General features: G+C 44.4%; 2 protein-coding genes across 2 annotated transcripts; both read right to left on the reverse strand.

Annotated features, from left to right (window-relative positions):
- Positions 1–50,796: 50,796 nt before the first annotated feature.
- On the reverse strand, positions 50,797–52,630 carry LOC136474179 (serine/threonine-protein kinase OXI1-like). Its single transcript, XM_066471776.1, has one exon. The coding sequence runs from the start codon at positions 52,343–52,345 to the stop codon at positions 51,023–51,025; it is 1,323 nt and encodes a 440-aa protein (XP_066327873.1). The 5' UTR covers positions 52,346–52,630; the 3' UTR covers positions 50,797–51,022.
- A 2,012-nt stretch (positions 52,631–54,642) lies between these two features.
- Positions 54,643–57,193, reverse strand: LOC136474180 (leucine-rich repeat receptor-like protein FASCIATED EAR2). The gene has a single exon (XM_066471777.1). It carries the CDS (start codon positions 57,101–57,103, stop codon positions 55,244–55,246), a length of 1,860 nt encoding a protein of 619 aa, XP_066327874.1. The 5' UTR covers positions 57,104–57,193; the 3' UTR covers positions 54,643–55,243.
- Positions 57,194–72,089: the final 14,896 nt, after the last annotated feature.

Below are 72,089 nucleotides of genomic sequence, written 5' to 3' on the forward strand. Positions count from 1 at the left end.
CCGGTCAACACTGACTGGACGCATCCGATCAGGATTCTCTCTCTCTAGAACCTTACTAGAGTTGACCAAACGCTGGCACCCAGCGTCCATTCACATTTCTCTCAGCGTTCGGTCACAACCAGACGACTTCACCTTGATCAAATGAACTGACCGAACTCTGCTCCAGTGTTCGGTCACACCAAAACCACCATCCGATCAATATTTGATCCTCTATTCACTTCCAACTCGCAATCTTATGTAAATGAAGTTTGCTCCAATTGATCTAAGGGCTATTTAGGAGCTTCCTAGTGCTAGTTTTGACAAGTGTGCACCACACGTAACCCACTAGACCCACCTAGGTCAAGCTACCCATCCATACCCCCCTTAATAGTACGACCAAAGGAAAAACAAAGTCCTAAACTACTCTAAGTGCCTCTTCAACACCAAACGACACTTAGAACTAGTCCATCCTTAACCTTGTTGTTCATCCTTTGAAAACCAAAACGATTTCCATTGTAGGTGCATGACAACCATGATTGCCCAATCAATTGCCATTACTATGACCTAACTTAATTGCCTCTGCAAAACACATGTTAGTCACAGTAATCACGTATTGTCATTAATCACCGAAACCTAACTAGGGGCCTAGATGCTTTCAATCTCCCCCTTTTTGGTGATTGATGACAATACAACATTGAGTATGTAAAAGAGATGAGGTTTTCAACATGCTTGGTTCATATAAGCTTTTGACAGTAAGAACAAAAGAGTTAGGCAAGCTTATATGACCCAAGCCAACATGATATACTAAATAGATATGAAATAAGCATGAGTATAAGTAATAAAGTTCATTTGTATCAGAGTAAAACGCGGAAGCAAAACAAATGAGCATAACCAAGTGACATGGCATATAAATAATTCAAGTAGAGAACACACATGTCACATATCACATAAATATCACATCACGTAGATATCACTATTATGATGACATTTATGTAGTTCAATGCATAATAGTAAACATGAATGCATAAAAATGTATCACACATAGAAAGCCAAATGTAGATAAGCTCCCCCTAAATGTAATGCTCCCCCTATGTCTAACATACTCGAACCCTCTCCCCCTTTGGCGTCAAACACCAAAACCTAAGGGTCGGTCGGTGGGGCTACAACAGATGAGTCGGGCACTAAGGTGCGATGAGCGATCTAGAACTATGCAACATCATCATCTGATCCTAAGCTCTATGCAGTCTGACCCTCTATAGCTGGAAGCAACGCTGAAGTAGTCTTGGTTAGATCTGGTATTGGTGCAGCCCGAGACTCTATAGGTATGACTGTAGTAGGTGGCTCTAATGATGCAACTGAAGAAGGGAGCGTCTCTATAGTCCCAGTAATAGGAGCAACTATGGAAGGACCAGGGACATGTACATATGGCAGAGTAGGCTACCTTGCCAACTCACTGAAGGTAGCACCAAGGCTCCTAGAGACTGAGATATCTAGCACAAGCAGCGAGGAAGTCTAAGCTGGTGTGAAGACCGTCTAAAGAGGTGTGAACTACGGGGCTAGCATTGGCAAGGCAAACTATTGGGACACCTGCTTTGTAGGTGAAGGAAACTATGCTGCTGGCTGTCCCTAACTCTGAAGCCCACTAGGCTGTAAAGCTGGAGTCATAGAAGTGGTTGCAGGCTGGCCGATCTAGGGTGAAGGCTATGGCGGTGGAGCCCCAATAGTAGTAACTATATGCTACATGAATCCAAGTAACTGCTATTGCATGAGAAGCTGTTGCTGCTGCATGGCCTGCTGCTACTGAATAGTCTGCTACTGACGCTAGAACTCATCCTGTCTAGCCTAAACCTATGCTAGAGCAGCTACTATCTTCTAGACCTAGCGAGCCTGATCCTGCCTCATCCGCTCAAGAATAGCAAGTAGAGCGGGGTCTATCTGCGATGTAGGTGGAGCTGAACTGGAGCTACCGACCTCATGGTCATGTCAATGAGGAGGCATCTGAGGGATATCCTGGTAGTCATCATCTGAGCTATCACTGGGGTCACTCTGTACCATACCCTCATACTAAGCATCTAACTGCTCCTCCTCTATAGCTACAATGCCCCTGATAGTCTCATCCTGTTGGGCTATAGTCTCTAGCACCTTTGGACGATGACCTAGCTAATTAGGTGCACTCGGCCTACTATGATAGAGCATCTGAGTCATGTTATAAATAGGAAACTCTATAGTAGCACCACTGTACTCTACCAGCATCTTAGGTGGCCTCACTGTAACTACCCTATGAATCAAGAATGTAATCCATTGAGCATAAGGCAGCTGCCTATGACCTCTGAACCTCTCAGCAAGAGTGTCCTCCATCTCGGATAGAATAAGATCCCAAATATCAAACATAGTCTGCTGCATTAGAGAGTTCAGTAGCCATAACTGAATGCGAGTCAAGCCCTCACAATATCCCATCCTTGGAAGTAGGGTCCTCCTCATGATAGCATCTAGCAGTCTCGCTGTAGGAGTAAGATCCCTGGGTGTCCTACTTTGGGATACCAAAGGCCAATGCTTGGTGTGTGCTTAAGGTACCTAAGGATTCTTTTAATGACAATCAAATGAGCTTCCATAGGATTAGCTTGAAATCTAGCACACATAAACACACTAAATATGATGTCGGGCCTAGATGCGGTTAAATATAACAACCTACCAATCATAGAGTGGTAAAGAGTTTGATCAACTGTTTTACCTCCCTCATCTAGGTCGAGATGTCCATTAGATGGCATAGGTGTCATGATTGGCTTACATTCATCCATATTGAACCTCTTGAGAAGATCATTGGTGTACTTTTCTTGAGAGATGAAAATCCCTTCTCTCATTTGCTTGACTTAAAAACCAAGAAAGAATGTAAGCTCTCCAATCATTGACATCTCAAACTCCTTCAACATCAATTCACCAAACTCTTTGCAAGAATCTTCATTTGATGATCCAAAGATGACATTGAAAGAGCATTTGCCCCCTATGTGAGTTTTAGTGTATTGATGACATCCAAATTAGGGACTAATGTGATCTTAATTAGATATGTCGCAGCTATTAGTCCCATGAAAGATTCAAAGAGTTGATAAAGATGAAATGGTATCCCTTAGTTCTTGAAGTTGAAAAGGCAGACGAACTCAAAACACTCTCCAAAGGTTTTAATTTTGTTTTTGAGTTTAGGATCCACCGCACTATAAAGAGGGATGCAAATTTAGTTGGTCTAAGGAAGATAGAGTGCTCAAGCATTAAAATAAATCAAAAGAGAGACACTCTAGCACTCCACGAGCATGTAGATTATTTTTCTATGACTGTCGGTGTTGGAAGTCCCGACGTAAGCCAGAACTCCTAACAATCAAAAGTCACGACTCTTGCCGAAAGTTCTGACTCCCAGTCACTTAGCCTGCATGGTGACTGTGGACGTCAGAAGTCCCAACGTGAGTCAGAACTTCCGACGGTCAGAAGTCCCGACCCAAGCCGAGAGTCCCGACACCTATGGTTCTGACTGACTAGCTGTCTACTCCCATCGGAAGTCCCAACGTATGTCAGAACTTTTGACCGTCGAAAGTCCTAGACCTTGTCTGGAGTCCCGACACCTGGAGCTTTACTGGTTTGTTTAACTGCGCAAGTTGGAAGTCCCGACATACGTCGGAAGTTCCGACCATCAGAAGTCCTGATGTTTGTCGGGAGTTCCAACATTGACTTGCACGCACGGACTTCTGACCCTTTGTGAACAGTGTTTTTGATTAACGTCGGAAGTCTCGAGATCTACGTCGGAACTTCTAACATAGATCTAAATAGTTATATTTTCACTTGGAGTATAAATACCCCTCTCTTCACTTCTAACCATTATGGACTAATTTATAGCTGACCCACTTCATGCTCAACAACTCCCAAGCAACTAAAGCACCCCTCTCCTTCCCCCTTTGCTGTAATCTTCGATTCCCTTAGGGTTTTGAGTGAAAGGGGAGTGGATTAAGTGAGAGCATCACTTTGGTAAGCTTGAGCACTTGATTTCTTCATCAAGCCGATTGATTTTGCATCTATTACTCTTGGGGCTTTGCCCCTAGCCGGCTAGGCGTTGCCCAAGAGCTTCCATCTTGTGGAAGAGCCTTGGGAAGTTTGTATCACTCTTCGATTTCTTAGTGGAAAGATCAAGTGACCTTTGTGGTCGCTTTGAGAGAGGCAAGGAGGTGGAAGAGACTCCGACCTTGGTGGTCACCTCAACAATGAGGACATTGGAGCTCCTTTGTGGGGTTGCCAAACCTCAAGATAAATCCTTGTGTCCTGCATGCTTATTGTTGTTGTTGTGATTGCTAGAGATTACTTGTATTTGTTTGTCTCTTTCTCTCCCAAACTTTCATTTTAGGGTTTGGACTCGATCTGTGGTTTGGAGGCATTACGGCGTCAAGGGAGTGACCAAACATCTTCACCAAACCACTAGGAAGTGAGGTTGTAAGATTATTTATCCACAAAGTTAAATTTGGCACTGCTTTTGTAGTTCACATAGGCGTCAGAACTGCTGACAACGTCGGGAGTTCTGACCCAAACGCCGGGACTTCCGACATTGACTTGTAGATTTGAACTTAGCATTTGTAGTAAATTTTTAGATACGCCTATTCACCCCCCTCTAGGCATTGTTAGATCCTTTCAATTGGTATTAGAGCAGGTCTTCTCTTGACACTTCACCGCGTGAGAAGAAACAATGTTGAAGTCCGACAAGATGCAAGCCGTTGCTGTTAAAATGGCCAAGAAAATAGCTAAAGAGTTGATGAGTGCTCAAGCCAGGCTCTTTCAAGATGAAATGAAAAAGATGCAAGATGAGATGAGCAAGATGAAGGAAGAATTGAGCAAGAAGGTTGATGATGTAATAAGTGGCAAGAATGATACTAGTGACAAGAATGAAGCAAACAAAGATGCCGCTAGTGAGATTGGAGCCGGTGAGCATGCTCATGGAAAGGGAATATATTCAAACATGAGCTTTGACTATGGACAACTCATAAAAGGTTCAACACTACATACTCTATCCGTCAACATTGGTAAGCCACCTCACTTTGTTGGAACAAGACACACCATTTGGTCTTACAAAATGAAGATGCATCTCATTACCACAAGACTTTGGGAAGTTGTGGATGTTGGTGTGATGATTCCTACCAATGAAGATAGAGAGATAACTCCAGAAGAAGTGCACAACCTCCATCAAAATGCACAAGCCGTAGCATTGCTTATGTCAAGCCTAGCTCCAGATGAGTTTAGAAAAGTGAATGGAATGGAAAGTACAAAATAAATTTGGGATACTTTGAAAGTGTCATTTGAAGGAGATAAAAGTGTGAGAAAAGGCAACATTGAGTTACTTCATGGTGAATTGGAAAGATTTATATTCTTGCAAAATGAAACAACACAATCTATGTTTGATAGGCTCATGGCATTGGTCAACCGCATAAGAGCTCTTGGAAGCACCGAATGGGATGACAACAAGGTTGCTAGAAAGATGTTGAGAACCTATATAGCCAAGAACAACATGCTAGCATCAATGATCATGGAAAGGCCCGGTTATGATGAGATGACACCTCAAGAAGTTCTTTCAAAACTCAAGCATCATGAGTGTTTAGATGAAGATGCAATCAATGTTCACAATCAAAATCCTAATGCAATGGGATTCAACAAGAGCGCAGCCCTTAAAGCAACTCAACAACATGAAGGTTAAAGTTTAAGTCAAGAAAAGAAGAAGAAAGTGAAGGATGATTCCTCAAGTGGAGAAGAAGATTCCGATGCGGAGGTTGCATTTGTGATTATAAATCTTAGAAAGTTTATGAAGAAGAAAAGCAACCGCAAGACCTATCGTGATGGAAAGAGAAGGCTCAAAAAGAGATTTTGCTATGGATGTGGTCAAACCGGTCACTTCATAGCCGATTGTCCTAATGAGAAAAAGAAGCACAAGCATGACAATGATGAAGATAAGAAGAACAAAGGCAAGAAGGGAGGCGAAGCTCATCTTGAGGAAGAATGGGAGTCAAGTGATGATGAGAAGAAGAAGAAGGGAGCCGCAAACATTGCCATCCACCACTCTTCTTCACCGACCATGATCTTCCCTGACTCAACTTCACCACCAAAACTCTTCCCCAACCTATCTTCACCACCGAGGCTGATGTAGACTAGGTCCGATCTTCTGAAAGGTATGATAGCGTCGATTGGTGGAGACTCGACGTTCATGATCTAGGCTTTGAACCAAGACTGATTCGGACCCCCACAACAATTACACCACTGCTCCATTGGTTATCAACCACGTGAACATGATTGACCTCGCCAAGAAGGCTGTCCTACAAGCGAATCGAGAACACAAGCAAGAACAGGATGAACGCAATCTGAAATTGCAAATAAATATGAGGCTTATGATAACGAGAAGGAGTTCAAGTATTTATTCAAAAGGACTAATCACCACAGGCGAATAAGATCAAGAACTGGGGCCCTGGTTCACAGCAAGCAGCCTTAGCGGCGACAGTTGCAGCAAAACGATGTCTGTTTGACGAGGAAATCAAGAACTAAACAAAACCCAAACCCTAAGGAGAGCGATGGATGGTATTTATAGAGTCTTAGGCACCACCCCCATGGACACGCCCCCTAATGGGCCCAAACACGATACATGGTCCAACGGACCAAAAGATGGTGTCGCAGCACCCTGACAGATTCTGGATGCTGACTTGTTTCGACGATTCCTATTGATTACGAAGGGCTTTTGATGTGAGACCAATTGGGTTGGCTTCCTTATCAAATTAGATTTCCAACCATATGTGGATCGTCAAAAACGGAGTGTGAATGCGTCTTGGGTGACCAGTTTAAGGTAGACTGGTCCTAGAACCCGAGACAGACTCAAACTTGAGTTGTTTTGGGCCTCCACCTCGGGGACTCGAACCGAATTAGCCTCGGATCTCCTTCTTGCTTAGGACACCCTCGCTGATCTCCTTGGTCTCCATATGGTTCTCCAAGCATGGTCATATGTATAGAGGTCATGTCCTCATCATCCTCCCTTTCTTGATGAAAAGCCATCCTCGGCGTCGATTTTGTTTGAAGTCGATCCTGCACAACATGAGGACAAATAAGGTTTCCAAAATAATGGGAATAGACAATGTTGTGAGAAAGAATATGACCACATGTCTAGGTTTGTAGCATGTCTTGTCCTACAGACATGTAGTCTGCTCGATTAAAATACACATGATCTTTGCCAATACTATCCTGCAAAAGATTAGTACTAACAAGAAATATATACTCCCTTTCTTTGGATTCCACTTGTGTTCGAAAAGCAAAACTAGAGGAATATGGCATAACAACAATGTTGATTTTACTATCCTCTAGTTGATCATTAATTTGCACAACTAAAGGAGAATTTGGATTTGTACAAATGTAAACTCGTTGTATCAAATATTATCCTTGGTTGTTATATTTACCAAAAACATGATATGTATGTCTAGAGAACCATGGCAAATCAGCATATGCATAAAGTTTCTCCTCTAAAAAACTAAGATTACATGGAACACCAAATTCAATGTAACCCAAAGTATTTAACGAAGACAACAATTTCAGCTCATCAACTTCACTAGCATTATGAATAACAAGTCTATTTTCAGCACAAGTGCTCATTTTCAGCACACATATAGCGTGATCATTCTTCAATGATTGCATGGGTATAACATAAATATCATCATGCAAGTCATCTTCGTCACAAGAAACATCAAGCAAATCATCTTGTGACAAAGGTAAATCAAGCGAATGCTCTACTAAAATTTGCTCTATCATAGCATGATTGGTGGAAAAATTCAGCACATCAAGAGAACTCTCACCTTCTATGAGTTTAGCATCATGGGCATTACCTTTGCTCTCATGTTCAGCAGGGGTAATAGTTGATGGTTCTGAATTTTCACATGAGGCTATGAGCTTCTCATTTTCTGTCACGTCATCCTCGCTCTTTTCTACATTGTCCTGCAAAAGGTTAGGCATAGCAGGAGGAATAACAATAGACTCTTCCTCTAAATGGTGCACCTCATCATATGAAGTCAAAACAGGAGGTGGATTAACAAAGGTTTCTCGCATAAGAAGTTTCATATTATTCCAAGTTTGAGGCTTATTAGAAGGATCTAAAGACTCCCACCAAGATAAAGCAGAATGTCGCAAAACACTAACTGCATTTTTTACCTTCCTCCTTGGACACATAAAGCGAGTAGCAAATATGTTATCGATGGCAATTTCCCACTCCATGTACTCATCAGCACCTATACCATCATAAGTCGGTGGATACGAACAACCTATCATTGTTAGAAGACAGCAAAAGACAACACAAAAGTATTATCCCTACCAACTACTTAGGTTGTGGATAAGGAAAAATAAGGCACTCAACTCTCAAGCATCTTACCACGGTCTTACAAGTGTTCTTACCAAAGCAACAGGCGGTGCAATCGGTCAGTGACTGTGATACCGTTGTAGCTTGAGTGTAACAGTTGCAAGGTGAACCTGTACTTGGTTTGAAGAAAGTGGAGCTTGGACTGGCACAATATAGTAGCAAGGAATAGCAAAATTCGCAACTGAATAGCAAAGCTGAATAAGTATCCCAAGTACTTGTCTTAGTTGCTGGCCTACTCACGTTCCAAGTACCAGATGTATCAAGTGATATAAACAGCAAGAATATGATTAGGAACAAGGTAGAAATTAGCACATGCAAACATAGCTCAAATGGCGCTCTCTATGTGCTCCTCTAGATATTGTTCCTCTTTTGCCCCTATCTTTTTTCTCTATTTTTGGCATGTCGTTGTTTTTTAAGAAATTTCAACTTTTTCTTTTTATTTTTTTGATATTTTTTCTTCACTTAGGAGCATAAAAGAAGTAACCACATAAAATATAAGCTTAAACAAGTGAAAGACGTGGCCTGTGGAAATTTCAGAAGACGTGCTCAAAATCGACAAAAAGCTTGTGACCACGAAAAGAGGATCTTCTGACCACTTTTTGACCAAAATAAAAATCTCTGACCCCTAGCTATGCCAGGGATGGTCAGATCTGAAATTTTTTCTAATCAATTTTGATATATGGAACATCGAAATCCGAGTTCGTATGCGAAAACTAGACCAGTTTTACGAACGCACTCCGAATTAGAGGACAAAACGAAAACAATGCGCGCAAAATTAGTCATGGCAGCAATGATTTGATAGAAATAGTGACAAGTGTAGGAAATTAGATGACGTGGAGTAGGGTTTGATGGATACAAAGGAAACTCAACAAGACTTAGAGATGTTCACGGATTATGATGAAAAATAAAGGGGAAAACACAAACTGGACTAAAAATGATCTAAAACCAGCAACCAGAACTTGATCTAGGACACAAACTCAACAACGTGAAACAGAGACGAAATTGCATGGCACAATGAGGTTATAGGACAGGGAATATGTGACAATATATATTTTTTAGCTTTTTGTGGACTATAGGTAATGCAAAAACAGTAACAATCTAAAGGGGAAAACAAAGTTATACCTAACGGGCAACAAGGTGCTCTGATACCACTTGATGTAGACTAGGCCCGATCTTCCAAAAGGTATGATATCATTGATTGGTGGAGACTCGATGTTCACGATCTAGGCTTCAAACCAAGATGGATTTGGACCCCCACAACCGTTACACCACTGCTCCATTGGTTATCAACCACGCGAACACGATTGACCTCGCCGAGAAGGCTGTCCTGCAAGCGAATCGAGAACACAAGCAAGAACAGGATGAACGCAATCTAAAATTGCAAATAAATATGAGGCTTATGATAACGAGAAGGAGTTCAAGTCTTTATTCAAAAGGACTAATCACCACAGATGAATAAGATCAAGAACTAGGGTCCTGGTTCACAGCAAGCGGCCTTGGCGGCGACAGTTGGAGCAAAACGACATATGTTTCACAAGGAAATCAAGAACTAAACAAAACCCAAACCCTAAGAAGAGTGATGGCTAGTATTTATAGTCTTGGGCGTCACCCCCCTAGACACGCCCCCTAATGGGCCCAAACATGATACATGGTCCAATAGACCAAAAGATGGTGTCGTAGCACCTTGACAGATTCTGGACACTAACTTGTTTCGATGATTCCTATTGATTCTGAGGGTCTTTTGATGTGACACCAATTGGGTTGGCTTCCTTATAAAATTAGCTTTACAACCATATGTAGATCATCGAAAACAGAGTCCGGATGTGTCTTGGGTGACTAGTTTAAGACAGACTGGTCCTAGAACCCGAGACAGACTCAAACTTGAGTTGCTTTGGGCCTCCACCTCGGGGACTCGAACCGAATTAGCCTCAGACCTCCTTCTTTCTTAGGACACCCTTGCTGATCTCCTTGGTCTCCATATAGTTCTCCAAGCATGGTCATATGTATAGAGGTCATGTCCTCATCAGAAGCTCTTCTCCAACCTCATCAACAACGACTACTACACCCCAACTTATCTCATGGCAAAAGGAGAGAAGGTACATACTACACCCGTTTCATCTAGTGATGAGTATGATAGTTGTGATGATAACATAGAAGAAATTGAAGTAACCATGATAAAGAAATTTGGTAAAAAGGCCTTCACTAAAATAAATATACTAATGAAGAAATTAGAGAAGAGGGATAGATGCTTAGAGATGCAAGGTGCAAGGAGATATAATCACTCAAGAGAGAGAGAAAAACCTTACTCTTGAAGCATCTATCACCAAGGAAAAGATGAAGGTTGAGAAGTTAACCGTTGAATTGTCTTTAGCCAATGGCTCAATTGGGAAATTGACTAAGGAACATTCCTCGGTTAATGATCAAGTAGCTAGCCTCAAGAATGAGAAGAGTATAGCTCAAGAAAGCCTCACAAGCTTGGAAGAAAAATATCAAAATCTTGAGCTAAACTATAGTACTCTTCGGGCTAGCACTTCAACTTCTCCTAAGGCAACCGAAGACTCTAATGTCTCCACTAGTGTTGGTTGTAAAAGATGCTATAAAATTGATGTGAATGCATATACAACTAACCTTGTTGAGTTAGAGAAGAAAGACAAGGAGATTCATAGGTTGAAGATGATATTGAAGAATGGGTGCAAGTGTCAAGAGCAATCTAACAAAACTACATACAAGTCATCAAGGCACCCATCAATCAAGGAAGGCATTGGCTACAATAGGTATGATGGAAAGGTCAATGGAAGGAACATGATCAATGGTGTGCCTTGTGTGAAGTTCAACAAGGGCGTTGCTCTTGACGAGCTAATATGCAAGGCCAACAACAAGGTCTACATTCCAAAGATTCAACCTACAAGTAACAAGACAATCAAGATGAAGCAATCCGATGCCCCCAAGCCACAAGCACCACTTCCACAGTGCTATGCTAGTGACTATATGTGTTGTTGGGGCAAGGATGGCAAGATTGTGGTTAAGTATGTGTAACACCTCTGGTGTTTTGACCGAGCACTAAAACTTGACATGTCATCATATGCATTGCAAAGCATTCATAAAGTAGAAAATTTTGAATGCATTCACTAAATAAGCTTTATTTCATAAGTTGTTATGTTATGTGATGTATGTGATTCAAAACTCTAAATAAAGATCATGACCACATGGGTCAAATTTCATGTGATCATGTGAGACCATGTGTCAATTGACTCAAATAACCTTAATGGGCCATGTTAATGGTCAAAAAGCATAGTTAAGTAAAAAGGTAAACAAATCAAATTTGAATTCAAATTTAAATCATAAAAGTCCTTTTTGCCCCTTCTATCTATTTCAAAATCCATTGGGAATTTGGGGGTATGACAAAAAGCAAAGTTGAAGCTTATTTTATAAGGATCAACTTTGGTATTCAAAGTTTTTAAAGTTTACATATAAAATTTGGAGTAATTTTGAAATGATTCAAATGGTCAAATGCACCCCAAATTCAAATTTCAAAATAGAGGCAGGATTTGAAAATGTTCCTTTAAGCAAAGTTGTAGAACTTTTGATTTTTAACAACTTTTATTTTTGGATATTTTCAACTTCTTTAGAAAATTTGGGAGTAATTTGTAAAATGAACTCAGTGGCAATCCTGTAATTCTGGTGAACAGTGCACGACCATCGCCCCACCGCTGGCATCCTTTCTCTGGCCTTCCAGACGCGCCCGTGGCCGCCCTCGGCTTCGCACTGGCATGGGATGCTCACTGCATGTCGTCCCCTCGCTCTCCTGGCCACACTATAAAGCTCCGACGACGTTATCAGCTTTTCTTTCTCTCCTCTATTTCCCGACGCCGCCGCCTCAGCTCCGGCGAGCTCCCCTCGCCTCCTCAGCGCAAGCCAGTCTCGGCAAAGCAGTGTTCTAGCTCCGTCTCCTCCTTGTGAACCCATCCCACCAACTATGGTTGTCTGAGTCCACCAAGATCCACCGCTAGCGACCCTTCTTCCTCGTGGCCGGCGACCTCACCCGAAGTGCCGTTTCACCGCGGCCAGCGTCATCCAGTGAGCTGTTGCCCTTGCTTATTGTCTCTACAGCTTCGTCTTGATGCTATGGTGCTTAATGCATTCTTGCTTGGTCATTTTGCCCACTGTAGTCACCAGAACACCATCGTCGATGAAGTCTGCTCCACCGTGACCGCTGTCACCGTCGACCCGCGTCACCGTAGCTCCTCCGGTCTCGCTCGTTGCTTCAACACGTTTGGGGTGAGCTACTGATGCTTCCTGGACTCTTTGTTTCACCGTTACTAGCCTTGTTCTGCTAGCATAGCATTGTGGTGCTGCCACATCTGCCATGGCCGACGTCAGCCTTGTTTCGTGTCATAATCAACCTCCGTAATGCCACAGATCGATGCGCCTAGTCTTTGTGAACGTTTTGGTACTTTGGCCGTCGCCGTTGGGCTCACCGTCGGCGAGCTAGCGTCGGTCAGCGCCGTCGTCATCGCGGTCAAAGCCGAAGGTTAGGGATGACAAGTGGGTCCCGTATGTCAGCGACTGTGCAGTTTGAAAATGATTTTTCCTTTTTCAGAATTGAATGAATAGTGTCTGTTTTTGTTATTTTTGTGTAGATTTATTTAGAGCTCAAAAAATTATGAAATTTTTTGTGTGACCTCTCTGTGATGAATATTATTTAAGAAAAATATGAAATATTGATTTACAGTACTTTTTGAATGTGATGAAAATTGCTCAATTAATTGATAAATGTAATTTCCATAATTTTTGTAGGCCACTGTATAACTCCAAAAAATTATGAAATTTGTTTTAGTACACTAATTTGTCATGAGGAAGCTTACATAAAATTTTGAGGTCATTTGGAACAAGTTCATTTTGGGCTTATTTCCAAATTAATTCAAAGATGAATAAAAGCAAACCCTAAGTGTTAGGTTAGAGTTTGATTTCTGTTTTGATCATGTTTTGTGACCAGTAGGGTTTCTAAGTAAACATTTTTGTGTGGTCCTTAATGGTAGAATTGCAAGTTGGTTTTGTTGGCTTGCAACTGTACCATGAAGGAAAGTTGTATTCAAGGTGTTATTATATTTCATGCACCATGAAAGCATCATGTTTATATTATCATCATGTTGAAGCATATGTTATTATTTCATGTAGAATCCGAGAGTGAACTGATCCTAGTTGAGCAAGTTGTGGAAGGATCCCCGGTTGTCTCAGGATTCGATATTTATGGTACTGATCTGGAACCCGAGATCGTCAATGAAGGCAAGCCCCGGTTTATGCATTAAACTATTACCTTGTTTACTTTGAAAAGTTTATCACCTATGTTACCTATTGCATTAAGTTGATTTATTCAAATGTTACCTATTTGATGCATCGCCTACCTTGTTAATTGTTTACCATCCTTGAAGATGATTTCATTTACAAAGGCACAAAATGCTTAGTATGCTTTATGGTAGGCTTTCAAAGTAAAAGTTTCGATACAATCAGAGATGGCATACTGGCCAAAGAAAGAAAGAAGATAGAATGAACTAGAGACTAGTCAGGTGACTTATCTTGAATGTTGGGTAATGTTGCCGACTATGTTGCTTAAAGGCCACTCATTGTGGATCTTCTGAACAAGACACTTTGTAGTACTGGTCACATACTCCGGTAAGCCTACTTCAGCTAATTTGATACTAAGACGAATGCCCACGCACTGGGAGTGGAGAGATGGTGGGAGTAGCGTGTACCCTCATGGCTGGAATGTGGCTGGATTTGAGGTGTGCTGTGCTCTCAGGTGGCGTGGAGATAGCTTAGTACAGGAGGATCCGGTAGCGAGGTTGATATATGCAAGATTAAGTTCTACATATGTCGTGTGATAAGGAATCCTTAGCTAGGACTCGAATCAATTTGAATTGCTGGTGCTCCATGGATATGGAGACTCGTTTCATTACAGAAGCAATGCAGGACTGATGAATTACTAAAACTTGAGAAAAGGAATGGAATGAGAAGGATTGGAACTTGGGATATGAACATGTAGTTTGAGATAATGAACTAAGAAGACTTAGGGGTAAAAACTTGAAAATAGGATCGAGAATAGTAAGCTTTTGGCAAAGAACTTTGAATCTTGCTACATCCTTACCTTGCCCCAACCCCTGCATCTCTAAAGTCTTTCACCCCTTTTATGTCAGGTCAGTCCTGTTGAGTACTTTTGTACTCAGGGTTTGTTAACCCTTGTTGCAGGTGAGTCGCATGCGCAGGCTTGTTTTGGTCCCTACTGCATGTCTGTGTTTGAAGTTGATGATGATGAGGAATGATGAATGGCCTTTGGACAAGGCACTAGTTTGTATGAAAAATAATATTAATGTAATATTATCCTGCTACTATGGTTGTATGACACTTATGTTTTGTAAGTTTGAAACAACTGGTTTGTAAACTATGTTATCGTAAGACTTCCGCTATATTTTACTCTGATGTATATATTTAAATAAATTGTTGTAATCTGCAATGTCTATGATTGGGATCCTGTTCGAAAAAGATTCATAGATGATTTAGGTTTCCCAAGGACACCCGACAGACCTGTTAAGTTGTTGGGAAGTTGTGTACGCTATCAGAGGTCTGTTGAGACAACGATAGATGCACGTGGGCCCGATTTCTTAGGAGGTTCTGCCACAGTATGTTGGTGCCCAAAAGAGAAAGGAAATTATGAGGAGTGTTTGGGTGCCCAAGTTTTATGTGACTAACCCCCTAGGACCCAAATCTTTTTGGGTACCTAAAACAAAAAGCTTAATTTGTCTTTGTAGGAATATTCCTCGAGTGGAACAAGTTGGGTGTTTGATAGTGGATGCACACATCATATGACCAGAGAGAAGGACATGTTCACATCATTCCAACCAAGTCATGATCAAAGTGGAAATATTGTGTTTGGTGACAATGGAAAAGGTGAAGTCCTCGGTTTGGGTAAAATTGCTATATCAAATGACTATTCCATTTCAAATGTTTTACTTGTGAATTCGTTGAGATACAATTTGTTGTCCATCTCACAACTTTGTGAAATGGATTACAATTGTCTCTTTACGGATAAGGGTGTGGAAGTCTATAGAAGGGAGGATTCCTCTATTGCATTTATGGGTCATTTAAAAGTGAAACTCTATCTAGTTGATTTCACATCAAATAGAGTAAATTCTGAGACTTGTTTAATGGCAAAATCTAGCATGGGTTGGTTATGGCATCGCTGACTTGCTCATGTTGGGATGAGGAACTTGGCCAAACTTCAAAAAGGTGAACACATCCTTGGACTAACAAATGTTTCTTTTGAGAAAGATAGGATTTGTAGCGCATGCCAAGTGGGAAAACAAGTTGGAGCTAAACATCCCATCAAGAATGTTGTGACAATCGAAAGGCCATTGGAGTTGCTTCACATGGACATATTTGGACCCGTCGCTTATATAAGCATTGGTGGTAACAAATATGGTTTTGTAATTGTTGATGATTATTCTCATTTCACTTGGGTATTCTTTTTGCGTGAAAAGAGTGAAGTCCATGGTATCTTCAAGAAGTTTGCAAGAAGAGCCCAAAATGAGTTTGATGTCAAAATCAAGAGAGTTAGAAGTGATAATGGGACAGAGTTCAAGAACACCAACATTGAAGAGTTCCTTGATGAAGAAGGAATCAAGCATGAGTTTTTTGTTCCATACACTCCACAACAAAATGGTGTTGTGGAGAGGAAGAACCGAACGCTCATAGAAACCACAAGAGCAATGTTGGATGAATACAAGACTCCAACCAACTATTGGGCGGAAGCGGTCAATACGGCATGGCATGCTATCAACTGCTTATATATTCACAAGAAAAGAGAAAAGACCGCCTACAAACTTCTAACTGGTAAAAAGCCTAAGGTGCACTACTTTAGAGTTTTTGGATCCAAGTGTTTCATACTTAACAAGAAATCCAAAAGCTCTAAGTTTGCACCAAAGGTTGATGAAGGTTTCATGCTTGGTTATGATACTAACGAACATGGATATCATGTTTTCAATAAAACCACTGGTTTGATTGAAATCGCGATAGACGTGACTTTTGATGAAATCGATGGCTCTCAAAAAGAGCAAGTCAATGTTGAGAATGTAGGTAATGAAGAAGCTCCACACAAAGCAATCAAGAAGCTTGCCATTGGTGAAGTAAAGCTCGTCGAAGATGAAGATGAAGACCATGTTGTGCATGATGATCTTGATCCAACCATTCATCATGTTTCATCCAATGAACATGGTGAAGCTTCCACAACAAGAAATAATCAAGATGGGAGATCAAATGAAGCACAAGGTCATTCTCATGAAGATGGTGTCAATAATGAGCATATTCAATCTCAACTCAAAAATGAAGAAAGAAGTGAAGTCAACCCTCCATGAGCTCATGATTGTGATCCTCCAATCGATCATGACCATGATGATGACGATGATGGCCCCATCCAAAGATCAACTCAAGTGTCACATCCTAGAGTGCATCAATCCATTCAACGAGATCATCCCGTTGATAACATATTAGGGAGCATTCGACGAGGGGTAACTACATGTTCCTGTTTAGCAATTTTTTGTGAATATTACTCGTTTGTTTCTCCTTTAGAACCTCATAGGGTGGAAGAGGCACTTGATGGTCTAGATTGGATGACAGCCATGAAAGAGGAGTTGAACAACTTCACTCAGAATGAAGTCTGGTCCTTGGTGGAAAGACCCAAGCAAAATGTGATTGGAACCAAGTGGGTCTTCCGCAACAAGCAAGATGAGCATGGTGTGGTAACAAGGAACAAGGCAAGGTTGGTGGCTCAAGGATTCACTCAAATTGATGGCTTGGATTTTGGGGAGACCTATGCACCAATGGCTAGGCTAGAATCAATTTGTATTCTACTTGCCTATGCCGCTCATCATGATTTCAAGTTATATCAAATGGACATGAAGAGTGCATTTCTCAACGCCCCCTATCCGAGTTGGTGTATGTAGAGCAACCACCGGGCTTTGAAGACCCCAAGTATCCAAACCACATCTACAAGCTCGACAAGGCGCTCTATGGGCTCAAACAAGCCCCTAGAGCTTGGTATGATTGTTTGAAGGATTTTCTACTCAAACAAGGTTTTGAGATAGGAAAGGCTGATGCTACTTTATTTACTCGCAAAGTCAATAATGATATCTTTGTTTGCCAAATATATGTCGATGACATAATATTTGGTAGTACTAATGTGGTTTTTTTGTGAGGAATTTAGTTGGATTATGACAAATAGGTTCGAGATGTCCATGATGGAAGAGTTGAAGTTTTTCCTTGGATTTCAAATCAAGCAACTCAAGGATGGCACGTTCATAAGTCAAACCAAGTACACCAATGACATGTTGAACAAGTTTAACTTGGACAAGGCCAAGCCCATCAAGACACCCATGCCAACCAATGGACATCTTGATCTTGATCAAGGAGGAAAGGATGTCGATCAAAAGGTATATCGCTCCATGATTGGATCACTTCTTTACCTTTGTGCATCTAGGCCCGATATTATGCTTAGTGTGTGCATGTGTGCAAGATTTTAAGCTAATCTGAAAGAATGTCATTTGATGGCTGTTAAGAGAATTTTTTGGTATTTAGTGCACACTCCTAATCTTCACTTGTGGTATCCTAAGGGCTCCACTTTTGAGTTACATGGTTATTCTAATTCAGACTATGCCGGTTGCAAAGTAACTCGAAAGAGTATTACTGGGACTTGCCAATTTATTGGTCTATCCTTGGTGTCTTGGAGCTCTAAGAAGCAAAATTCCATTGCTTTGTCCACCGCCAAAGCTGAGTATGTGGCGGCCGGCGCTTGCTGTGCCCAACTACTTTGGATGAAGCAAACACTAAAGGCCTTTGGATGTGAGTTAACCAAGATTCTACTTTTGTGTGACAATGAGAGTGCCATTAAGTTGGCAAACAACCCTATAAACCACTCTCGAACAAAGCACATAGACATCCGGCATCATTTTTTGAGAGACCACGAAGCCAAAGGAGATATCACCATTCATCATGTGAGCACCGAAAAGCAATTAGCCGATATCTTCACAAAGCCCCTAGATGAGTCAAGATTTTGTGTTTTGAGGAGTGAACTAAATATCATTGATTCTTGTAACATGGCTTGATCCCTTGCACACACATTTTGTTTGATCTAGTTAGGAGAAAAGAATTAAGAAAACATTGTGTGACACTTTCAAAATCTATTTTATAATTTTCATGATTGACTATTGCTTTGTGTTGGTTGAATGAAATCTAGTCACTTGTGAAAATGTTAGTGTCCATCATATTTTTGCCCCACATGGTAGAGTGAGTGTAGGTTGAGGTGTTTTTCTGTTCGCCTACATCGGAAGTCCCAACGTACGCCGGAAGTCCCAACGGCCAAAAGTCACGGCTCGTGCCGGGAGTCCCGACCGCCAGAAGTCCCGACGTAAGCCTGGAGTTCCAACATAGATCTGGATTTTTGACTGCCATGTCATCTGTTTTGACCGCGCCACACCATTTCACCATCTCATTTACTCGGCCCGGTCCCTTCTCCTATGGTTATTCTCTCCCTCCTCTCCCTCCCGTCGCCCTCAATCTCTCTCCACGTGCTGCCATCGCCTCTCCTCGCGCCGCCATGTCACGCTCTTCCTGCACCTCTGGCCTGCCGGGAGCTCTGGCCTCCATTCCCTCTCTTTGCGCCGCCAGAGGCCTTGCCAGTAGTCCCGACCTCCCCGCCCCCATTCTACAGCCCATGCCCTGGTATTTCCCCGGATCGTGGTGGACATTCAGCTGGTGTGGTGGAGATTCCATTGCTGGAAGTGCTCGTGTTTGTCGATTTGTTCATGGCCTGTGGATTTAGTTCTTCTTCGTCTCCTCCTTTCTTGATTCAAGGTACTACCGTGGAGCCCTTACCCTATTGTCAATGTACCTTGTGCATTGCCTCCATTCTTTCTCCCTATCTACTCCTTTATATTCCTTGTATGAATGTGTGTCGTGATTTGAAGCCCTATGAATGGGATGGTCACCATGTGTGTCGAAGGTCCCGGCGACCATCAGAGGTTTTGACCGTTAGAACTACCGATGCCAGGCCAGAACTCCTAGCTGTCGAAAGTCCTGACTTTGGCTAGAACTTCTGACCCTAGGGTGACCACTCCATTCATGTGTCTTCAATTCTCGATATTTGTTCGTGTCTCATTGTGTTGTTTCTTAGGTCCACTTTGTGTTCTTTGCAGTCATGGATGGTGGCAGTCCCTCACATCACATGAAGAAGAGGTCCAAGAAGAACTAGGACCATGCCGCTGTCCCTAGACCGTCTGGTTGCACCAAGGTGTCATATTAGGGTGGTGGTGCTGGTGGTTCTCGTGCTGCCCATCGCCATGATGATCAAGGGTCATCGGCTACCGCTCCTCCTCCTGCTCTGGCCTTTGTTAGGGATATGCTGATTGTTGATGAAGAAGAGGAAGCTCTTGAGCGTGTCGGCCACACCATTGCTGCTCCACCTATTCGCACCCCGACCACCGGACTAGGCTTCGTCTCTTAGCTTGTTCCCTTCCCGAGTGTGTTGCCGGTCATGCGGGAGACCACCATGGCTCCCAATCCGGCTGGTGGTTCGACTCCTCCTCTACTAGTGGACTATCGTCACCGGGTTAAGGACATCAGGTCCATGAGGAGAAGGAACCTTTATGCTAAGGACAAGAAGGATCTATGACTTGAGTATCGTTTCAAGCACCCCTTCCATTATGACTTTTATGATTCCATTCTATATCGGAAGTTTTTGAAGAAGAGGGAGTCACCAGTCCTTTAGATGAAGTGCATTGATGCATACTCTCTTAGCAAGTACAAGGAGCCTGAGCTGGAGCAGATGGTTCAGGATATACACTCAATGGGGCTATCCTACCTACTCAAGTTTAGGAAGCACTGCAACAATGAGCTCATTTGTTAGTTCTATGCTTCCTATCATCATGAGAGAGACCCTACCGGTGTTGTTGACATTATTCATTGGACCACTGAAGGCAAGCATTATAAGGTGGACTTCATCACTTTCTCTCATCTTCTTGGTTTGAGTCACAGCGACCGCACTGCAGTTGAGTTGACTGAGTATGAGGATGTCGCTTTGGAGGAGTACCAACACATGTATCTTGATGGACATATAGCTAATGGACAAACAACATATCTGAAGCCCTATTTTTATGTCCTTAATAACATCCTACGATGGATCTTGTATCCAAAGGTAGGTGACTCCACCTTCCTTTGTGATGATTCATAGCAAGTGCTTCAGCAATTTGGAGATGAGTTTTAGAAATTTTCCATCAGCAGATATATTTGGAACAAGATCCATGATGCTACTGAGGATCCTGTGAAGCATCTTCCTTATGCACCATACATTATGCATGTCATTGAGCAAGTGTCTGACATTCAATTTCCCTATGACACTCAGCAAAAGCTCCTCAAGATATCCAACAAGACCTCCATCATTGCTGCTAGAGAATTGAGGGAGAAAAGTGATGTAGCCAAAGCAAAAAGGGAAGGTGTTTTGGGTTCTCGCTCTCACCATGGTGCTTCATCACCTGCTGCTGTTGCTCGCTCTTCTAGTGCCGAGCCCCTCTCTTCGTCCTCCTCTAGCAAGAAGCATGGCAAGTTCAAGTTCCTAATGACATATATGTTTGGACAGTGCTATGCTAGTGCTCAATGTGAGCACGATATGCAAGAGCGCCTCTATCGGTTGGAACATCACGCAGGGATTGTGTCTTCTCCTCTGCCGCTGTTTGTGCCTCCCCATGATCCATTGGCTCTATATGATGAGTCATGTGTAGCATATGAAGCTGATGCGACTTCTCACCCTCATGGCAAGGGCAAGGCCGCCGACGAGGATGAGGACTACATGCAAGAGGATGATGATGATGAAGACGATGATGGTGGTGAGGACGGTGACCAAGATGAGGATGATGACTATGAGGATGAGTAGTTGGTTTTCATGCGGCCTACCCCTATTGGCACTTGTTGACAAAGGGGGAGTGTTAGGCTTTGATTTCTCTTGTAATAAGTTAGTTGGTCTTTTTGTTTCGAAACTTTAAAACCCTTAGCGTTTATGAACCTTGTCATGTGGTGGCAAGCTTGTGATGGACAACTATTTATATGTGTTTGTGATGAATGATTGTAGGACAAGTTATGGTTATCTATTTATCTTATTAGCTTATACTTGTTTCTACTTATGATGGTGAATGTATTTTGATGGCCATGTGTTCCTTCAAATTTCTACTTTGAAATCTTGGCCATCGTATTCTTTTTATTTGTTGTGTGAAATAACATGTCATATTGCAATTTCTTTTCATGGATATCTATTTGTTCACACACACTTGTTGCACCCCACGGATAATAAAATTTAGGGGGGGCTTGTGTCTTGAGGTATGCAAATCATGTATAGATGATTCTAATTGATATTCAAATTCATGCATACATCAAGGGGGAGCTCTTCATAAATTTTGGGGTTCAAAAGCTTTAAATTCTTTCATTCTTATAAAAAGCCTAAGTTGGTTGTCATCAATTACCAAAAAAGGGGAAGATTGAAAGTGCATTTGCCCCCTATATGGGTTTTGGTGTATTGATGACATCCAAATTAGGGACTATTGTGATCTTAATTAGATATGTCGCCGCTATTAGTCCCATGAAAGATTCAAAGAGTTGATAAAGATGAAATGGTATCCCTCAATTCTTGAAGTTGAAAAGGCGGACAAACTCAAAATGCTCTTCAAAGGTTTTAATTTTGTTTTTGAGTTTAGGATCCGCCACACTATAAAGAGGGATGCAAATTTAGTTGGTCTGAGGAAGATAGAGTGCTCAAGCATTAAAATAAAATCAAAAGAGAGACACTCTAGCACTCCACGAGCACGTAGATTATTTTTCTATGACTGTCGGTGTCGGAAGTCTCAACGTAAGCCGGAACTCCCGATAGTCGGAAGTCACGACTCTTGCCAAAAGTTCTAACTCCCAGTCACATAGCCTGCGCGATGACTGTGGATGTCGAAAGTCCCGAGGTGAGTCAGAACTTCCGATGGTCGGAAGTCCCGACCCAAGCCGAGAGTCCTAGCACCTATGGTTCTGACTGACTGGATGTCTGCGCTCGTCGAAAGTCCCGACGTACGTCAGAACTTCCGACCGTCGGAAGTCCCGGACCTTGTCGAGAGTCCCAACACCTGGAGCTTTACTGGTTTGTTTAACTGCACACGTCGGAAGTCCCGACGCACGTCGGAAGTCTAGATGTTTGCCGGGAGTTCCGACATTGACTTGCACGTGTGGACTTCTAACCCTTTGTGAATAGTGTTTTTAGTTAACATCAGAAGTCCCGAGATCTGCGTCGAAACTTCCGACGTAGATATTAACGGTTAGATTTTCACTTGGAGTATAAATACCCCTCTCTTCACTTCTAACCGTTACGGATTAATTTACAGCTGACCCACTTCGTGCTCAACAACTCCCAAGCAACTAAAGCACCCCTCTCCTTCCTCCTTTGCTCTAATCTTTGATTCCTTTAGGGTTTTGAGTGAAAGGAGAGTGGATTAAGTGAGAGCATCAATTTGTCAAGCTTGAGCACTTGATTTCTTCATCAAGCCGGTTGATTTTACGTTTATTACTCTTGGGGCTTTGCCCCTAGCTAGCTAGGCGTTGTCCAAGAGCTTCTATCTTGTGGAAGAGCCTTGGGAAGTTTGTATCACCCTTCGATTTCTTAGTGGAAAGCTAAAGTGACCATTATGGTCACTTTGAGAGAGGCAAGGAGGTGGAAGAGACTCTGACCTTGGTGGTCACCTCAACAATGAGGACATAGGAGCTCCTTTGTGGGGTTGCCGAACCTCGGGATAAATCCTTATGTCCTGCGTGCTTATTGTTGTTGTTGTGATTGCTAGAGATTACTTGTATTTGTTTGTCTCTTTCTCTCCCAAACTTTCATTTTAGGGTTTGGACTCGATCTACGGTTTGGAGGCATTACAACATCAAGGGAGTGACCAAACATCTTCACCAAACCACTAGGAAGTGAGGTTGTAAGATTATTTATCCGCAAAGTTAAATTTGACACTACTTTTTGATGAGGACATCGCCACGCTGGACACACCGACGCCATAGTCTTCCCCAAGTTGCAATTCGTTCCCAACTCAGCTGCCACGTCGCCCTCGGATTCGGCAGACACGTCGTCACTGTTTCGGTCATAACTTTCTCATACGACATCGAAACAGGCCATTCTTAGATGCGTTGTAAAGGGGATGACGACGCCGTCGTTTTGGATCTGGTCCTAGCTCCAGAAGGTCCATGGATCATTCTGTGTGACCACGGCAAGGTGCTATGTCACCTATTTGGGCCAACTTGGCCATGTATCATGTCGGGCCTTAAGCCCAAGTTGTGGGCGCCCAACCCCTGGCCGTCCCCAACCCTAGGTTGAGTCTTAGACTATAAACACAGCCGTCGTCGCTGCTACACAATTGGGTTTTTGTTTAGAGTTTAGTTTTCCATCGAGAAACTAAATCATTCATTGTAACTGTGGTGACAAATCCTTTTACAGTGATCCAGGGCCCCCGTTCTTGATCTCCTCCACTGTGTCGATTAGTCCTTTGGAACCGAGTTCTTGAATCCTCTATTGATATTCGCATCATTCATAATTGCAATTTCAGATTGCATGTTTTACCTTCTTGCTTGTGCTCTTCGATTCGCTTGTAGGAAAAGCCTTCTTGGTGAGGTCAATTAAGTTGTGCTTGGTTGATAACCAACGTAGCAGTGGTGTAACGGTTGCAGGGTTCGAATCGTGTCTGATTTGAAGCTGGATCGCCAACGTCGAGATCTCCACAAAATTGAACTTATCGGCTACCTCTCGGAAGATCGGGCCTGTACTCATCAATTGATATCAGATATTTCAGGTTTACCATGAGGTATAATCTTGTTTGCCTTAGATTCATATTTGTTCATTACCTAGAGTCCACAAAAAGCCCAAAAATATTTCAATTTCCGCTGTCCTATCGCCCTTTGTGCCTTTGCAATTTCATTTCAGATTCGTGTTGTTGAGTTTGTGTCCGTGGTCGAGTCTTGTTGCTGGTTTAGGATTGTGTTTGTGGTCATAGTTCAATCGCCCGTTGCTGTGATTTTTGTTTTCCGCCGCTATCCCATCCACCGTTCCCAAACAACAAGTCAAAGCCACCACATTACTTGACTTGCCCTGCTAGCTGCCTTGTGTAACTTCTTGCCGCCGTGCAAACCCTAGATAGGTTGCCAGCCGCTCTTATTTTGCCTGCATCGCAGCCCTCCTTACATCATCAGGCGAATACCTACTGCTATTAGTCATAGTGATGATCCTGTGATCGGTGTTAGAGTTTAGGGACGCTTTGCCCTAACTGCCGCCGCCATGTTGTGCCTTCCGGAAAACATATCTTGAGATACCTTCGGTAAAACAGGCATAACTTTTTGCTCGTTTATCAGAAAAATCTGAAATTTTTTTAGCAGCTTCTTGACACCATTTGGAGCCGACCCAAACTGGCTATGCCTTGTTTGGTTTCATCAGAATTGCCAAAAAAATTTGGGAAAATATAGAAAAAAAATTGTCAAAGTTTTTGCACGCTTTTCAGAGCATGTGCTGAATTTCTGTAGACCACATCCCACCTCAGTTGTAGGTGCCAATTTTTGTGGTTGCATCTTTTGTGATCCTTGTTCAGAGAAAAGTATATAAAAAATAGTAAAAAATAAAAAAGTTTGTTTCCTACTAGTGCCTTTTGGAAAAATCCGGGAAAATTTCAGGAAAAAAGGAGAAGTCCAGGCTATTTGCTTGTTCTGTGAGTTCTTTCGATCGTCCTTTGTTTTCACCTTGTTGCGCTACATCTCGACACGTCTTAGCCAGCACCTGTGATTTGTACTTTGGATCCGGATTGAACAATCATTACTCTGTACTCGTTAATTGCTAATCCTTGCTGTCATATTATGTGCCTACCCATAGCTCCACATATTCTTCTGTCAGCACAGGTTCATCTTGCAACTGTTACCCACGCTCAACAACAGATTGCTTCGCCACTTTGGTTTTGCTCCTGTTTGGCATTGGTAAGAATACAGGCAAGACGGTGGTAAGCCGCTTGTGATTTTGCATTCCACTTTCACCACCATCACCACCACCACCACTTGTTTCCTTTTAGTTGATAGGGATAATACTTTGGTGTTGTCTTTTTCTATCTTCTAACCATGGCAGGAACTCCGACGGACTTCAATGAGTGCGTGTCCAAGGGCGAGCTTACAATGTTCATGACTGAACAACGCAATCTTATGACCGAGCTGACGTGCAACGTGAACAATCTGGTCACCCGCATTGAACAGCTTGAGCAACGCCCTCCACCTTATCGTGTTGATGATGAAGATACGGATGCTTTTGGTGATGAAGATGCGTATGCTGACGGTGGTGCCCGTCGCCACCTCAACTTCAATCGTCGCGGTATGGAAGGTAATAATCATGGTAATAATGATCCTTTTGCTAAAATTAAATTTAGTCTACCTCCTTTTGCTGGCAATGTTGATCCAGAGGCATATTTAGATTGGGAGCTTGCTGTTCAACAAAAATTTGATTCTCATAATGTTCCTGCTGAGCATAGAGTTAGACTTGCTACTAGTGAGTTTACTAATTTTGCTTTGTTCTAGTGGAGTGATCTTTGCAATGCCAATAATGCTGCTGCTGTGCCTCAAACTTGGAATGTTTTAAAGCAACGTATGAAATCTCGTTTTGTTCCTCCTTATTACCAACGTGATTTACGTTTGAAACTACAAACTTTAAAACAAGGTGATAAAGGAGTAGAAGCATACTATCAAGAATTGCTTATTGGTTTAGCACGTTGTGGTATAAATGAAGATGATCATGATGCTAGTGCTAGATTTTTTGATGGTTTAAACCATGATATACAGAACATACTTGATTACAAAGAATGGCGCAATTTTTCCCAATTGTATTATCTCGCTATTAAGGTAGAACGAGAAGTATAGGGACGCAAACAACACCAGCCTTTTAGGTCTAACAATGGGAGGAATTTTCAGCAGTGTTCCGAGCCGGAGATGCCCAAGCTTCCTGTTGCACCACAGCCATCTACACCTCCATTTTCTTCCGGGGTAAGTAAATTGTCTAATGTGCAGTTTCCACAGCTGACGAAAGGTGGCACTCCGGGTGCTTCTACTAGCTCCTCCTCGTCCAGCTCTAAAATCATTTGCCACTGATGCAAAGGCATGGGACATGTCATGAAGGATTGCCCTAGTCGTCGTGCTTTCATTGCTACCGAGGATGGATATGTAAGTGCTAGTGATGTTGAAGATGATTTAGCCCTTGCTGCTAACATTGATGCAGATCCCACTGAGGGTGATCAAGACAAGGAGGCCATCACCATTGACTCCGTGGCTGCTGCCATGGACTACCCTAGCCTTCTTGTGCGGCGTGTGTTGAGTACACATGTGGGACATGAAGAAGAGATGAAGATCCAACGCCACAATTTGTTCCACATGTATCTCATTGTGCAGGGTTGTCGTGTTCTCACTATCATTGATAGCGGGAGTTACAACAACTTGGTGAGTTCAAATTTGGTTGACAAGCTTGGCTTGACCACATGACAACATTCATATCCATATAAACTTCAATGGTTCAATAATAGTGATAAGACTAAGGTAACTAAATCAGCACGCATTAGCTTTTTCACAGGCTCTTATCATGATACTGCTGATTTTGATGTTGTCCCTACGCAAGCTTGCTCCATTTTGTTAGGTCGCCCATAGGAATTTGATAATGATGCTTTACACCATGGTAGAACTAATACATACACTATCATACATAAGGACAAGAAAATTACATTGCTGCCTTTGTCTCCTACGGGTATTATTAAACATGCTAATGAGATAAAAAATAAACCTCCAACAGACATTGCTAAAAATAATGGGATTAAGTTAAAAGGAGGTGCTTTTCTTGCTACAACTTCTGCTACTGCTAAGTTATGTGATAATCCTGATGCACCATGTTATACTATGTTTTGTCAACCTTTTATGTCTGGTGCATTGCCTGCTGTCACTAACCTTTTGCAGGAGTTCGCTGATGATGGGATGGAGTCGAGGACGACTCCAATTCTAGAAGGAGGGGATGATGACGACATCGCCAAGATGGAGTCGAGGACGACTCCAATTCAAGAAGGGGAGGATAATGAGGACATCGCCACACTAGACACACTGACGCCATGGTCTTCCCCAAGTTGCAATTCGTTCCCAACTCAGCTGCCACGTCGCCCTCGGATTCGGCAGACATGTCGTCACTGTTTTAGTCATAACTTTCTCATACGACATCGAAACGGGCCATTCTTGGATGCGTTGGAAAGGGGACGATGACGCCATCGTTTTGGATCTGGTCCCAGCTCTAGAAGGTCTGTGGATCATTCTGTGTGACCATGGCAAGGTGCTGCATCACCTATTTGGGCCAACTTGGCCATGTATCGTGTCGGGCCTTAAGCCCAAGTTGTGGGTGCCCAACCCCTGGCCGTCCCCAACCCTAGGTCGAGTCTTAGACTATAAACACAGCTGCCGCCGCTGCTACACAATTGGGTTTTTGTTGAGAGTTTAGTTTTCCATCGAGAAACTGAATCGTTCATTGTAACTGTGGTGACAAATCCTTTTACAGTGATCCAGGGCCCCCATTCTTGATCTCCTCCACTGTGTCGATTAGTCCTTTGGAACTAAGTTCTTGAATCCTCTATTGATATTCGCGTCATTCATAATTGCAATTTCAGATTGCGTGTTTTACCTTCTTGCTTGTGCTCTTCGATTCGCTTGCAGGAAAAGCCTTCTTGGCGAGGTCAATCAAGTTGTGCTTGGTTGATAACCAACAGAGCAGTGGTGTAACAGTTGTAGGGTTCGAATCGTGTCTGATTTGAAGCCAGATCGCCAACGTCAAGATCTCCACAAAATCAAACTTATCGGCTACCTCTCGGAAGATCGGGCCTGTACTCATCACTTTTGTAGTTCACGTAGGCATCGGAACTGCTGACGTTTGCGCCGAAACTTCTAACAACATCGGGAGTTCTGACCCAAACACCAAGACTTCTGACATTGACTAATAGATTTGAACTTAGCATTTGCAGTAAATTTTTAGATACATCTATTCACCCCCCTCTAGGCATTGTTAGATCCTTTCAGATATCATCCACATATACTTGACAAATAAAGATATATTCATCAAGCTTCTTGGTGAATAGTGTGGTATCAAACTTCCCAATGGTTAAGCCTTTCTCAATGAGGAAATCCCGAAGGTGCTCATACCAAGCTCTTGGGGCTTGCTTAAGACCATATAGCACCTTGGACAACCTATAAACATGATTAGGATATCTAGGGTCTTCAAACCAGGGAGGTTGATCAACATAGACTAGTTCATTTATAAAGCCATTTAAAAATGCACTTTTCACATCCATTTGATATAGTTTCATTTCATGATGTGATGCATATGCAAGGAGGATACGAATGTCTTCTAATCTTGCAACCAGTGCAAAGGTCTCTCCAAAATCCAACCCTTCAACTTGAGAGAACCCCTTTGCAACTAGTCTTGCCTTGTTCCTCACAATAATGCCTTGATCATCTTGCTTGTTGTGGAACACCCACTTTGTTCCAATGACTCTTGCACCTTGTGGTCGCTCTTCAAGAGTTCAAACTTCATTGCGGGTGAAGTTGTTCAACTCTTCATGCATGGCGTTTATCCAATCTAGATCTTAAAGAGCTTCTTCTACCTTAGTAGGCTCAAAGCAAGAGACAAAAGAGTGATGTTCAATAAATGAAGCAAGTTTTTTAGATCGAGTCATTACACCCTTTGATGGACTCCCTATGATGAGATCTTGTGGATGAGCTTGTAGTAGAGGTGAATTTCTTCTATCAACCACTTGAGGGGGAGGTTGTTGTAACACCCTAGGTGTTTGTCACCAGTTAAGCAATGGGTTTAAACTCAACCATGGCATGTTAAATGGTGATGGAGATGTTAGGTCAAATATATGAAAATGAGTCACCACTTAAACTTGGACCATGCACCATTGCTTACATGTTGCCCTTTCCAAAAAGTATGCTTGAGTAATGTTGGATGTACTTATTTCATGTGTCTCACATCAATATCCATCTACATTGATCCATGGAAAAGTTTCATGAAGCTTGGAATCAAGAAGTCACATGAAATGATAAGTTATATCCTTATTGGAATGGCTTTACTAAGTGCTTGAATTGCACTATTAAGTGAATGGAAATGTAGGTCATCAACCAAACCTTGCAACCTTGCCCAAATGACTCTAGATGAACTCTACAACAAAAGTCATGAAAGGTTCATGTTGGGCAAATGCCAAGAAAATGCTCCAATGGATCAAAAAGAATAATCTAAGCTTTATCGTGATCCTACTTTGGTCAAAGTAGAACTATAGGTTCTATACAAGCTTTGATGTTGGACCTTCAATAAAAGTTGTAGTTCATATTATGTAGAAGAAACTTTGTTTTTGCACTAAGACCTAGATCAGCTTGAAAATAAGTCAAACAGAGGTCACAAGATTGAATCTACTGCAGTTTTCAGCGCTTGGAAATATTCTAAGTCTGGAATTTCATTGACATCAGCATTGGCGTGTCGCGTTCTCGTGTTTTTGTTAAACAACTTGACTTGACCCCAAAATAGAAGTTGGAGCTAATTCATTGGAGAAGAGCATACAAAAGGTTGGGATTAGTTTGACCATGTTTGGACCAAGTAGTTCGAGTTCAAGCAGAGCGATGCTTAACCCTTGTTAAGTCACTGATAGTGTCAACTTGGGGCTTAATTAACCACTGATCCATTGTCCTAATGACTAGGTACCCTTAATGAGTTTGGTATACCATTAGGAGGGCAACAACTTTGGTACAGGCACACGGATCCAAAACTATCGAGAATATGCTGAAAAACGTGTCCAAACTCAGGCTCCATCACGCGCGCTAGGTGTTCGACGGCGGGCCCCATAGGGGACACATGGTTGCCATGCTCGCCGCCCCTACTCCACGCATCATGGATGCCCTGCCTAAGTCACGTCGCTGCCACACGCTGTCCCGGCCAGAGCTCCACTCTGCGCTCGCTTCCTCTCGCTCCTCCTCGCTCTACCTCGCTCCACTCCATGCTAGAGCGTGTGTCCGCCATGGCCGGTGGGCCGAGCTTGCTGTCGCCACCATTCCCTGGCCCCCGAGCTTCCTCGTGTCCCTCCACGTGAACCACCGGCTCCACCGCCGTCTCCTTAGCCTTGAGAGACCCTCCCCCGCCCTCCTTCGCCACCGTAGCGCGCTGCCACCGGTGCTGTGGCCGCCGCGGACGCATGTGCATGCGGCCAGGATAACCTGGCCCACCTCCGGCCAAGCTGAGTGGCCCCACGCTTGCACGCAAGCCCATGGGTGCTCCCTCGAAACTTCTCCGCCGCCAGCGAGCACCACGGTGGCCGGAACCGCTAGCTCCGGCGAGGTGCTCTACTTTCGTCGTGGGGAAGAAGAAGCAGGACCACATGCATGAATATGATATTCCCTAGGGGGTTAACTGAAGAATCAGTGACTCATATGAATAGTGCACTAAAGGATCTGTTTGTTCGGGTTTAATTTCTGTAAACTGTAGGGTTCCCGATGCAAGTTTTACATTCCTTTTCTTTTGATTTTTGCAGATTTGGATGATGAACTTTGAAAATTCATAGTAATTAGTATAAAAATCATAAAAGAGCAAATGAGGACTTTTTGGAATCCTTGTGAAGTTATCTATGTACTAGATCTATAATATTGCATGATTTAGTTTAAAGTTTTTGCTGTGAAAATCAATTTGTGCAGCTAGGTTCTTAATAATAGTTGTGTCTTGTCTTTTTCATAACTGCAGTTATTGTGTTCAAATAAATGTGAAATTATTATGGAGTTCTACTAAGGTTATGGTTGATGTCTGGTAAAAATTTTAGGAGTTTAGGTATGATGGTTTAAGAGTTACAAAAATAACAAATGCCATGTGTTGCTTTGCTTCTATTCTGAATAGGTCTGCATGTTTGAATTAATTGGATCAGTTAAGTTATGAATAATGACTTGATGACAATACATGAGTTGTAGTACTTTTCTTAATATTTCCAAAAAGTTAAATATCATGATTTTTGGTTAAGTAGATCTTGAGTTATACTTGCTTAAATCTCCGTGGCTGTTTCTGCCCAAACCTAGAGAGGGTTTCCTTGTTCTTATTGTGGAGCCTTCTTAATAGTAGAATTAGCTTGAGGTGTTTACAACAAAGTTGTTTAGAATTTGCTAAGCTTTCTAAAAAGTCTAGAACCACATTTATTGGACATGTATAACTCCATTTATAGCTGTTTAAAGTGGCATATCAGTTTCTATCTATGTTTTGGACAGAGATGCAATTATTGGATTAATTGACCCTTCTAACTGTAGAATCATCTTAATATGAGAATAAGAAAGTTGTAGGTTCATGTTTGTTGGAGGTCTAGAACTCCAGTTATAAGCTTGCGAAGTTGCATGGCAGAATCTGTCCAAGTCTGGACAGAGGTGCTCAATTGTGCTTGATTGACCTTGTTAATGGTGGAGTCACCTTGTGATGATAATAAACATGTTTTAGATAATTTAATAAACTTTCTATAAAGCTAATGTTCATTCTTGTTTGATGTTTGTAACTCCAGTTATGCCATTTTGAAACTACTACTACTTTTCTATCTTAGTTCGGTGCAGATCTGAAACATTGGCATGTTTGACCTAGTTAGCTTTGGAATAAGCTTTTGGTGATAATAACAAAGTTGTAGATAATTCATGTATCTAGCTTCTTTTAAAATTTGGTGGTATTTGGCCTTGTGGTTTGTGAGTTATGCCTGTTTAAAGTTGGGTTTCAGAAATGGCTGCTCTCTGTCAATTGTGGACCAGTTTCTGTAAATGGGTATATTTTACTTAGTTAACTAGAGAATCATGCTAAGATGATTAAAGATGAATTGTAGAAAATTTCATAAGCTTTCCAGAATATCTTATTGCATGGCTATTGGATTTGTATAACTCTAGTTATGATCCAAACATGAAGCTATTGTTTCTAGTCCAGAAATAGACATATGCTAGTTGTGGTTGTTTACTCCATGTGTTGCAAAGTGTGGCTTATGCCCTTGTTGATGGTCAAGTTATGATACTTGTGACCTTGTTAAACTTGTGTCATGCTTGATGTGCTTGCTCTCTATAGTTAGTTGTGTGATGTTAGTTAAATAGCTATTGGTGTCTATGTCTTGCATAATCTTGTGTTTGTCTTGAATGCTTTTGTGATGCATCTTGTGTTACCATTCATCACATTCATACACATGCATCTTGCATCTCATTTAGGTACGCTAGATGAACCATGTGAAGGATGTGATGTGGAGCCAAACTTGAAGATTGGGTTTGGTGGATCTATCTCGAAGATGGAAGGACTAAGCAAGTGCTAGGACCAGAGATGTCACCATGACGGTGCAAGCTAACTGAACTGACTTGTGTCGGATCCCAGGCAAGCCCCAGAGCATTCTAAGTCTCCCATGTTTTTACAAATATCTTAAGTATCTTTTATTGTTGATGATGCATTAAGTATAGGAATTGGTTGGAACTGATTATTGCATTATATCCTTACCTTGTCCAGATAAAATCCTATGAATCCTAATTAAGTGTAGGATCGAATGATGCTTAGCTATGCTTAGACTAGTAGAAGTAGGGTGATTTCCTATCACCTGCGAGATGTAGGATGAGCTCTGGTCACGATTGGCTATATTTGCTATCATGAAAAAGAACCATATGTTAATAATGAAAAGAGACCAAATGGGATGACAGTAGTGCAGCAACAAGGCATGGAGGTCTTGGGTGTGAATCTATCCTCGTCTGTGTCGTTTAAGGTTTGATACGCTATATGTCCTCATGTCATGTTGAATGCAGCCTAACACTTAGCTGGCCGAATAAGTCGTTCTGACCGCAAAGCCTAGTAGCTCGATTCAGGCCAGGGACGCGAGCAGTTGGTCATAATCTAGATGGCAGTAAGGATGTGCAGAGAACCATTGGCATAAGCCCAAGGGCGGGTTAAGTCACCGAGCACTTATGGCAGAGTGGTTCTCTGGTTTTGTGGCACTGATCAGACCCGTGACTCCTAAATTGTACCAAAGGTGACTTGTTTGTGACTCTAATGGGGGAAGCAAGGTTTGTGTTAGGAATACCCCTCTAGCTGGATAGGAATCGATTTGAATCGCCATCTCTCCTGGATAGTGAGAACTTGACTAAGCTGCAGCAACGTAGATTCACTAAATTTAAAGATATGGTTAAAGGATGATGATAATGATAATGAGCCATGAAATACCTGGTATGGTTATTATTGTTTGCAACTTAATCAAGTGATTGATTAGTACAGGTGCTAATATAGATGGTAGGTAATGGCTAAAAGTCACTGCTAGTACAGGTGAATAATGCTAATGGTTACTCAAGCTTTTATGTAAAAAGGTTGTCCAGCTAGATCCACTTATAAAGCCTTGCATAATCCTTGGTGTCACTTTATTTCTAGTTTATGATGGGTAAGTCTAGCTGAGTACATTCGAGTACTTAGGGTTTATCCCACTATGTTGCAGGTGGAGTTCTCGGCCTGTTGAAGATGGTGGCTAACCGCCGGTGGACTTGGTGATTCTATAGTTACTTCTCATCTATATGCTTTTGTTTGATGATGTCACTTATGCTAGCAATGTATTTGGAACTTATGTTAAGGTAATCATTTGAAAGCTATGTTGTTTTTACTAAGTGGTTTTGAAACCCAAACTTGTACTATTATTTGTGAACCCATTTGTAATATTATTTTCGCTACAACCCTATGTATGTGATGTGATTTGCTTAATCACACAATCTTGGTTGTGATGTTGATTTACCGAGGTCTTTCGGGACACTCGGCGGACTACCGGGTTTATATGAGTGAAAGTATGTGTGTGTCAACATGTTAGCGGGGACAGCCATACTTGATCTTATATAAATTGGGCGGTTCTATTACAGTTGTGGAGCATCAACATCTTGTGCTTGTGTCATCATTTGCTCATGAGAGACATGAGTATCTTCATTTTCTACTCTCCCATCTTTATCACCATCTTGTGGCACATTTGATGAAGAAGGTGGATTGATCACGTGTATATCATCTTCATCATCTTGTGGCTTGATGTCTCTAACTGGAATGTTCTTCATAGCCTCCCTCAATGGTTCATCACCTACATCATCAAGATTCTCATGTGCTCCTTGGGAGCCATTAGATTCATCAAATTTCACATCATATGTTTCTTCAACCAAGCCAGTGGTATGATTAAATACTTGATATGCTTTGGACTTTGATGAGTAACCAACAAGAAAACTAATATCACAACATCCTTGAAACTTCCCTAGGTGTTGCCCCTTCTTGTAGATATAGCATTTGCAACAAAACACCCTAAAGAAGGAGACGTCCGGCTTGTTCCCATTGAGCAATTCATAAGGTGTCTTGCCAACAAACTTTTGAAGAAATAGGTGGTTGGATTCATAGCATGCGGTGTTGATAGCTTCTGCCCATAGAGCTCCAAGTGTGTTGTACTCATCAAGCATTGTTCTTGCTAGTGTGATTAATGTTCGGTTCTTTCTCTCAACTACACCATTTTATTGAGATGTATATGTTGCGGAGACCTCATGCTTGATCCCAACTTCATCACAATAGGCTTCTATGTTTGTGTTGTCAAATTCTTTCCCATTATCATTCCTAATTTTCTTGAGCTTCACTTCAAACTCATTTTGTGCTCTCTTGGCAAACTTCTTGAAGCATGATGCAACTTCGAATTTGTCATGAAGGAAGAATACCCATGAGTATCTTGCGTAGTCATCAACAATCACAAGACAATAAAAATTTCCTCCCAAACTCTTGTAAGTTGTTGGTCCAAATAAGTCCATGTGAAGGAGCTCTAGCGCTCTTGTGGTTGACATGAAAGCTTTTATAGGATGAGTGTTTGCAACTTGTTTGCTGGCTTGACATGCACTACAAAACTTGTCCTTCTCAAACTTCACATCCTTCAACCCTGTCACCAAATCATTCTTCATTAGCTTCTTGAGTGAGCTCAACCCAACATGAGCAAGTCTTCTATGCCATAGTCACCTAAGTGTTGTTTTAGTGAATAGACATATCTTTAAGTTAGCATCTTCGGAGGTGAAGTCCACTATATATAGGTTGTTGTATCTAGATCCCTTGAATATCACTTGATCATCATCTTTCTTAGATACAACCACTTCTTGGTAAATAGGCATTGAAAGCCAAGATCACACAATTGTCCAACGGATAGCAAGTTGAAGCTCAATGAAGCAACATATAGCACATTTGAGATTGAATGATCATTTGATATTGCCACTTTGCCCAATCCTTTAACTTTGCCCTTTGAATTATCTCCAAATGTGATTCTTTCTTGTACATCTACTTCTTCATTTAGTGAGGTGAACATACGAGGATCACCAGTCATATGTTGTGTGCAACCACTATCAATTACCCAATGACTTCCACTGGTCTTATAGTTCACCTACATACAAGAGATCAAGCTTTAGGAACCCAAACTTGTTGAGGGCCCTTGACTTTCTCAACAAGTGACTTTGCTACCCAAATTTTCTTAGGCCTATTCTTGTTGGGAGGTCCTAAGAACATAACTTCCATCTTTCCACTAGAGTCCTTTCTAAGCATGTAATGAGCATTGAAAGCAAAGGGTCTAACATGCTTAGGCAAGTGTTGTGGTGGTGGAGTTTGACACTCATGGGCAAAGTGGCCTTCTTGTCCACACTCAAAACACCTCTTTGGCTTTGGCTTTGACTTGTGTTGTTATTCTTGAGCTTGAGCCTTCTTCTCTTGGTTTGCCAAATACCCAATGCCACTTCTATCCATCTTCATGACGGTGTTCATTAGTAGCTCACTTTGAAGATGCTTGCCTCTTGTGAACTTGCTCAAACCAATATTTCTCCAACTTAAGCTTCTTGTTCTCTTCTTTTAGCTCATCATGATTTTCTCTTGCTTGAATCTCTTGTTCTCCTCTTTGAGTTTCTCATTCTCTTCCTTGAGCTCTACATCATAATCATGATCAAGGTTCTCTAACACAATAGTGTTGGTGGTTGATAGCTTCTCAAGATCTTTCTTTAGCTTCTCATTCTCATTCTTGATCTTGATATACTCATCATAGTCATCGGAATCAACCACTTGCTTGCCTTTGCCACTACATCCTTGCTCAATGCTCTCAACAATTAAATCATCACATGATGTAGCTATATCAATCTTATCAACATCGTTAGTAGCATCATGTGGCTCATTGGATAAAAATTCTTGAGCAATAACAAGATTATCATGATTTATCTTGAGAGTTGTATATTCTTCTTTTAGTATATTGTGGCTAGTGATGAGCTCATTATGTATCCTCTCAAGTTTATCATGTTTTCTTTAAGCTCTTTCTTAGAAGATTTGAGCTCCTCGAGTTTGGATGACATAGCTTCATTTACTTCTCTAAGCTCAACACTAACCTTTTAGGCTATATCACATTTGACTAAAAGAGAATCATTCTTAGCTTCTAGATTGTCAGTCTTAGCTCTAGTCTTTCTAATGATCTTAGTATATTGATTTAGCAATTTAACAAGATCATCATATGAAGGTGATTCATATTCATCATCATCACTATCACTATCACTATCATCATTATTAGCATGATCATCACCACTACTATCATCATCATTTGGTACCTTCCGTTCAACATTGGCAATAAGGCATAGGTGTGTAGAGGATGATGGCGGTGGTGTCAGTGAAGATGATGAAGAGTCAATCACAATTGTGGCCACCTTCTCATTATCACTATTATCATCGGATGAGCAACTAGATGAATCAATGTCCGTGAGCCAATCACCGACGATGTATGCCTTCCATTTTTCTTCTTCTTGTGGAAGTACTTCTTCTTGCCATCTTTCTTCTTGTATGGCTTGTTTTTCTTCTTTTCATCTTCATCTTCATCACTTGAGTCATCTTTCTTGTTCTTCTTCTTCTTCTTGTACTTGTCTTTCTTGGGCTTAGTGCATTGATGTGCTAGATGACCAAGTTCTCCACAATTATAGCAATCCATCTCAGAGATTGGCTTCCTTCTAGTGCTAGTGAAGAACTTCTTTTTCTTACCATCGAACTTGATGCCACTCTTGTTGAGCTTCTTTAGCATCTTGGCGGTTCATCTCACCATGAGAGCAAGACTTGCATCATCAACTTTATCATCACTTGAGCTCTCATATTCAATTCTTGCTTTGCCCTTCTCTTGGCTAGCCTTGAATGCTAAGTCTTTGTCTTTCTTCTTGGTAGAGGATGAGCCATCTTGTGGTGTGATGTGCATGTACATCTCATGAGCATTGATCTTTCCCAAGATTTGAGTTGGTGTAGCGGTGGAAAGATCACCTTGATGAAGCACGGTCACAATATGCCCATATTTATCAATGGGGAGGACACTCAAGATCTTTCTTACAACATTGGATGGTTGCACTTGAGTGAGTCCAAGCCCATTGACTTCCTCTACAAGAACATTCAAGTGTGAGTACATTTTATTTGTACTCTCTTTAGGAAGCATCTCAAAAGAATTAAGCTTTTTCATTACAAGATGATAGCGTTCCTCACGCTCGCTCTTAGTTCCCTTATGGAGTGCACAAATGTTCAACCATAGTGCATGGGCGTCCTTGTGGTTCCTTACCTGGTTAAACACATCTTTGCAAAGGCCTCTAAAGATGGTGTTTCGATCCTTTGCATTCCATTTGTCATAGTTCACTTCATCTCCTTGAAGGTGCGTGGGATCCCAAGGTTTTGGGAATCCTTGTGAGGCGGCTCTAAGTATTCCAACATCTAGAGCTTCTAAATACGCATCCATGCGGATTTTCCAATAAAGAAAATCATCCCCCTCAAAGATAGAAGGAGGTCCATCCCCGTGAGACATCTTTCTCTAGGTGGTTAAGCCTAAATATGTGAGCACGAGGCTCTGATACCAATTGAAAGGCTAAAGATGCCTAAGAGGGGGTGAATTGGGCTAATTCTAAAATTCTTTGCAATAACTAAACCCTATGGTTAGCCCACTTCACCCCTTGTGCCTAGACAGTGTTTCTAATGTTCTACCGCACAAGAAGTTTTGCACCCTAGGTTCCAATCCTACTCTAGCATGGCAATTCTATGAATGTAAATATAAGAATTGAATTGCTCAAAGTAAATGCTCAAAGTAAGGAGAGATGGAGGAACGCGGCGATGTTTTGTTGAGGTATCGGAGAGTCACCACTCCCCACTAGTCCTCGTTGGAGCACCCACATAAGGGTGTAGCTCCCCCTTGATCCGTGCAAGGATCAAGTACTCTCTATGGGTTGATTCTTTGACACTCTATCACGGTGAAGCACCCACAATCGCTCACAACTTAAGTTGGGCCATCCACAAGCTCCGCCGGATGATCACCAAGCTCCCAATCACCATGAAGCCATCTAGGTGATGGCGATCACCAAGAGTAACAAGCATGAACTCTCACTTGACCACGACAAGCCTAATGAGAAGGGTGGATGCACACTTTGCAACTCTTGCTTTCACTAATGAGGTCTCTCTCTTAGATTCTCAAATCTCAATCACCTCACTAGGACCTTGCTCTTCTTGGCAATCTCAAGGGTGTTTCTTAGCTGTTGGAATGAGCAAAAGTAATCCTTTGACTGAATAGAAGAAGTATTTATAACCCCTCTTTCAAAACGAATCGTTATGTGCCTCTGCAGGGTGACTGAACGCTCTAGTCAAGTTGACCGGATGCTCCGGTCAGTTCTTCCCGCCACCGAGCAGTTAAGAAGTGACCGAGCGCTGACCAGTGTCTGGTCAACACTGACCAGATGCGTCTGATCATGAAAACTGCCCTCTGGAATCTTACTGATGTTGACCGAATGCTGGAACTCAGCGTCCGATCACTTTGCTGCTCAGCGTCCGGTCAGCACTGACCGGACGCGTCCAATCAGGATTCTCCCTCTCTAGAACCTTACTGGAGTTGATCGAACGCTGGCACCCAGCGTCCGGTCACAACCAGATGACTTCACCTTGATCAAGTGAACTGATCGGAGTCTGCTCCAGTGTCCGGTCACATAGAAACCAACGTCCGATGAACATTTGACCCTCCATTCACTTCCAACTCGCAATCATATGTGAATGAAGTTTTCTCCAATTGATCTAAGGTCTATTTAGGAGCTACCTAGTGCTAGTTTTGACAAGTGTACACCACACCTAACCCACTAGACTCACCTAGGTCAAGCTACCCGTCCATACCCCCCTTAATAGTATGGCCAGAGAAAAAACAAAGTCATAAACTACTCTAAGTGCCTCTTCAACACCAAACGACACTTAGAACTAGTCCATCCTTAACTTTGTCATTCATCCTTTGAAAACCAAAAGGATTTCCATCGTAGGGGCATGACAACCATGATTGCCCAATCAATTGCCATTACTGTGACCTAACTTAATTGCCTCTGCAAAACACACGTTAGTCACATTAATCATGTATTGTCATTAATCACTGAAACCCAACTAGGGGCCTAAATGCTTTTAGAGCTGTGGAAAGTTAGAGATGGTTTGGCTAAACTAGAGGTTCATCCAATCCTCTCTGTAGGCATCTGTTTCGTTCTTGTTGACGGTAGTTAACAACCATTATAAACCGTCAATATAACATGCATAAGGGCATAAATATAATCATTAACGAAGGTCTAGGGGTTTAAACTAACAATTCCATGAGTTTTAGTGAATCTATATTTTCTACAGGGTTTATCTAGAAAAACATCAAGGTGGACCAAGATGTCAGATTTAATCATGCTTATCCATAGCCAAAACAACCCTAGAAAGTTTTAGAAGACTCGAGAGAACTCCACACTGAAGTGGAGGGTGAGACGCCGCCAGGTGGGGCTAGCCGGCCCCACCTGTAGGCTGACTGGCTCCTAGGGCCCACCTGTCAGCCCTCGTTGTTATGTTGGTTCTCCATCGCCTCCTAGATTGCATCTACGTCGTTTATTCAAGTTGGTTTGTTCCGAGGGCTCTGGATTGATGCTCCGGCCTATATATACCAACCCCTACCCCTCCCTCAGGCATTGCATAAGTCATTTGAGAAGACAGATACCCTAATTATCCTCAGAGCTCCACCATATTCTAGGGCATAGCTAGTAGGCTAGGTCTAGAGGGAGGCAAGTAGGCTTCGCTTGGATTTCTGATCTTGTCAAGAGCGTGGTTTGGTATAATCTTTGTACCCCCTCTCTTTTGTATCTCTCATTGCTTTTATATGTTTGCTACAATTATTATGACAACATTGGTATTCATAATATTCATGTTATTAGTTATAATATTCATCGTCTACTTTGATTATATACTTAGTATAGCTAGTTTCTCATTATGTTTATGCATAAGTTCATATAGCGCTCGCTCTGGTGTACACGGGTTGAGTGGTCAACATTGTGTAAGCGTGGTGCTTATATGTTGTTTACCTACGAATACACCCTATATTCTGGGTCATGTGGTAGATCACGGATGTGACACTCCCATTGAGTCCTTTGTAGTCCACTCCTCGAATATAGGTGCTAGTAGGGTTCAGTTATGAAGGAAGAACAAGCTCTGTTCTTAATCTTCCTTAGTAATATCCCTTATGTGTAGATATATAGATGGCCTTAGCCATGACTATTAGGTGTAATTGCACTAATCAATGTATGCTTTGACTTGTAATTAAGAATGACTTAGGAATTATTCCTCTAATATTCTACTTAACCATGCTAATGCCATAGAAAAGAGTACTCTAAGTGTTTTATCATTGATCCATACTTATCATATACATAATTTATCCTATGACTTACCCCTGTTGTGAGTAGAATATTGGTTATGGTTTACTTCTCCATCAAGAGTATAAGTTATCAATATATGTCCATGCCAGACCTTCCTTGTGGTAAAAATATAAATAACGATACCTAAAATACTCTCAGGTAAAGTGCTACAATGGTATATTATCTATGAGCTTGCAGATTACTTTCATTCATATATATCTATATATTCTTCCTAGTCACATAAATTAATAAAGAACTACCCTATTATTATTACTAGGTAGTACCAACAAGCATTTCTGGCACCAACACTAGGGATGACAACTTAGTAAAAGATGCTAAGGAATATAAACAACATAGGGTGATTACTTAAAACAAGTGACACGTTAATAAATACCAACAAGCATTTTTGGCGCCATTGCTAGGGAAGGTAGCTAGGAAAATGAAGTATTGATAAACTTATACTTATTGATGTGATTGAAATAACCATTGACCTCTGCTCAAACAGGCTTACCCTTATTTTGTCTACTTGTGTATCTTATGTAGGGTAGTGTATGACTGGTTTTGACCTTTCGACAAACTATGTTGACGATCCAGAAGCATTACTCAAGAGAACTAAGGATAAACCCAAGAAAGTTTCATCTTTAGAGTCGAAAGACAACCATATAAGGCAAAGCTTAATACCATAATTTGAAGCCATGGCTAACAAGACTCTCTGTGAATTCTCTATTCCAACTACAGCCAACATCCGAACCAGACCAATAGTCAATGTTGGAGACAATGGATTTGAGCTCAAGCCAGCCCTCATCAACATGGTGCAAGCAAGCTAGTTTTGTGGAAAGGCACATGAAGATGCGAGTGCACATCTCCAACACTTCCTAGAGATTTGTAGCACTTTCACCATCAAAGGAGTGACCCAAGATGCCATACTACTTTGCCTCTTCCCATTCTCACTCTTGGGAAAGGCAAAGCAATGGTTCTACGCCAACAAAGATAGAAATACTACATGGGATAACTGCTCCACTGCCTTCCTTGCAAAGTTCTTTCTCACAGGCAAGACCAATGCTCTATGTTGGAGAATCTCAAGTTTTCAACAACACAAGGATAGCTGATAAGGGTAGAGATGGATTCCTATGGCTTTTGGGTCTATGAGAAGATAAACTCTACTTCTACTAGCTTACTTTGGGCACTGGTGGTCTACCAAGCGTTGCTAGCCTACGGCTCTATGTCATACCCAAATGTGGGGGATTACAAGGGATAGACAGGACTGTCACCACCTATCGCCTACACCTCAATAGGAGAGTACGAGGCAAATGAAGGTAGCCTCTAGCCCAGACACCACGTCTACGCTATCGACTACTACTCTAGCGTCGATCAGGGTGATCCGTCTTTATCGGGAGCCCTCTACTAGAGTATCCTCCACAGGGACGGACGATGAACCTACAAACAAGTAAAAGAAAAGCTTAACTACTCAAAGGCTTATAATCATAGGAATCACAAACACTTACTAAATACCCGTTGAGGTAGAAAGCCGGTGTTTGTCGAGGTACAAGCGGGGGAAGGTTACCGACAAGCCCGACACTTCTTCCCCAAACTCTCCCACACATCTCTCCCTACAAATTTGCTAGAGCAAGCTAGGGCCTAAGCCCATGGAGTGGTGATGCTCTTGCTCTTGATTTGCTCTTCTTCACTTGTGTGTTGTTCATATGAGGAGGGGATGGCCTCCTTTTATAGGTGGAGATGGGGGATCCTTGGAAAATGGTTCATCCCCACATGGAAGGCACCAAACTGACCTCTAAGTACATTAAACCTTTGCGACACCACCATACCGACGTTGAGCAAGGCGGTAAGCATCAACCGACCAAGTCTCGGGCCAAACCGGGCTAGTGGGGGTACGACCACACTAGGGGTGTGGCCGCACCATGGCCTGCTCCAATTTGGCCCATTTTTGTTGGGCTGCCTCTTATGATCTCCTGGACTTGGCCCATGGTGGTGTTGCGCAGAGTTGAGTTGGTTTGGTTGGATTTTGGGCTTGTTCTCCAATTATTTTGGGCCCTAATTTGCTTGGTTGTGGGCCTCCTTCCCCTTTGGCTCATGTCGGGTATTTGTGTTGTTGTATTTCTTGTATACTTTTGGTATATTTCTTGTGTTATTCTGACATGTCCTCCTACAAAAGATCAAACACCAAAACTTATGGAAAGTGTTAGTTCTAAAACCCTATTTCTAGGTTTAGTGTCTATATGCTATGATTTTATGCGAAGATTGGTGGTTGAAAATATGAGTTAAGGACCGCCAACAAGACTCCGTGTTGTCCATGCAATTCTTGTTCAGGTAGGCTGGCAGTTCTTCTAGGACATTGGTGAGTTGGTGAAAAATAAAGACATAACTACTCACCTTTTCCTCTCGAGGCGGGTTGAGGGTGCCCAGACTAGTGTTCTGTAGCACATGACTGATCTTCAAGAAAGCCTTACTCATGATGCCAATGACCCAATCGTCTCTATCTCCAAAGGGATCCACCAGAGCTTCATCTTGATTCACCATGGGCACGGCGTCATCCTCCTTCACCACGGGCACAGCATCATCCTCCTTCACCATGGGCACGACGTCATCCCCCTCATGTGCATGCTTCGTAGAAGGCTCACCCTTCACCATGGTGGTGGCTAAAAGTGAAGTAAGTTTGGAGAAGGCAATCGCACGTTTCTGGCAATTTTAGATCTACAGTGGGAATGGGAGGACTCGGGGAAGGAAGGAAAACAAGCGGAGTTGCGAAAGAGATCGCGGCGGTTAATATATCACTACCACAGAGGAGCCAGTGGTGTTTTTTATTTTTGGGGAACAAAGAGGAGCCATTGGTGTTGAAATGTTACTGCACACGCAAGAAAGTCCGACCTCTGTATGTTTGAACACGTCTAACACACTGCATAGACCTTAGCTTACATTACAAACAAGTTAAAGTTGCTGCAAAATAATGACAACGTCCATCCAAGAGGAAATTAACATGTCCATAGACAATATAATCAAACAATATAGATCCATTTAAACATGTCATGACAGAGAGATACATCATAGAACTTTATTTACTCCTTTGCTAATGACTCCAACTCCGAGAACAAGGGAACATAGGGAAGATAGTAAGGTCTGCCATTGATTTCTAGAAGGATGCCACATTTCAAAAACTGACTATAACATGTAGGGATGACATGAACTTTTCTACTGCCTATGTTATATGCAACGATGTCATTTCCCCCAACCCCAACAAAGAGAAGCAAATTCCATTCTAGGTGAACTGTTGAGTAGTACTCATTAACATTGTAGTACGAGTAATAACTAAATTCAATGTTAGTCTATGCAAACACCTTCAGAATGCTGACAGTATGCTTCAATGTCCATTTATTAGTATCATAATCTTCAAGGATCTAGATTGAAAGTTTGGACATATTGCGATCACGAATAGTACATACACACAAGTGACCCTGAGCTTGATGGATGGAGGGTGATGAACCATGTGGGCAAGGAATTTTCCTCCATGTCTCTCCCTCCATATCCACAGCAAGTATTTAAGGGTAAAACCCCGAGTACTCCATAATGTGTAGACAACCATTAAGATACACAGTTTCTGATGATCTCATTTCTTCTGATCTCTCAATTGTCACACAAGTATTTGGCTCCCATTTAGATTCCTTATAGATCCATGCTGCAGTTTTAGATGAGTAGATGTCCACACCCTTGCACTCATCATCCTGCTCCTCTTCTATATATTCAATCACATGGAAGTGCGAGGAGGCTGTCGGATCGAACCCCAATCAAGCCTCACCAACAGAATGGATGCTAGGTGGCAGTTCCTTGAACTTCTTGGTTGCTAGATTGTAGACAACATAGCGGTATAATCCATCAGCTCCTCAGCACCAACATAGGATGAGGCCTTTGTAGATATCTGAGATAGCTACATTGTCCAAGGTGAAGGGCAAGAAGGACAAGGACGGGTGTTCATCGGTGACGCTGGTGTAGCGTCGATGGCCTTGGTCGAAGTCATAGAAGTCGGCCAGAGTCTAGGGTATCACCTTATGGTTGTTGTAGTCCTTGATGAGGTGGTTCAAGGAGTGACAAACACATTTGCAGTAGAACAAGGAGTGGGCAGGGAGGCGGCGAAGGATCTCGACAACGGCATTGTCTATGAGGTTGGCCAGTGCATTCCTCTTGTTGGGGGCCTCCTCTATTTCCTCTGTGTGTAGTAGGATGAGTGCTTGCTCAGTAATGAGATCACTGAAGAGAAAAATAATCCAACAAAGATCCATCAGTGAAGTCCACAACTTATACCAAAGTGCAACTTTAACAACCATTAACAATTTTCATGGTACGAACTCAAACAAATTTAGAGTAGCACCACATAGATATATATAACTTAAACTAGAGTAGCAGTTAATGGAGCTATAACCATTATAATTCTAGCTAAATCAAGTCTATCCATCACACTTACAATCTATACACGAGCTCAGAGGTTCTTCCATAGGAGATAGAAAAAGATTAAGAGGTCGACAATTACAACAGTTTTGAAGGCAGAAGCAATGGGCCTGTTTGTTTGCCTAGACAGATAGGTATAATCAAGCAAGCACTTGACAATTAACAGGCCTAGTTGCACACAGGCATTTACAGTAACAACACTGAATATATGCATAGACAATCAAACAACATTGATCCATTTAAGCATGTCACGACAGAGAGATACATCATGGAACTTTATTTACTCCTCTGCTAATGACTCCAACTCCAAGAACAATGGAACATAGGGAAGATAGTAAGTTCTGTAGCTGATTTGTGGTAGGACGCCACGTTTCAAAAATGCACTGCAACGAGTAGTGATGACATGAACTTTTCCATTGTCCATGTTATATGTGATGATGTCATTTTCCTCCCCAACCCAACAAAGAGAAGCAAATTCCATTCTGTGTGAACCGTTGAGTAGTACTCAACAACATCCAAGTAATCAAATTCAATGTTAGTCTTCACAAACACCTGCAAAGTGTTGACAGTATGCTTCAATGTCCATTTATTAGTACCATAGTCTTTAAGGATTCAGATTTTAAGATTGGACATATTACGACCATGAAGAGTACATACACACAACTGACCCTGAGCTTGATGGATGGAGGGTAAAGAACCATGCGGTCTAGGAATTTTCCTCCATTTCTCTCTCTCTCCATATCCACAGCAAGTATGTAACATTACGAGTAGTCCATAATATGCAGACAACCGTTAAGATACATAGTTTTTTATCTCTAAAATGTCACACAAGTATTCGGTTCCCATTTAGATTCCTTACAGATCCATGCTGTGGTTTTAGATAAGTAGATGTCCACACCCATGCACTCATTATCCTGCTCCTCTTCTATATATTTAATCACATGGAAGTGCGAGGAGGCTATCGGATCGATCCCTAATGGAGCCTCACCAACAGAATGGATGCTAGGTGGCAGTTCCTTGAATTCTTGGTTACCGGATTGCAGACGACATAGCAGTATAAACCATTAGCCCCTCGGCACTAGTATAGGATGAGGCCATTGCGGATATCTGAGACAGTTATATTGACCAAGGTGAAGGACAAGAAGGACAAGTAGGGGTGTTCACCGATGACACTGGTGTAGCGTCAATGGCCTTGGTGGGTGTTGTAGAAGAAGCTGGCCAGAGTCTGGGGCAGCACCTTATGATTATTGTAGTCCAAGATGAGACGGTTCCAAGAGCGACAAACACATTTGCGGTTGAACAAGGAGCGGACAGGGAGGCGGCGGAGCATCTTGACAATGGCATCGTCCGTGAGGCTGGCCAGTGTGTTCCTCTTGTTGGGGGCCTCTTCCATTTCGTCTGTTGAGAGCTTGCTCAGTAATGAGATCACTTAAGAGGAAAATAATCCAACAAAGATCTATAAGTTAATGGAGCTATAAACATTACAATTCTAGCTAAATTAAGTCTAACCATCACACTTACAATCAGTACACAACCTCAGAGCTTCTTTTCCATAGGAGACAGATAAAGATTAAGAGGACAACAGTTACAACAGTTTTGAAGGCAGAAGCAATGTGAATATTTGTTTGCCTAGATAGATATGTATAATCAAGCAATCACTTGACAATTAATAGGCCTAGTTGCACACAGGCATTTACAGTAAGAATACTGAATATATGCAAAAAAAACCAAGACATCAGCAGAAAACCAACTAGTGCTTGCAGACCAAAATTTGCCTAACCAGATTTCAAACGCTAGAATGTTTCTTGTACAACTCATGTTCAAGCAAGGACCAAAATAGTGAAGCGAACAGGAAAAGACGAGAAAGGGGACCTACAGATCGGATCTATTGCATTTGCCGTGGCACACAATGGACACGGACACCAATGCCGCCGCACTCCACCGAAAGCCCTGCCGCTAGCCTCCAAAAGGATGCATGAGCCACCACAGCACAGGGGGATCCTCCGCTACCGCCGTCGTCACCGCAAGTCCAACGGGCATAGATTTGTTTCCACTTACAGTGGATATCCAATATATAATTCAACCTGTAGGGCATCCACACAGAGAATATACTACTATAAGGACTTCAAAGATATGTCAACACAACCAGGCATCTAGCACAATGGTGAAGACGGTCCATTCCTTGCTCTAGGTCCCGGTTTTGACTCCCAGGTCTTAGGGTTTTTTTGAATTTGATTTTATTAAACACCGGTGGCACACAAGCCATCGGGTCTCATAGGTTGGATGGAGATGGGGAAAGGTCCCACAGGTAGACGTGACACGTAAGCCGTTGGGTCCCATAGGTCGGATGCAGAAGGGTCCCACAGTTCGGATGCAGAAGGGCCCCATAGGGTCCCATAGGTCGGATGTTGAAGGGTCCCGCAGGTACACGTCGGATGGAGAAAGGACCGAGCGAAGACTTTTATGACAAATTGCAAGCATCCTGAATGAGTAACTATAGATCCCACAGGTACATGTCGGATGAAGAAGGGTCCCATAGGTACATGTCACATGGAGAAAGGATCGAGCGGAGACTTTTATGATGATTTGCAAGCATCATGGATGGGTAACTGCAGGTCCCATAGGTACATGTCAGATGGAGAAAGTACCATGTGGAGATCTATGACGAAGCGCTATTTATTATAGATCGAATATTTTTCGTCACAGATGTATAATTAGTTCAATGACGAAGCCATGTTCGTCACAGTATTACAGGAGATCGTCACAGATGAGTCGCGTGAGTGATTTGCGACAAAACCATGTGCTCTTCTATGACGTTTTTTGTGATGATGCCTAATTTCATCATAGATAGGGAGGGTTGGAGGATCGTCACCACTGATCTATTACGAAACAGAAATATTTGTCATAAAAAGCGCTTTTTATGACGGTTTTGGATTCGTCATTAAGATTTTCGTCACAGAAGTGGATATTTCTAGTAGTGTTTCTATCGGCTAGTTGCTTATGTTGGTATACCCCTTTGTCTATCCATTTGGAGTGTGTTAGATCTTGCTGAAACTATAGTTGAGTTTGGGCTCATTCCTTTATGCTCTAGCCACTATATGTGCTTAAGAGAATATTAGACGAATAGAAAAGGTGCTAGGATTAGTGCTTAGACTAGTTAGAGACCGCTTGAGTACTTGCTCTAGTTTTGGCTTAGTGTTTAGTGAGGTTTGCATACCTCCTTGATATCAGTGCTTTCATGCACCAACACACAAGGCATATAATATTGCAAGATCACACCAACTGCGTTTATGGTGTAACTGTGGGTGTTGTATGATGGATGAGAGGCCCTCGATGGTTTGGTTGAAGCTCTCCATTGTAAAGATGGTGGGGGAGTGATCCAGAAAAGGCCACACGAAGATCCACTTGCACCTGGGAAGGCTCGTGGGCTATCCATAGAGTTTACCGACCAGGAGTTTGGCCCTTGCAAGGGGCTCCAATGAGGATTTGTGGAAAGCATGAGCTTTTCGATACCTACCTCGATAAAACATTATCGTGTGAAAGTTTGCATTCTCCAATCCTTTAATACTCCACCTTCATGTTCTTGCATTATTTATGAAAAAGATTGATATGTCGCCTAGAGGGGGAGGGGTGAACAGGCAATTCCTACAAAAATCACAACTAAAAGATACATCGGATTAGTCGATCTTAGAAAGTTCTAGATTTGTTCGAAACTTGTGCATGTCTAGAAGTTGGTATGTAAGTAGGTCCAGAAGTTCCACACAAATAGAAAAGCTCAAGATGAAACTATGCCTAGAGAGTTCTAGCGCAAACCAAACCTAGAAATATGAGTGGAGATGTCCACTAGCAAGTCCAAAAGCACCTTCTTCACTCACAAATATGCACAACCAAGTAGATTGAGTGGGAAGCGCAAACCAAAGCAAGAGCTCAAAGTAATCAAACCGAAGTAGAGACATGAGGATTTGTTTTCGGAAAACTCAACTCCTTCCAAGAAGAACATGTGTCTTCGTTGAGGAAGCTCCAAGCGACCCAAAGGTCAAGCTTAAGATGAGTCTATTTCAACCGCTTTCCTTGATCCACTATCTTGATCTCTTCCATTGTAGAGCTGAGATCGGGGCCTTCACAAACTTCCGGTGGCTCACCAAAAGCACGAGAGATCACCAGGCGACGCCTAACCGTCTAGAAGGTTTCACTTTCAAAAGCAGCAAATGCTTCACGAATGATTGATGAATACCACAAGCGCTCAAGGATTCGGTTGATCATTTTTGCTCTCAATCACTAAAACTTTCAACCCAACTTACTAAATTTTAGACAAACCTCACAAAGAGAGGTTGGGAAGAGCTAGAGAGGCTTTTGAGAACAAATGTGGACATAGGAGTGCAGCAGTAACCCCTCTGAATGACGGAGAGTGGGGGTATAAATACCCCACACTAACGAACTACCCATTATGTCTATCAAGATCCGGAACTTCTGAAAAAATGTTCGGACCTTCCGAACTAGAACAAAATTAGTTGTTGGAACTGTAAAACTAGGCATTGGACCTGGAATGAGTGTACGGTCTGGAACTTCCAGAAAACATGTTCAGAACTTCGGAAACTCCAACATGTCACCTCACGAAAAACATCATAACTTCTAGCTCTAAGCTCAAATTTCGATCAGCTTGGATTCTACAAAAAGCTTGTTAAGAGGGATATCCATCCTTTTTTTTGCGCAAGGGATATCCATCCCAATTGAAAACGACCTCCATGACCAAAAAATGCAAATGTTGTGGCATGTGTTTCTCTTGTGTTAGCACTCAGATTTCAGTTAGTATGAGCACTTGCGACTTAATAAACTATTCATATTCTGTCCCTCTTAATAGTATGACATACATATACTCAAGATCAAAGGATATGTCTATTTCACTTACTTGAGTTTTCAATATCTTCATGTCATTTCTCCTCAAAATATCTTTTTCTTTGCGACGCTCCTCAAAATATCTTCAGAAGGGTTTGCAACACTCTGTCTCATTCTTCTTGAGCAACACAACCTTGAGTTTGTAACTTGAACCATTTTAATATATGTGAGTTCAATTCATGGCTTCAAATGATTCCTACTTATGATACAACAATGATTTAATATCCTTCACACAATGTGACTTCTAGTTTATCGGTTTAATGCAAGTACTCTCTCAGCCAGGCAAGTCTAATCTTGCCATTTGAGTATAGCCAATTTGGGTAGCTCACTTTAGCAAAGAAACCAAACTCATTGTTTTCCTCAGTTCCTGCCTTCCTCTAGTGCAGAAATATAGCTAACCAAAACTCAGAAAAATATGGAGAAATCGTCATCTGTCCCTCCGTGGTTGCAGACCTCCATAAGCCGCGTCTCGCCGGCGCCACTCGAGCCGAACACTTCATGTACGACCTTCTCCACGTCCAGCGCTTCGGCCTCCACCACCGCGCCGGCGTTACCATCGTTTTCATCGGGCGATGGGATGAACGGCGGGCGCGCCACGTCGAGGACGCGGTCCCAGTCGACGCCTCTAAAGAAGGCGTGCCGCTTGACGCCGCGCGTGCCTAGTCGCTTCCCAGGGTCCTTCTCGAGGAGCCTGGTGATGAGGTCGCGCAACGGCGAGGCTTCGCCGGGCAGCTCCGGCGGTGCGGTGAGCACGCGGTGAAACGTCTCCCGCCGGCTCCGGCCTCGGAACGGGGTGCGTCCGTACATCATCTCGTAGATCACCACGCCGAGGCCCCACCAGTCCACGGCGTAGTCGTGCCCGCTGCCAGCTACGATCTCCGGCGCCACGTAGTCTTCCGTGCCCACGAACGAGTTCGACTTGGCTGGCGTCCGAGCGCCCGGCGAGCAGCAGGACAACGAGGACGCGGACGCGGACGAGGCCGTCATCGAAGTGGACGACGGGGACTGCGACGAAGTCTCCGGCGAAGCTGCGTGCCGGGAGAAGCACGCGCCGAAAACCATAGCGGCCTTCTTGTTCTTGCGCCTGTGGTGATGTGATGAGGAAGGTGAAAGCGAGGTGGCGCGTGTCGGGGTCGCGTCCGGCTCCAACGGCGGCGGCGGCGGAGGTGGTGGCAACGTGGTGGAGAGGTCGAAGTCGATGAGCATGATGTGACCTGAGTCCTGGATGAGGATGTTCTCCGGCTTGACGTCGCGGTGCACGACGCCGAGGCCGTGGAGGTGCTCGAGCGCGAGCACCAGCTCCGACGCGTAGAACCGGATGACGGATTCCGGGAACGTGGTCTGGGCGCGCCAGCGGCGCCGGAGCGACTTGAGGTCGCCGCCGGGGCAGTGGCTGATGGCGAAGCCGACGACGGCGTCGGTGGCCACGACGCCGCGGAGGGACGGGAGCAGCGGGTGGCGGAGCGACAGCAGGACGTCGCGCTCGAACCAGATCCTCCGGTGCCCGTCACCGCCACCGCACGTGCCTCCTGCGCCCTTGCGCCGCGCGGCGGTGCGGGACATGGCCTTGAGCGCCATGGGCTCGCCTGCGCCTGCAGCGGCGCTGTCCCCGGCTGCGGCGACGGGCACGACGTGGAAGACCACGCCCCCGGCGCCCTGGCCGAGCACGGACAGGGCCCTGAGGTCCTCAAGGGCAAGGCTTAGCTGCTGCGGCGGTGAAGGCGCCATGCTCAGCTGCTCACCACGTGCCGCGCCAAGAAAGAGGGGGCTACTCCGGCCTCCGGGTGCTTTTCAGCCGCAGGGTCTGTGATTTTTGAGATTCAGGAGGTGATACGTCTTCTGTGGGCTCGGTTTGCTTCTGGTTGATTGAACCTCTTTCCCCCTATTGTAAAGATACTGCATTTCGAGTTCTTTAGTGATCGAAAATCCCCGTCTCGATGAAAATTCGTCCAACTCAATTCACGTGTTACCTAGTACGTGGCGTCCAAGACGCTATGGCACCATCCAGATTCTTCAGGTCCAGCTACACTTTTACCAACAGGAAATCAATGGCAGTCACAGGGCAGAAAATCTGGAGCACACCTGAAATGGACTCACGTGATGAGCATGAGCGTGCAGATCAGCTGATAAACCCGACGCTGATCTCAATTCCTCTGACGCGTCAGGGCCAGGTCAGGTGCGATCTGTCGCTGCCGCCAGCTCTAAAGGACTCTTTGTTGTCCATGATCCATCCATTCCACGTCAGTAAAGAGCTGCGCACACGTCCTTCATGTGATCTACTGGTGCCAAGTGCCAAACTCTGGACTGAACGTCAACAACGGCCACATGAAGTCATGAACTCTGCAGCTCTGCTGATCTTTGTTTAGGCCAGACGAGCCAGTTCCTGGACAGAGACCAACCATCAGCAGTTGTTTTCGTCCAGGTCACCTTATCTAGATCCAAGACAATTTAGTTGTCATGTACGCAGTACTGCTAGTACACAACATGGTCAGCTGGAACTGGAATTCATCTTGGCCACGGTCCAAACATTCTCGTTGCTATAGGCCGGCAGTTGGTGTTGTCCAGGTTTCGATTATTACATACAAAATTTTGGCTTGGCTGGTCCTGGGCATAAATCAACAGCCTGTTCGCTTGGTCGTATTTGACTTATAAGCCATGGCTTATCAGCCAACGAACAGTATTTTTCTCTCACACTAAACCAACCAACACTATTTTTAGCCATGGCTTATAAGCCAAACAAGCCCAAACAAACAGGGCGCCGGGCTCTGCACATTTTGTTAGGATAGCTTTAATATGTTGACTCACAGGCCCACAGCCAGAAAATAAGAACAACAAATATACAAAGAACGTGTAAGATAAATGCTGAGAGACTGGACGAGTTCATGAAATAACAGTATAACATTAATCTAGCACAGCTTCATCCACCATATTGCAGAGAAATGGTTAGTTCAAGATATAACAAGTAAAACTGTGAATCATCTTATGCAGCTATTAATCTGAGTTAAAAGGATTGTGCAGGACCTGGGGAACGGAGGTCAGGTTCTTCGGGAAATCTGAAAAAAAAAACACCTTTAATGTTCCCATACCTGTACCGATTGATATAACAAAGATGTTTTGGCCCTTCTCCATCTACTTATGTTACCACACAAAATTTCCTTTCTACCCTTTCTACTTAAGCACCTTTCACATAGTACCTTTGATTGTGGGGCATCAGATTTTAGCCAATAGATGGCTATGGCTCACATAATCTGCAAACACCATAATTTTTTTCTTCTAGAAATCATAAAACAAAGTGTCTTCAATTCAGTAGTCATATTTTTCTCTCAAGTAAAATCACTAAGTGACCCGGTCTCGGGTTCGGATCGTGGTCTCCTCGCATTGCACAGCGCGAGGGTAAGGCTTGCCACTGACACCCTTCCCCAGACCCCGCACAGAGCGGGAGCTCTCTGCACTGGATACACTCTTTTAAAATCACTAAGTGACGATCTCAAGGATGCAAAGGTCACATTCAAAGTAATCTAAAGAACAAAACAAAACTGTGAGGTATGAAGCATGTTGGTTTTTCCATTAGAAGTGTGCCACCATTCCACGTTTGATTAAAAGCAATGAAATTCTGTGGTTCACTGTGAAACTGAACCAACTTTACAGTAGTGGTAGGTATTGCAGGAAGTTCAGGAAAAAAAAAGGTTATAATGGAAAAAGAAGAACCTGGTTCCTGCATGAGTCTGACTAATTCCGCACAAGTGCCCAATCCTTTGAAAAGCTACTGGTGCTTATTCTCCACCTTCTCCAGCTGAAGAAGCTATGTATGCTACGATTATAGGAATTATCATTCTGCAATTACATGCTGGGTTAGTTTGGTAATGCACAAAACAGAGACACATATGTTGCCTTGTCTCACACTTTGCAACAGATACGTTTGTTGATCAGCTGCAGACAGATACGTTTGTTGATCATTCTGAAATCACAAACTTTGCACCTCTGTTGCAAAGTATTACAATACCAAAAACAGTAGCCATCTTGCTGGATGCTGCTTCAGACAGCAAAATTACCATTGACCTATAAAACTATAGGTGTTACAGGAGCAGCACCAAGAAATAGTCAAGCACATTTGCAGTCTCAGTCACACTGCACACTATAACAGATATACACAACAACAACAAAGCCTTTTACCCCCAAACCAAGTTCAGAAATATAAGCAAGTTTACAGACATAATATAACATCGAAAGGTAGCTCAACAGCACTACATCCATGCCCAGTTTTAAACTAGATCATAACTAAAAACCAAAGAAAATATTTACATCCGAAGTGGTTCACAGTACCAGCGCTCCAAATTATGTGCATCCTTGGTGTCCAATCCTCCAAACACACCAGGGCTACAACCAATCACCAGCAGGTGATGGCATTCTATAACAGATGGGAATATGTTAACTAGATCTACACATCCCAAGATCAAGAATATTATTAGGAAACAACCAAGAAATCTTGGTTGATCATTAAACGAGATGGCACACTTCCTCATGACTGAAGATATCCATCTCATATACTCATCTTTCTTGTGAATCAGTTGCAGACCAGAGTCACTCGAACTTCACAACAACCTGATTTTGCAATTTCCCCTCTTGTTAATATTCAACCCTCACAGGCCGAAACACTAAGTTTCTTGCCTTAGAGGAGCATAGTAAGGTTGCCAATGATACATAGAAGCTAGTCATTGTGCTGATACAAAATGCACCAAGAGATACCCATCCATTCTCTCCATGCCAGCCACCAAGCCAACCACGGTGGTTGCTTCCTTCCATTTTCCCTTCTGGCGTTCTTGCATTCTCAGAGCACCCTTCCTCACTGCAAATTCCTGGGTTTCCAGCCAATGCTCCTGGGAACTTCATTGTTGGCAAAGGCCCAGACAGGCTATTGTAGGAGAGGTTAAGCACCTCAAGCTCTGCCATGGCTGCAATTCCAGGAGGCACCTCCCCTGACAGCCCATTATGTGAGAAGTCAAGCGTATGCAACCTCCCCATGCCCCCAAGCCCTGCAGGGATCTGCCCAGCCAAGTAATTACAGGAGAGGTTCAGATACTCCAATCCCTTCATGGCAACCAATCCTTCTGGTATCTCGCCACGGAGCTCATTCCCAGACAGATCTATACCAGTAGCTGCCTGAAGATCATACCTCAAATCCAACTGCCATGACACCGTGTTCACAGAAGCTGACACAAACAATTGGGGTGGAAGCACAGTCTCCGATGGAGTCGCCTGAGCCTGGGCCTGACCACCTCCACCGTTAAGCACTTCAGTGACATTGAACCCACCATCTGGGATGAAACCCACAAACTTATTGCTAGACAAATCAAGCCACTGGAGCAGGGGAAACGAGAACATCCAGTCAGGTAAGTGGCCGGAGAGCTGGTTACCAGCCAGTGACAAGAACTTCAAGCTCAACCATTTCGCTACAGCACTGCTGAGCTCCCCGGAGATCTCATTTCCTGACAAGTCCACCACCTCCAAAGACCTGCACCCAGCCAGCGGCAGCGGAATCTCCCCAGATATCTTGTTATTCGACAAATCTAGAACCTTGAGACTAGCTAGTGCGTCGAGCTCCGGACGCAGCGCCCCAGAGAGCTGGTTACCCCCAAGCTGCAGGTACAGAAGCTGGAAGCAGCCTGCAAGTCCGGCAGGCACTGAACCGGACAACCGGTTATTCGACAAATCCAGCACCTGCAAATAGGTCAGATTCCCTATTCCGGGAGGAATCTCCCCGGAAAGCTGGTTGTCCGCGAGAAACAGACCCTGCAGGCTCCGTACGGCTGCGATACCGGCGGGGATCTCGCCGGAGAAGCGATTGTGGGAGAGGTCGAGGAGGAGGAGGGCGGAGTTGTCGGGGTCGGCGACGATCCGCGGCGGGACGGCGCCAGAGATGGCGTTGCGGGAGAGGTCGAGGGCAGCAAGGCGCGCGGGAAAAGAGAGACGCGGGGAGAGCGGGAGGCGGAGGAAGTTGGCGGAGAGGTTGAGGGTGTGGAGCGCGGGGAGCGAGGACGGCAGGCAGGTGGGGACAGCCCCCGAGAGTGCGTTGCGGGAGAGGTCGAGCACGAGGAGCGAGCGCGGGAGGGAGCAGGGGAGCTCTCCCGACAGCGCGTTGGCGGAGAGGTCGAGCGTGCGGAGGCGGCGGAGGAGCGCGAGCGGCGCCGCGGGGAGCACGCCCGTGAGGTTGAGGCCCCGGAGCGAGAGCTCGGCGACGGAGGGGGCGGCGGGCGAGGGGGCTGGCGCCGCGGTGGGGTGGAGAGACACGCCGCGCCAGGACGGCGAGAGCGGGCCGCTCCAGGAGGAGAGCGCGGCGCGGGAGGGCGGCGACAGGGCGGCGCGGAACGCGAGGAGCGCCGCGCGGTCGGTGGAGGCGGGGGCCGCGGGCCGGGGCGCGGAGGCCAGGAGGAGGAGGAGGAGGAGCGTGGCCAGGAGGTGTTGGGGGAGGGGAGTGGCGGTCGGCATGGCGGTGGTGGTGGCCGGCGGGCCTGGGTTAGGGTTTTGCGGGGTTTGGGCGTGGCCGCGGCCGCGCGGTCACTGGTCGGGCCTCGGGCGGGTGGGGAGCTGCTCTGTGGCCTCTGGGCGTGGCGCGTGGGTCGGACTGCCTGAGCTACGATGCGGAGCTTGTGAAATTTTGGGGGAAAGGTGGCGGACTGGCAGAGGCTCAGGAATGTGCGGTGTTTTCAGTTTTCTGGAAGACGGAATATCAGAAAAGTAACTCAGCTATTGCCGAACGTCATCCCCTCAACTCGTAGGCACGCCTCCAAACAGCTTCTTGCTACCGTGTATAGAAGAACCGGAGTAAATATAGATTTATCCAAACGTTGGCGACTGAAACTTTGTTTATCGGTCAGTAGACGCGGCCGCACTTGCGCCCACCTCCCCAATCCCCTCCCTAGCGCGCTGCATGTGGTGGGTCCAACCAGCCGCACTGTTCTTCTTCCCCATCGCACGTGCCCGTGCTCACCCCACCCCCTTCATCCCCAACTACGGCGGGCTTAGAAGAGAAAGTGTTTGGGGGAGGAAGGACGGTCAGGCGGGGGGGACGACGACAGGGCGGTTTAGGAGCCCTGGCGGCGATGGAGGTGGACAGGCCAGGTCGGGGCGGGGGAGCTCCATGGCCGGAGCTTGCCGCGGAAGAAGGATGAGGAGGGGAACAAGGTGGCCGCCGCGAGCGCGATAGGGTTTCGCCGGAGCTCCACGGCCACGGAGATCTAGCCAAACCCTAGAGCACCGCGGCAACGCGGTGGGTAGCGGCAGGGGCAAGGACGAGGAGGAGGGCGCGATCGTCGGTGAGGTAGGTAGGGGTAGGACGCGATGAGGAAGAAGGCGCGCGGGGGGGGGCGAGGAGGAGGAAGAAGGCACGGTCGCCGACGAGACAGGCCGGGGTGGGTGCGAGGTTGAAGATGACTGATGGTTTGCTGGCCATCAGTCACCTGAGCAGGAGACAAACCCTAAAAAATAATGGTTTCTCATCTCTTTTAGAGTGTGTTTGGTTGGAAAGCGAGGTACAATGGAATGGTTATATCCCTGATTCTAGGATAGAATGGTTCCACCCTAATGTTCTGTTGAAAGGACACAACAGTTCTATTTTCATGTTTGTTGTATGAGAGATGAATCAAAAAAGAGATCACCTAACCGCTTTAGCTATGGCCCCACATGTCATTCAAAAAATGGATTCTCCCCCCTCTCTCTTGCTTCTTCTCTACAAGCATCAGCATGTCCTCATCCACGGACCCACCATGAATGGCCGCACAGCCCTGCCCAATGGCTTCATTCTCCCCGTCCACGATGAAAGCCCTAGTTTGGTTTTGGATAATTGATGAAACCTATATGTACCCACCATTTATCTAAGTCACGTATAAGATAGGTTGGTACACACCAAGTGATGGAGCTAGGAGGAGGTCTCAGCCAAAGGACTCACCGAGTGGTGCTGGCGGCGTTTGGTGGTGGTGCGGTGGCGAGGCGTGTTGTCGGGGTAGGCGCTTAGGGCGGTGCTTTGGCTCCGGTGATCGGCGTCTCCGAGCTCCCTGCTCGTCTCTCCTCTTCCGAATTCCTTCTCGGCCCTCTTCTCTCGGTGCGGTGCGGGCTGTTGGGCCACCGAGCGGCGGCGTCGTGGGCTGAGGAATCCCTAGGCGCTCTGGGCGTTGCTTTATAGCCCTGGGGTCCGAGCTTCATCCATGGCGGACGGGGCAGACGGCTAGCGATGCGCCGTTGGCATCGGACGGTATCGCGGGCGCGGGTGGTTGGCGCGGAGGTTGCGTGGGCGCGGCGCCAAGGGAGCAGGGCCAGGTGATTCATGTGACCCCGGGCCCGCGCCTGTCGCCTTGGTCGGGACTCGGTCGGGAGGGGATGACGGCGTGGGGAGGAAGAAGATACTGTGACCGGGAGTGGCTGACGCGTGGGGTCAGGTGGCAGCGGCAGCAAGGGAAAGCAGAAGGGCGCGCGGGTGTGAGCGCGTGCTGGGCCGGTCGCTCGGTCGTGCGAGTTGGGCCGGCCTGCGCGCGAAGCAGGGCTGGCTTGCGGGCCGAGCAGGCCGAGCTGGCTGCGAGGCCTTCTCCCTTTCTTTTCTTTTTCTATTTTATTTTTCTTCTTCTTTGTTTGAATTCAAATTTGATTTGGAATTTGAATTCAAAACTAGTGTACCTTATTCATTGGAGTTTTAGATATGAGGCCCACAACACCCTTTTATATATATTAGGGACTTTTTTTGTATAACAAAAATAGGTGTAGTTTTGTTATACAAAAATAGAAATAGTTTTCTCTTTAAGCATTTATTCTTTGGTTTAATTAATGATTACTTTATGGTTTATTACTTTAAAGAAGTTGTTAAGCATTACATAAAGCAAATGGAAATCCAAATCACCATTTGAATTAACAATGTATGCTACATTTTTATTTGTCAGGATTTAAATAAACATAATTGACAAATGACATGCCATGCTCATGAAGTTGTCTACTTGGGTTACAACTAATGCAACACCTAGGGTTGGCTCCTACAGATGTCACTCAACATTGCATGGGGTAACAACAAAAATTTTGTAGTTGTGATTTTTGGTGTGTGGATTTTTGGGTTGTTACAGTCCTACCCCCTTAATAGAATCTCGTCCCTGAGATTAAAGCGTAACGTACTCTTTGAAGAGGTAAGGGTATCGTAGCCGGAGGTCAGACTCTTTTTCCCATGTTGCTTCTCTCTTAGTGTGATTGCTCCATTGGATCTTGCACATAGGAATAGTTTTGCTTCGGGTCTCTTTGGTATCTCTACCCAGAATTCTGATAGGATGTTCTTTATACTCAAGTGTATCTTGAATGTCAAGTGTATCAGTTGGAACTACTTCATCGGGCACTCTCAAACACTTGCGTAGCTGTGAGACATGGAATACGGGATGTACATCCACCAATTCCTCAGGTAGCTCAAGTTTATAAGCGAGTTTTCCAATCCTCTTGCAAATCTTGTATGGGCCAACAAATCTAGGGGCTAGCTTTCCTTTGACATGGAATCTGACAGTTCCACGTAGCGGGGATACCTTGAGATAGACGAAGTCTCCCACATTGAACTCAAGTTCTCTTCTTCTTTTGTCAGCATAGCTCTTGTATCGACTTTGAGCAATCCTCAAATTCTCCTTCACTTGAGCAACTCCTTCTTCTGCATCTTGGATCTTAGCGGAATCAAAGAATGATCTTTCACCCAGTTGAGACTACATCAAAGGTGTCTTATAAGGTCTACCATATAGAGCTTCAAATGACGACATCTTGATACTGGCTTGGTAGCTGTTGTTGTAAGAGAACTCTGCATAGGGTAGGCATTTCTCCCAATCAGAGCCATAATTCAGTATACTAGCATGAAGCATGTCTTCTAAGATCTGATTTACTCGTTCTGTCTGTCCATCTGTCTGTGGGTGATAAGCGGTACTGAAATCAAGTTTGGTGCCAATGGACTTATGCAGGGCTTCCCAGAATCGGGACACAAACTGAGGACCACGATCAGATACAATACTAGAGGGAGCTTCATGCAGTCTGAGAATATGCTCAACATATAGATCTGCTAATTTTTCGGCAGCGGTCTTGGTCTTAACTGGTACAAAGTGAGTAATCTTGGTCAATTGATCAACAATCACCTAGATGGAATCATTGCCTTTCTGTGAATGGGGCAATCCAACTATGAAATCCATGGATATGCTCTCCCACTTCCACTCAGGAATGTCAAGAGGCTTTAGCAATCCTGTAGGCCTTTGATGTTCATCCTTGACTCTATTACAAGTGTCATATCGTGCCACATGTCCCGCAATGTTTGTCTTCATGCCTTTTCACCAAAAGTGTTTCTTCAAGTCTTGATACATCTTTGAATTTCTAGGGTGAATACAGTACTTAGAATCATGGGCTTCAGACAGAATTTGCTCTCGTAGTGCTAGATCAGAAGGGACACAGATTCTGTCCTTGAATCAGATGGTTCCTTATTCATCTTCTTGGTGGTTGGTCTTGTAGCCTAGTTTTATCAGACCATGGAGATATTCGATCTCTTCACAACTTTTCTGAGCTTGATAGATACGATCTGTGAGATCATACTATATGCAGAGCTCATTCAACAAGTCATGTGGTAGTATCTCAAGTTGGAAATCATCAGTCTCTTCCTTGAGCTCAGGTGGTACGGATTCAGTGATCAAAGTGTGACAGTAACTCTTGCGACTGAGAGCATCTACGACTACATTAGCTTTTCTCGGATGATAGTGAATTTCTAGGTCATAGTCCTTGATCAACTCTAGCCATCGGCGCTGCCTCATATTTAGATCTTCTTGAGTGAAAAATTACTTCAAGCTCTTGTGATCCGTATAGATATCACACTTGTTGCCTATCAAGTAGTGTCTCTAGATCTTCAAGGCATGCACAACTACTGCTAACTCAAGATCATGGGTTGGGTAACGGTTCTCATGTTCTTTCAACTGTTGAGAAGCATATGCAATCACTCTTCCACCTTGCATCAATACACAACCAAGTCCTTGACGGGATGCATCACAATAGACCATGAAATCCTTGCTGATATCAGGCAATGCTAGCACAGGAGTTGTGGTAAGCTTCTGTTTCAATTTCTAGAAGCTTTATTCACACTCGGGCGTCCATTCAAACTCCTTAGTCTTCTTCAGAAGGTTGGTCATTGGACAGGCTATCTTGGAGAAGTTCTCGATGAACCGACGGTAATATCCAGCCAATCCCAAGAAACTTCTGGCTTCTGTCACATTACGGGGTTGGTCCCACTCTTTCACAGCTTCAATCTTGGCTGGGTCAACTATGACACCTTCAGCTGATAGTACATGGCCTAGGAAGGCAACTTCCTATAGCCAAAATTTGCATTTGCTGAACTTTGCATAGAGCTGATGTTGTGCTAATTTCTTAAGCACGGTTCTCAGATGATGTTCATGTTCTTCAGCGGTGGGTGAATAAACAAGAATGTAATCAATGAATACTACCATGAACTTATCCAGATCATCCATGAAAACCTTATTCATCATGTTCATGAAGTATGCGGGAGCATTCGTGAGTCCAAAGGACACCACGGTGAACTCAAACTGCCCATACCTAGTCATGAAAGCTATCTTCGGGATGTCACTCTCTCGAATCTTCATCTGATGATAGCCAGATCTGAGATCGATCTTGGAAAATACTTAGCACCTCGAAGCTAATCAAGCAAATCATCAATCCTTGGCAGAGGATATTTGTTCTTGATGGTGACTGCGTTCAAGTTCTGATAATCAATGCACATTCTCATTGAGCCATCCTTCTTCTTAACAAACAGAACAGGGGATTCCTAGGGTGAAGCACTGGGTCTGATATACCCCTTTGATATGAGCTCATTAAGCTATTTCTTGAGCTTGGCTAGTTCATCAACTAACATGCGATAGGGTCTCTTGGCAATGGGTCCTATTCCTGGCAAAAGATCAATGATGAACTCTACATCACGATCTGGTGGCATACCTGGTAATTCTTCAGGGAATACAACGGGATAGTCTCTGACCACAGGCACATCATGAACTGTCTTCTCCTCTTTCTATGATTCTGAACTTGCTTTAAGGGCACATAGGATAGAGGTGGACTTTCCGGACTGAGGCTCACATCTAATAACTTGGCCTGATGGGTGGGTCACTTGGACGTATCTAGGTGAACATGATATGATACCTCGGTGAATGGTTAGCCAATCCATGCCTAAGATGACATCTAGGTTCATCGAAGGTAACAGGGTTAGGTCAGTTTTAAAGATAAGACCCTCAATGGTAAGACTCACTCCCTTACAGATGTGGGTGCACTTTAGGTCTCCTAAAGGGGAACTGGTGATGATAGGCTTTCCACGTGGGGTTACAGGCAGGTCATGCTCTCGTGCAAACTTGGATAATATGTAAGAACAAGTTGCTCCAGAGTCAAATAGAACTGATGCAGTATTGCCATTAACTAAAAACATACCGTACACAACGTTAGGAGCAGCTTGTGCTTCCTCGGCCTCCAGATGGTTGAGACATCCACGAGTAGCAGATCCCTTAAACTGAGACTTCTGAGCAGCTGAGTTCTGAGGGCACTCAGCGGCTTTGTGACCTAGTTGGCCACAAGCGAAGCAGGTGAAAGGCGTACCACCTGTAGGGGTTGGTGCGGGTGCCTTCTAGTTTCCAGTGCTTGGTGTAGGGCGGTTCTGTGCTGGGCATTCATTCGCTGAGCGGGGACGGTTGAAACGGTCCTGAGTGTTGCGGTCCTGAGCATAACGGTCCTGGGTATAACGATCCTGAGCAGGGCGGGAGTATTTGGCGGTGTAGCCTCCACTACCCCTACTCGATCCAGGGTTGTCATCCCTATTTTGGCGAGAGCGTTCCCTGGATGGTGCATCCTTGCGGAACCTCTTGCGATCTCGGCCATGGAAGGACTCCTCAGGCTTACGCTTCCTCTCCCTATACTCTTCTCTAGCTTCAGCATGGTCTGTCTCGATCTGGATGCAATGATCCACCAGAGCATGCAACGTGCTACTCTCAATACCGCCAAACTTCAGCTTGATGTGCGGGTTAAGTCCCTTGCGGTAATAGTACAACTTCTCCTTCTCAGAGTTCACAACATAGGAAGATGCATAGCGCAGAAGGTTGGTGAAATGAGTAGTGTACTCAGTCACCCTGTCCTTTCCCATCTTGATGTTGCGGAACTCCTCGGCTTTGGCCTCCATGATACCCTTGGGAATGTGATACTCAGTGAATGCTTCGACGAACTCATCCCACGAGATGTTGGCAGGGTCCTCATGGGAATCACTGAAATTGTCCCACCAGGCGCGTGCTGCACCTATGAGTTGGTGTGTGGCAGCTCCAACACACTCATCATCGGTGAAAGTAGTGAGGTCAAGCTTCTTCTCTATCTCCTTGAGCCAGTCATTGGCTACAAGCGGGTTAGGGTCAGTGCCATCATAGGTAGGTGGCCTTAGCTTCAGAAATCCTTCTAGCTTCCTTTGGAAGTCATTCTGCTGACCTCCTTAGCGATGATTTGCTCCATTAACAAGAGCTGCAAGAAGTTGAGTCTGTTGTGCCATCACCTCTGCCAGGTTCGGTGGTGGTGGCGGGATGTTTTCCTCAGGCGGTGGGGTATTCTCTAGGTTGAAGGGTATCCCTCCACATCCACGGCCATGGCCATGGCCACCGTTGTTGCCACCATGCCCCCCATTTGGTTCGACTAGTTCGGGGGTGGGCATGCGTCCACGGTTCATTAGGCGATCAGATCGGCGGTTCGGCATCTGCAACACGAATCATAGGAATTTTAGTGTTTATGCCATAAGTGCTTATAATTCAGTATGATTACATGATTTTGATGATTTAAAGAAAAGCTTTTATACTATCCAACACTCATTACAAAGAAGCAATAAGATCCATAAGATGCAATAAGATCCAAAACATTCATTACATGGGTTTTATTACATGCCATCATCTCCAGTAGCTACACTTGGAGACTTGTGAGAATCGTACTACGCATAGTGTCTCATATTACATCTCATAAGGGGTACATCATGGGGTACAACTTATGGAAGCCACTGACATGACTCATGACCACGCAGGGTCATCTACTCTAACTCGTACACCGCAGCTGGGATACGACTGTTCTCGATCTCGATCTCCTCGTTAGACTTATGAAGCCGGGACATGTACTTCAAGGCCTTGGCGAGCTCCTCAGTAGGCTTGGCTCTAGGTAGGGTAGGGCAGGCATCTAGGTTGAGGTGAGTCGGGGCTAACTCAAACTCCTCTATCCTAGGCTTTGTCTTGCTACGAATCTCCTTGGGTAGCTAATCGCACATACCCTTCATCTCCTTGAGGCGCTTCTTATCAGACTTCTGCCAAGCCTGCCATATCCTCTCACACTTGTCCTATAGGTACTCACTCTGCCTAAGTGCCTCGATCAGGTGACCCTGGTTGTGAATGGCTTTCTTCCTGAACTCCTCTAGATCCTGAATCATGGTCTTGTTCTGAGATTAGATTTTCAGCATATCAATCCCCTTGGACCTCTCTCTGTCTCCTCTGCGGTTGAACTTGGCCTTCTTGTCATCCAACTCTCTCTGCAACTCCAAGACCTTGCTGTTGAGGTAGCAGTTCCTGTTGCCTAGGTCGGCGGCTTTGTCCTGTAAGTCTGCGACCTCGGTTCTGTGGACTTCTTCATGATGGTTGAGTTCGTCCTATAGCTTGGCAACTATCTCAAGTAGACTAGCTCGCTCCTGTGCTCCCTACGAGTCTCGCTCCTGGTACTCCCATAGAAGGGCCTGGTCCTGATGTCTCCTTTGCTCCAGCTGGGTCACGTACCTGTCCTGCTCTAGTAGGTGGATAGCCGAGACGCGAAGGCATCTGTCCTCCTCGACAAGGATAACTCTGCCGGCTGTGAAACTCTACTCCCTGGGGGTAAGGCTGAGGTCGAGGGCCTAGGGAAGTAGATAGAACTCGGTCATCTTTAGGTGCTCGTTGTGGTCCCTCATCACTCTATGAAGTGCCTTGTGTGAGATAGCTCGCAGTCCCTCCTCGACTGTGTCCTCTATAGTCAACTCGGTGAAAGCTAGGACAGAAGGTAAGGTAGTGCTAGCTGGGAACTCGACTGAGGTGATAATCAGTCCTTCGATTCCTCCTTCCTGAGCTAGCTTCCCGGTGCAGGTGACCTTGACAAGCTCGTCGGGGACTCCTAACGTGACGAGAACTCGACAGAGGGTCTGTGCAAAATCCCTAAGCTCACGTAGGTTGAAGGTAAGCTTAGCGTGGTCCAGAGGTAGCGGTCCTAGAGGCAGCCAATCGATGTTCATTGCCATCTGCATGTTTTAAGGAACATGTGTTAACAGGTCAATAATAGATAAGCCTTGCATAAAAGTAAATGCAGGGTTGGTATATAACCGAAAGAAGGGTTGTTCACGTCCTGTTCTATCATCCATTTCTAAGGGTTTCGTCCTATGGTCAAGTATGGCTCTGATACCAACTAAAATGACCTGATTTCCATGAAGGGAAATCCTCAGAGTCGAAGTGTAATAAGACCGTTGTAGATCATATTACCCAAATTTCTAGTCAAATACCACATCCATACAACGATAATATCAGAGTACAAATAGTGCAGAATTACATAATTTATTGCATAGCCGCATTGGTGGAATCAAAAGTAGCATTCATTCAGAATAGCTTGAAGATAAGATCACCAAACTCGAGCGTAGGAACGAACCCCTCAACCGTCAAACTCCTCGGAGCTATACTCCTCAGCAGAACCTATGTGCCAAAATTTATCAGTATGATTTGTACTAGCCACTCCCACCCTATGAGCATTGCTTTGTGAAAATTGGATATAATAAAAAAGGAACCTATAAAGCTGGGGTTTCCTATGTATTAACATATCAAGTGTATAATAATAGTTGGTCAAGTTTTAACACCATTCCCACACACATTCCACCCCATTCCCGCCTAGAGCTAGATTTCGATCCGAGGATCGATATACCACCATCTCCACACCATCACCATACCATCGCTCAGTCGATAGGCCAACTCTCTCTCGGCACTGTCTCATGGCCCGTAGCCCCTAGCTACAACTAACACTCTCTTACGGGGAAAGAAGAGAAGGACTCATCTCACTATCAAGTTTAAGTGAAACCCAGAAAAGGTCCATAGCCGACAAGTCGACACATGTATCGATCAATCAACCATACACTCTGCAGAGGTTTTACATAACCACAAGATCTGCCTTCTTCACTGACCGTCGTCAACTGGGCTGATTCCGGCCGCTTGCTAGCCTAGGATAATGCCACCCTACCATGCAGCCCTGGTACACCCCAAGTCTAGTCTGGGGCGGCTGAAACTGTGAGTCATGAGCGAGGTCCACAAGGTCTCCATGAAGTCTCGGAAGGGTGTGGGGGAAATCCTCCGTGCCCCATACCTCCCTACACTGTCCGCTATCAACCTAGCAGTAGTGGCAATATCCTACTAAGTAGTCCGGCCATCCCGCACCATATAGGGCGAGTGGTACGTAAGGCTTCTCGATGAATCTGAGAACTAGTAAGTCCTTAGGGATGACCAAGCTAGAATGTATTCATCGGGGTTTCCATTTACCGTGCCACCACAACACCTCCACCCTAGGCTCCTCCCATCACAGGTTCACACCCAGGGCCACCTCATATCACCATTTACCCACCACAGGTATCCATTCCTAGGGGTGCCTAGGTAACACCCCATGGCAAGACTTGCCCCAGGCTTGTCGTATACTCCAACTTGGTCGACACAACCCTCACCCTCCACACACCCAAGTCACACACGCATCACTCTCCCCATAGTCCAGATAACACCACACATTAATGTAGTATAAGCGTAGTAGAAGTACAAGCAAATGAAATATAGCAGTAAGCATGTGTCTAGCCTAATAGCAGGGTATGCAGGGGTAAGGTTGCATCAAGGTAAAGGCCATCAAGTAAGCATACTACCATGTAAGTCCTATCATAGTATGATTATAACAGTAATGTAAAGCAATAGCAGTCCTATATTAGCTATGCGTAATAGGTGCTATGAGATTGGGTGGGATGTGGCACCTTCAGTGTAGTCGTCTCTATACTCCTCATGGTACTCACGATCCTCGTCCATCTGGTTCTCCTCCAAGTCTACATACGTTCAAATTATAGTCGCGTTAGCGATGTTTATAGAATAGCATAAAGAAGCAATGAAAATTCAAAAGAGCCAAATACACTTAAACATGGGTTCATTGCATAAAGCTCGATTTTAGATGAATTTTGGTCCTAGTTTCGTATTTTTCTGAGGTCGTATGAATTAGTTATGAATTTCCGAAGTTTAATTCATCTCTAAAAATGGAAAAGGCTGAATTAATCCTGGGCTGACACGTGTCACACTATGACTGGTCCACGTGGCATGCTGACATCAGCATGACATCATCCTCTCGGCTCCGAGCTGACAAGTGGGGGTCCTGCTGACATCATCTTGACGTCAGCATGACGTCATCAACATCATCAGTTCCGATAGGTGGGGCCAGGGCTCTTGGGTCACTGACTTGTGGGTCTGGTCAAAGTCAACGTCAAGTCAACAGGTGAGTCAGCGGTCAATGGATCACAGTCGCTGATAGGTGGGGCCAGGGCTATTGACGTCACCGTGACATCATCATGACATCACCTCGGCTGTGTTTGTTACTGACAGGTGGGACCCGCGTGATGTCGTCATGATGTCAGCATGACATCACCTACTGACAAGTGGGTCCAGAGTCTTTGTGTCGCTGACATGTGGGTCCGGTCAATCGGTCAACATTGACCGGTCAACGGTCAACACGGACCAGGTCTGAACTGGGCCGGTTGGGCCTGGATATGGGCTAGGCTTTGGCCCACCACATGGCATGCTGTGGCGCTGCCACATCGTAGCCAAGGGCCTCCACTGGGCTTCGTCCATAGCTCGGCCCACACCGCATGGCTCATGGTGAACTGGTGTTCACAGTCCATGGACCGTAGGCTGGGTCTTCGGTGGACCGAGTCTATCCTTCTTCCCTTTGGCTTAGCCTACGTGCATCGGGTGTAGGTGTGTGCGGCCGGCGAGGAAGGATTCCTCTACTTCCTTCCACGACGTGTTCCCGCTGGTGGTGTGCTCACTAGGGAGCTCCCACAGCAGCGCTGGCGTCCAATTGAGGTGGGGAAAAGCATCGCCAGGCCTCGGTGAATACGGTAGTGGGGTCAAGGTGGCGGCCAGGGCTTCCTAGGGCATTGGCCACGGTGGTCGGTGGCTTGGTCGTGGTGGTGCTCACCGGCGGGGCATCTAGGGGCTATTCCAGGGGTCCTGGTGCCCTATTCTCCTTCGAACAGTTAGCGGGAGGCAGGATGTAGCGTCGACGATGACCATAGGGCATGGCAGAGTCCGCGCGCAGTGGTGGTGCACGGCGGAGCTCCGGCCGGTGGTCTGGTGCTCATGGCTAAGGTGCTACGGCCGGCTATCGGGGTCTCGGTCTACGTGACTATCCTCTGGGTGTCACGGTGGTGCTATGGCTACTTCCTAGTCTGGTGAGGCGTCCGGGTGCGCAAGTGGTGGCCGTGCCATGATGGCGGCATCGTGAGCGCGGCGTACGCGTGCACTGCTATGGCGTCCAAGGGCTAGGAGGAGGTCTCAGCCAAAGGACTCACCGAGTGGTGCTGGCGGCGTTCGGTGGTGGTGCGGTGGCGAGGCGCGTTGTCGGGGTAGGCGCTTAGGGCGGCGCTCCGGCTCCGGTGATCGGCGTCTCCGAGCTCCCTGCTCGCCTCTCCTCTTCTGAATTCCTTCTTGGCCCTCTTCTCTCAGTGCGGTGCGGGCTGTTGGGCCACCGAGCGGCGGCATCATGGGCTGAGGAATCCCTAGGCACTCTAGGCATTGCTTTATAGCCCCGGGGTCCGAGCTTCATCCATGGCGGATGGGGCGGACGGCTGGTGATGCGCCGTTGGCATCGAACGGTATCGCGGGCGCGGGTGGTTGGTGCGGAGGTTGCGTGGGCGCGGCGCCAAGGGAGCAGGGCCAGGTGATTCATGTGACCCCAGGCCTACGCCTATCGCCTTGGTCGGGACTCGGTCCAGAGGGGATGCCAACGTGGGGAGGAAGAAGTTACTATGACCGGGAGTGGCTGACGCGTGGGGTCAGGTGGCAGCAGCAGCAAGGGAAAGCAGAAGGGCATGCGGGCATGAGCGCGTGCTGGGCTGGCTTGCTGGGCCGATCGCTCGGTCGCACGAGTTGGGCCGGCCTGCATGAGAAGCAAGGCTGGCTTGCGGGCCGAGCAGGCCGAGCCGACTACGAGGCCTTCTCCCTTTCTTTTCTTTTTCTGTTTTATTTTTCTTCTTCTTTGTTTGAATTCAAATTTGATTTGGAATTTGAATTCAAAACTAGTGTACCTTATTCATTGGAGTTTTAGATATGAGGCCCACAACACCCTTTTATATATATTAGGGACTTTTTTTGTATAACAAAAATAGGTGTAGTTTTGTTATACAAAAATAGAAATAGTTTTCTCTTTAAGCATTTATTCTTTGGTTTGATTAATGATTACTTTATGGTTTATTACTTTAAAGAAGTTGTTAAGCATTACATAAAGCAAATGGAAATCCAAATCACCATTTGAATTAACAATGTATGCTACATTTTTATTTGTCAGGATTTAAATAAACATAATTAACAAATGACATGCCATGCTCATGAAGTTGTCTACTTGGGTTACAACTAATGCAACACCTAGGGTTGGCTTCTACAGATGTCACTCAACATTGCATGGGGTAACAACAAAAATTTTGTAGTTGTGATTTTTGGTGTGTGGATTTTTTGGGTTGTTACACCATGTTGATAGCGGGCCCAATGGGCACGTTGGCAATAATGGGGCTGGAGTACTTATGTAGCGTCTTGTCGGCCATTGTGTTTGGTACAAATGATGCTAGGGTGACGGATTTGGTTGCCGGTGGAGTAGTGGAAGGAGGATGGACACGAGGTTAGGCCTTGTTTAGGAATGACTCTAGATTCTCGATGAAGATTGTTGGTGTTGACGGAAGTTAACAACCATTATAAATTGTCAATACAAGGGCATAAAATGATCACCAACATAGATTTAAAGGTTTAAACTAATACATTTCATAAGTTTTGGTGAATATGTGTTTTCAGAAGGGTTTATCTAGAAACCATCAAGGTGGATCCAAACGTCAGATTTAATCGCAATAAACCCTGAGTACGAGAAGGTACTCAGCTAGACTTACCCATCATAAACCATAAATAAAAATGACTCCAAGGACCATGCAAGGCTGTATAAGTGGATATAGCTTGACAACATTTTGCATAAAAAGCAATTAACTAACTTATACAATTATAATTCTGTTATCAAGTTAATTATGACTATCCATCTCTAAATTAGCAACTATCATATGCCAAACATGTGGTATATCATTTTAATAGCATACAATGGTAACCATAGCAGGTATTGTAATTCTATATTTATTCGAACCATAATATTCCATAGTATAATTAATACGATGTTGGGACTAGCCAAGTTTCTCACTATCCGGGAGAGACGGTGATTCGAATCATTTTCAACTAGCTGGGAATTTATTCCTAACACAAACCCAGGTAGACCAGATCAACGGTCACCTTAGGTCACCTTTGGTACAACTTAGGTCCATATTTTGTGGGTTCGTACCGCGCCGCACAATCGGGGACACCAAATGCTAGGACCTTCAAGCCTAGCCTACCCTTGGGCTCAGTCTGGCTCCCTGCAAGGAGCGCACAATAGAACGTGGCTCAGCCTGAGTTGAGCTACTCGGCTTTGCGGTCAGAACGAGTTATCTGGCCAGCTAAGTGATAGGCATGCGTTCAATCTTGTCAGAAATACCAACAACGGTATGGTCCTTAATCAGCATAGACGGAATCACATGAGTCAACCTACACATAGACTCCGCCCGACCTCAATTTATATTACCCCATGGTTCTTTTTTACGATAGCAAATATAGCCAACCATGCTTCAGTATCCACCTATATCTCGCAGGTGATAGGAAATCACCCGACTTCTACCGATCTAAGCATGGCTAAGCATATATTCGATCCTGGACCTATATAGGGTTAAAGGTGTATATATCTAGACAAAGAATTTATATGCATCAAGTGGTTCCAATCAACTTTTATAACCTAATGCATCAATCATAAGGACTTGAGTAATATTTTGTAAAATACTGGGAGACTTAGAATGCTCTGGGGCTTGCCTTTCAGAAAAGAAGTGGGGCGGTGATCAAGGCACTCTAGAAGCTCTTCTGGGTTTTCCTCCTCTTCTTCGGGAGCTATGGCTTGAGGAATCTCCTGCTGGTCCCCTTCCTCTCCTTCGTTGAACTCCAGCAACGTTATCTCCTCTGTCGATCCTAGATGCATGAGTGTGACATGAGATAGTGCGAATGCATACATGCTGACAAATATAATATGACGCTATATGAAGAATGCA

Source organism: Miscanthus floridulus, chromosome 8, assembly GCF_019320115.1.
Source record: "Miscanthus floridulus cultivar M001 chromosome 8, ASM1932011v1, whole genome shotgun sequence".
Lineage (NCBI taxonomy): Eukaryota > Viridiplantae > Streptophyta > Magnoliopsida > Poales > Poaceae > Miscanthus > Miscanthus floridulus.

What these genes read in the sequence shown, in the direction of transcription:
- LOC136474179 (XM_066471776.1), bottom strand. Translation starts at nt 52,345, where the DNA reads ATGGCGCCTTCACCGCCGCAGCAGCTAAGCCTTGCCCTTGAGGACCTC.
- LOC136474180 (XM_066471777.1), bottom strand. Translation starts at nt 57,103, where the DNA reads ATGCCGACCGCCACTCCCCTCCCCCAACACCTCCTGGCCACGCTCCTC.